General features: G+C 37.6%; 7 protein-coding genes across 20 annotated transcripts; 4 read left to right on the top strand and 3 right to left on the bottom strand.

The window, feature by feature from the left end:
- Positions 1-513: 513 nt before the first annotated feature.
- Positions 514-6705, bottom strand: LOC106131875 (cyclic AMP response element-binding protein B). 9 transcript variants are annotated; one of them, XM_013331120.2, is made up of 7 exons: positions 6336-6705; positions 5870-6039; positions 5233-5382; positions 4831-4993; positions 3868-3939; positions 2235-2354; positions 514-2155 (listed from the first exon to the last, which is right to left on the bottom strand). In XM_013331120.2, the coding sequence occupies exons 2-7, from the start codon at positions 6023-6025 to the stop codon at positions 1953-1955; spliced, it is 864 nt and encodes a 287-aa protein (XP_013186574.2). In that variant the 5' UTR covers positions 6026-6039; positions 6336-6705; the 3' UTR covers positions 514-1952. The 9 variants fall into 9 exon arrangements, with proteins under 9 accessions (XP_013186574.2, XP_013186577.2, XP_013186578.2 ...); XM_013331123.2 differs by having other exon boundaries at positions 2235-2345; XM_013331124.2 differs by having other exon boundaries at positions 514-2143; positions 6336-6699.
- Positions 6706-21644: 14939 nt separating this feature from the next.
- Positions 21645-22556, top strand: LOC132904439 (uncharacterized). Its single transcript, XM_060954843.1, has one exon. It carries the CDS (start codon positions 21645-21647, stop codon positions 22554-22556), a length of 912 nt encoding a protein of 303 aa, XP_060810826.1.
- Positions 22557-27003: 4447 nt separating this feature from the next.
- Positions 27004-32283, top strand: LOC106131862 (glutathione S-transferase LANCL1). 4 transcript variants are annotated; one of them, XM_013331103.2, is made up of 9 exons: positions 27004-27132; positions 28247-28371; positions 28508-28693; positions 28935-29092; positions 29547-29685; positions 30061-30201; positions 30476-30661; positions 30979-31125; positions 31227-32283. In XM_013331103.2, the coding sequence occupies exons 2-9, from the start codon at positions 28285-28287 to the stop codon at positions 31407-31409; spliced, it is 1227 nt and encodes a 408-aa protein (XP_013186557.2). In that variant the 5' UTR covers positions 27004-27132; positions 28247-28284; the 3' UTR covers positions 31410-32283. The 4 variants fall into 4 exon arrangements, with proteins under 4 accessions (XP_013186557.2, XP_060810921.1, XP_013186554.2 ...); XM_060954938.1 differs by having other exon boundaries at positions 27014-27036; XM_013331100.2 differs by lacking the exon at positions 27004-27132 and adding an exon at positions 27159-27351.
- A 590-nt stretch (positions 32284-32873) lies between these two features.
- Positions 32874-46608, bottom strand: LOC106131863 (actin-binding protein IPP). Its single transcript, XM_060954936.1, has 10 exons — positions 46216-46608; positions 45628-45772; positions 44779-44917; positions 44496-44661; positions 42503-42682; positions 38261-38421; positions 36393-36528; positions 35799-36009; positions 35213-35433; positions 32874-33270 (listed from the first exon to the last, which is right to left on the bottom strand). The coding sequence occupies exons 1-10, from the start codon at positions 46372-46374 to the stop codon at positions 33034-33036; spliced, it is 1755 nt and encodes a 584-aa protein (XP_060810919.1). The 5' UTR covers positions 46375-46608; the 3' UTR covers positions 32874-33033.
- Positions 46609-47657: 1049 nt separating this feature from the next.
- LOC106131904 (uncharacterized) lies at positions 47658-51318 on the top strand. The gene is made up of 6 exons (XM_013331177.2): positions 47658-47952; positions 48712-48946; positions 49432-49591; positions 49826-49933; positions 50625-50780; positions 51041-51318. Exons 1-6 carry the CDS (start codon positions 47777-47779, stop codon positions 51247-51249), a joined length of 1044 nt encoding a protein of 347 aa, XP_013186631.2. The 5' UTR covers positions 47658-47776; the 3' UTR covers positions 51250-51318.
- Positions 51319-51393: 75 nt separating this feature from the next.
- On the bottom strand, positions 51394-56744 carry LOC106131905 (lys-63-specific deubiquitinase BRCC36-like). 3 transcript variants are annotated; one of them, XM_013331178.2, is made up of 6 exons: positions 56476-56744; positions 55149-55359; positions 54351-54448; positions 53968-54075; positions 51970-52119; positions 51394-51661 (listed from the first exon to the last, which is right to left on the bottom strand). In XM_013331178.2, exons 1-6 carry the CDS (start codon positions 56575-56577, stop codon positions 51545-51547), a joined length of 786 nt encoding a protein of 261 aa, XP_013186632.1. In that variant the 5' UTR covers positions 56578-56744; the 3' UTR covers positions 51394-51544. The 3 variants fall into 3 exon arrangements, with proteins under 3 accessions (XP_013186632.1, XP_013186633.1, XP_060810918.1); XM_013331179.2 differs by having other exon boundaries at positions 55197-55359; XM_060954935.1 differs by lacking the exon at positions 56476-56744 and adding an exon at positions 55978-56415.
- Positions 56745-57137: 393 nt separating this feature from the next.
- LOC106131898 (4-aminobutyrate aminotransferase, mitochondrial) lies at positions 57138-68161 on the top strand. Its single transcript, XM_013331168.2, has 10 exons — positions 57138-57293; positions 57902-58012; positions 58901-59013; positions 63330-63497; positions 63878-64156; positions 64507-64667; positions 65751-65901; positions 66948-67105; positions 67232-67500; positions 67844-68161. The coding sequence occupies exons 2-10, from the start codon at positions 57952-57954 to the stop codon at positions 67960-67962; spliced, it is 1479 nt and encodes a 492-aa protein (XP_013186622.1). The 5' UTR covers positions 57138-57293; positions 57902-57951; the 3' UTR covers positions 67963-68161.
- Positions 68162-71107: the final 2946 nt, after the last annotated feature.

The raw sequence follows: 71107 nt of genomic DNA, 5'->3' as shown, positions 1-71107 counted from the left end.
TTTCAAAATAAGTTTTGAAAGGTAATATAAAAGTTAATATGCCTAAGTGCCGTGTAGATCCCGGATGCTGTGTGGTTCCTGGCACCAAAAAAGAATAAGACCACATCTCTTTGCCATGGATGTAAAATGCTTAATTGTGATTCCTCTTTTAGGCGATGGGTTAACAAGCTGTCACTATTTGAATCTCAAGTCTATCATTAAGCCAAAAAGCTGAACGTGCCCTTTGAGTCTTTTGATGACTGTCTACCCCGCGGGACCCCGATATAGACATGGATATGTTATGCTTGATGGAGCTTGCTGTGAACAGTACTCAACTCACTAAAAAACGTTCACTGGCCAGTATTTAGTGATTAGTGATCCTGTATGTATATTATGCTGTTATACTCGTTCCGACAGTAGGTATAATATTGTCAGCGACTTTGTAAATTTGGTGGTAATTCCCCATGTAAGACATGAACGAGTTCATTTATTACATCGTTACCTACATATGTTACGAAAAATAATACACAGTAGTACATCAAACAATCAATATTATTAATATTTATTATAAATAGCATTAAGTTAACATAAAAAGCTATCTTGGTATAAACTTTACTCATTCTAAATTTAAAGGCACTTTGCACAATGTCTATAATTAACCTTACTTAACATTATCTGCCATGATTGATTTCATTCTAAACTTCAATTTAGTGATTTTAATAAGATATTATTACGATTAAAACTGAACTTAAAACATTTTTTTATTACTGTAACAACCATGGCAAGGACAACTTATAAAATCTAATTTCAATTCTGGTAGTCAACTTAATTACCCTTTCACATAATAATAATGTGAACCTTATGAAAGAATGGTGTCTGTTGAATCAAACCGGCATTCCTTACAAATCATGTTAAGATTAAAATGCATATAATTGAATTTTTAATGATATGCAACATCGACCATTCCTCCTCATTCACATAGGCGTTATATATACAAAGTTTATATTAAATATACATTATATATTTTTACATTCCTAATAATCTATACATACACAATTTACAAACTTTTATTTCATTAATATATTTCATTTGAAGACAGATTCAACTGTACATTGCAATATGACTATTGCACAATAAAACTAAACATTAACTTTGGCTTATCCACAAACACCGAACAGGTGTTGAAAATAATTAACAACCTTTTATTGTTTATTTAACAACATTTTTTAATATTTATATAGTAGTCATTAATAGAGGAAAATTTCATATCTTGGAATCACAGACACACATTATGCTTTTAATAATAGTGATTTCTATTCTTTATCAATTAATAGTAAACTTAAAGTGTTTACTACAAAACTGTTAAAGTAAATGAATACATTTTTAAATTTAAAAAATATCATTTCTTAAATCAAATGAATGAGTACTTACAAGGTACGGGCTAGTACCTTTGCGCGATAGAAAAGACTGAAGAGGGCAAAATAAACAAGTTAGTGTTTTTCAGTTACAATGGCACTAAAGATTAACTAGGATACCACTTGTATAAGTTATAATGGATTGGAATGGTCGATAATATTTATTAAGAAAGTTTAAGACAAAATGTTGTTTGTAAAAATATAGAATTTTCGGTACTTAACACTGTACCTTACTAGTACAAATATGTATACTTTTTTCTAGGGTGTCAATATAAAATTATAGAAACTGATATCAAAACAACAACAGAACAGATACAGTAAAACAATTCAACATTATCAAAATAATCTAACAATACTTATATTCACTTGATCTTAAAATGGTAATCTGTGAATTTATCAGAATGAGTCATATCGACGATCAAGTCCACAACTGTCTAGTCGGGAAACCGTAAGCAAGATCTGGGCCCCTTTCATAGCAGCACGCCAGCACGAAGTGACAATGTGTGCCTAAAGCTCTCACCGGCAGGGCGGTGGCACACCCGGTTAGCCGGCTGGGCCTCATTCTGTCTTTTGCTGGCAATAAAGTTCTTTCAGAGATTTAAGTTCCTCTATTAGTGCCTTGTTTTGATTTTCAAGCACAGCAACTCTGTTTTCGAGGCATTTAATATATTCCTTCTTTTTACGCCGGCATTCTCTTGCAGCTTCACGGTTTTTAAGCAACCGTAATTCACGTTTTCGAGTTTGGTCTTCTAACATTGGACCTGTAAACATAGTACGATTTGTTCGGGTCTTGGATAGATAATAGCATCAGTATGACATTAATAATAAAACGATACTAACCGGGAACATAAAACTGAGCATCTTGATTTGCATACTGTACAATCGCTCCGCCCCCTGCCGCTCCGGAAACTGCTAGCGTATGCAACCCGCTTTCCCCTTGCAGAGCACCAGCTGAAATCACTATCACCATACAATTTAATACAGCTTATTGTCTTATAAACCGTGACTACGCTTATTGTCTTATAAACCGTGACTACTCAATTTAAATACTGAATAAATTTTACAAGTAATAAATTCAATAGCTTTTGCATGTGTTGCCTGTATGGTGAATTATTTTATACATAATATTATGTATCTTTCTGCACCATAACTCAAAATTTGTTCATCTATTTGCTTTTAAATACACGAGAGCATAACAAACAAAAACTAATTATAATATTCACTAAAGATGAAGTGGACCTTGTGTATTGTTACATTTCATATAAAGATTGTGCTCTAATTTATTCCACTTTATAAATACATTTATATTTTATCCCATCGAATTTACTGAAAAAAAAAACGAAAAATGTAGAAGTGCATTGAAGTAATCTAAATTTCTCGCAATACATGGGTGATGGCACTTATGGCTACGTTACTCCTACATACATATATATTCTATCTCTGTGCCAAATTTCGTTAAGTAATTATTTTAGTCTGTTTGGTTTCCGCACTTTATATTATTAATTTATTATTATTACTAGAATAGAACACATCACCGTGTGGTTCCCGGCACCAATATAAAAAAAGAATAGGACCACTCCATCTCGTTCCCATGAATGTCGTAAAAGGCGACTAAGGGATAGGCTTATATACCTGGGATTCTTCTTTTAGGCGATGGGCTAGCAACCTGTCACTATTTGAATCTCAATTCTATCATCGAGCCAAAAAGCTGAACATGGCCTGTTAGTCTTTTCAAGACTGTTGGCTCTGCCTACCCCGCAAGGGATATAGACGTGACTATATGTATTTTTTTTGTATATTCAATACAAACGAAAATACAGACCTTTCTCTTTATAATATAGTATGAAAGTATGAACAGAGGATTTGATTTAAAAGATGCGTAATTTGTAGTTAATGGCCTTTTTTATAAAAATATACAGTTGAAATTATTAGTTTCGGAGTTTACAATAACCTAAAGTGCCAAGGCAGGATGACGTCATCACCTCTGTTATCGCTGTCTTACGTCATCGGGTAGAGTTTCAAATCGAGTTGACTTCAAAATGACGTCATCGCTATTAACTATAACGAAACGAACATATTTATTATATAGGTAAGCTACGTACTCAGATTTTACAACCAATTTAAGAATATAAGTGACATATATAAAAGAAAATATGGCACACCTCATGACTAATGTATGTATAGTCCTGAAAAGGAATACCGTTTTTTTTCTTCTTCAGTAAACAATACCATGATATCATTAAAGTAAATCCTACATATACAAAGAACCTAGCAAGACTACTGAAGATGAAGTAGAAGAAAAACTATTCAAATGTAATATAAGCATCTGCTGTGGTAAATCAAATTTAAGTTTTTCAATTACTTTTGAAAATGGTAGTGAGATGTCAAAGACATAAATGATGACTTTTAACAGGTTAGTGACACATGTTGCACACAGAAACAAGGAGTGTCAGCAGCAGCACATTAAACTGACCTGGCGCAAATGACAAAGGAGAGGACAGCGACACTTCGTTCTCACATCCTGCTTTAGATCCCATGCGATTTTCTGTAATATTATTACGACCTTATATCTTAATTCCCTTCCAAATTCAATTAGAGCAGTTAGTATTTTACCTATAGAAAACTTTGATTAAGAGTGTTTTATCACATAAATGAAATATATTCGTTACTACCCTTTGTATGGCAAAATAGAGTATCTATGCCAAATAATTTGTGTAAAAAATCAAGCATATGCACTATATACTTTATTCATTCATTGAACTTCTGCAAAATATGTCAATTATCTACACAACAAAAGAGGTTTGTTTTATAAAATTTTGCTAACAAAAAGCACAATCTTTATATCTCTCATAAATAATACTACACCCAGATTCACTAGCGAGTTGAAGACATCTTACATGTTCTGAATCTCACTTGCTTCAGAGCCAATGTCTCAAATATTTTTATAAATTTTCATCACATTTTAAATGTGAACTCTAGTGAACTTGGGTACCTACATGATTTATAGAGGACTAAGAGCTACCACACCATAAAAAGTTTCCAACTGCTATAGTACCATTAGGTTCTACAGTACTGGTGGTGGAACAGTTAAGGTGCCCAACTAAAATGGGCAAGTGAGCAAACCATGATGAATGGGACTACATTCAAATCCTACCTCAGCCATGTAAAAATGACTCTTTTCTGAGTTATGTTTGAGGGCTACTTAAAGCTCTCACAGTAAGGAATACAGCACAAAAACCTGCACACTTAGGCAACCGGATGTATAACCATGTTTGATTCAATGCAAGTTAGATTCCCCAGCAAGGGCTGGGTAGGTCAGACTCGCCCAATTCAAGATCCATGATCTAAGGCATACCCTGTCAACCTCTCCAGAGCGGCAAGGATGCAACTGGGACTATAGCCAGGAGGAAGTAGAAAAATAAAATTAGGTTCTCACCTGCAATCTCAGCTCCTCCTAGATCATTCAGTATTTTTCTGTATGATGGACGTCGACTTAACATTTCTCTGTATTTCCTCTTTGGGCTTTCATCATCACTGCAACTGTCATCACTGCATGACTGCCCTTGACTTCCAATAACTGCATTTGGCTCAGGTTTAATCTGCATGAAACAAGTTTTATAATTTAATTTGTAATTATATTCAGAGTTTAATAAATACTTTTACCTGGGTAGATATTTCTTTTTTCAATGTGTGTTTATGAGATAAAGATTATTTTTCTAATGGGACTTCATGTTAACCCCTGCATTACCTAATCCAACATCATTGTAAAAAGGCGCACTCTGGGGTCCTATCCAGATGTAACCACAATTAATGCTAGGAGAAAGAAGAATATTCTCACCTGCAATGTTTGTAATGATCCTTGAGTGGTGTGTATGACAGAGTTAGGTTTGCTGACAAGTATAACATTCCCTTTTGGCAACTGCACTGACTGTATATTGGAAGCAGTTTGAATGACTGACTGCTGGTTTGGTTGTATTACACTTTGAACCTGTAACATCAACACAAATAAATAAATCTTAAATAAGTTTCTTCTCAGAGGAGAGCTTTAGGCTATATTATATCCTCTGCAACTTCTAGGAGAGAAGAAATAATGAAAATTTGAAAAAAAAAATGGTGACAAATGCATTATAATATAAATACAAACAAATCAAATTATTACAAAATAGTCTATTTGAGTTACTATGTAGTGTAACTCATAAACACATTTTGATATACTACATTAATTAAGGACGTCCTGGTAAAGGGTCAGGTCAAAAGTACCCGAAACCGCCGAGCTTGTATGAAGAGAGTTATGAATGTGGACGAAGCGAAAGAAGTATGCAGAGATCGTGGCAAGTGGAAAGAGGTAGTCTCTGCCTACCCCTCCGGGAAAGAGGCGTGATTTTATGTATGTATGTATGTATGTATATATATACTACATACCGCTTTGACAAGTAAGTGGGTATGCTAACACTGTGTAATAACAATTGAGCTACCTGTGCCGAAGGGGCCTGTGTAGGCAGTGTGAGCTGAACGATACTGGTGACAGCAACAACGTGTGGAGTCGTCGCGGCCGAAGACCCCGCGCCCGACATCGGATCTGCCGAGCCTGCACCGCCAGATGTGCCATTCTCCTCCACCATTCCGTCCATACCACTTAGGTCACCTAAAATGTTCAAGGTCGACTGTCTGTCTATTCCTTGTTTTCCCCGTAAATAACACGTAACAAATTGAAGAAATCATCTTAATATGGTGAGAGCACTTTGCAATGGAAAATCCTAAAACGGAATCATCGCGTCATAGTATTGCGCCTAATAAATTCGCAACATATTTCTGACACTTCGAATATTCGTAAAGGATGTTGAAAGTGTTCTTTCATTGTATAGAACATCCATATTTTGTAAACCTAAATAAATACAATCGTGACAGGTTACAAGTTTAGTCTTCTATACAAGCACTCACCAGTTACGTATTCCTCGTCACCGTCTATGCTGCGTCCGGAGTGGGCGAACGGGATGGTACGTAGTAGCCACGTCAACTGCGAGGAGACTCGTCACTGGCGGAGACTATGATCTTGTATGCGTCATAACAATATGGCCGAAAGCAGTCAGTCAGACGCATGCGCTCATTTCATTCCTTTTCTTCTCCGTTTATGGTAGGTTCCTACTTGAAAAAACAATGAAAGTTCACCAAACTTGCCACTTATTTAGATTATAAACAAGTATTTTCATGCAAGAATATGGAAAGTATGCAAAATTTAATGGCCGCGATACAATTTTCGTCTGATTTGACATTTGTTTGACATGTTTTTTTGACGGCTTTGAATCAGAGTTGCCAACTGCCAAATGCTAGATGCAAGCAAGTCAAACAAGAAAATTGGTTTCCCTACGGTTTATATACAAAAAATCACACATTTTTCCCGGAGGGGTAGGCAGAGACTAGATCTTTCCACATGCCACGATCTCTTCATATTTCTTTCGCTTCTTCCACATTCATAACTCTTTTCATGCAAGCCCGCCGGTTTCGGGTGTTAACTTACTAAATGATACAATCAGAATTCCTTTATCAGTTCTTCTTTAATAAATTACAATAATACATCTTTATACTTCTTGTAGCTCGAATTCCCATTTTTTTCAATGACACCGAAAAACGCGGCTAACTCAACGTCAAAAGCCAAATCAGTGTTGCCAACACATGACAATAAATTGCTATTTTTAAAATGTTAACAGTCGGCCATCCTGAGACAATGTCTGTCCCAGACATGAACTTAGAAATCTTAAAACTATAATTTAACGCACGTTCAGAAACTCCGATACATACTTAGTATTGTTATAATTATACATTACTTACTATTATTATTATTAAAATATAATATTGTAAAATATATACTTCAAATTTTGGTTAACATTACATGTACTACATCTGTTGCATGCATGTGTGCCCTGAGACAATTATATTAAAAGAAAAACATAAAATTCAAGGGTGGACTAGACCAAGCTACACTTAGATTACAATTTAACCAGAAGCAGTCGATCAACAATGATCCTTTTGAATCAAATCATTGAATTTACCCTTTACAAACTTAAATGTCCCAAAGAACAATGTGATAAAGTATATAACAACTAAATATTAAAGAACCTTGAGTATCAACTACTCAAAAGAAACTTGAGTATCAATTACTACGTTTAGATTACAATTTGACGACAAGCAATCGATCAGAAAAGATCCTTTTGAATCAAATCAATTGAATTTACCTTTTAAGTTAAATTTCTAAAGAACAATGTGATAAAGTATACAACAACTAAATATTAAAGAGCCTTGAGTATCAACTACTCAAAAGAAACTTGAGTATCAATTACTTCGCTTAGATTACAATTTGACGACAAGCAGTCGATCAGCAATGATCCTTTTGAATCAAATCAATTGAATTTACCTTTTACAAACTTAAATTTTTAAAGAACAATTTGATAAAGTATACAACAACTAAAAATTAAAAGAGACCTTAGTATCGACTACTACATTTACATTTAGATTACGATTTGCCGACGAGCAGTTGAACAACAATGATCATAGTCATTTCATTTACGTTTCACACAAATTTTCGAAGAGCAATATGATAAAGTATACATATAAGTAATAAGTATAAGTATACGTATAGGAAGTACATTTTTTAAAGTGTGCTTGAGTTACTCGAGTTCCAACTATATAAAGACTACAATTTTATAACAGAAGTCGACCAAAAAAAAAACGTTCTTTTGAAACAAATCACTAGAATTTACCTTTTACAATCTTAAATATTAAAAATATTTGAGTACCAATAAATCGTTCGCAACCGAATCATACTGTTTTCTATTCGGCCATCCTGAGATGTATAGTGTCCTCACTTTGTGGATCCCCAATCCCGTAGTTAAAATACGCATGCAAATGAGCTTTTAAATTTGCTTCGATTCTGCTTCAGAAATTGAATATGCTGAAATAATATATATATATTAGAACATTATTCATATCACCCTGTCATCTCTTACCGTTTAAGGCTAATTCTCATATCGTTGCTGTTTATTGAGCAACCGCATTGAAGTTAATGTTCTGTAAATTATAACATTTTAAATTTAAATTAATAATTAATACATAAAAGAAGATGCTCTTAAACTTTTAGTTTACCCATTTTGTTGAACTTGATTTTATTCTACTTACAATATCACAACATTTTCAGCAACAATTCTAATTTGTCAAGACTCAACGCCATCACATTCATTACCTTAAATTAAATTAAAGAGAGGTGCAGGAACATCATGTATTATGACCACAATTACTGGGTACAATTAACACTTCTACTTGCTTTTGTTATAAGTTCCAAAACGTGTTATCTCAGGACCATGTAAATTAATACATTAATACTTACATTGATTTTGCTGGCTGTACCGCTCACACCACGCTCAGTGTGTCGGCCTTAGTCAGCAACTTTATCTTTCATCATTGCCTGGCACTACTGCTCACACCACGCTCAGTGTGTCAGCCTTGCACAGGTCCTTCTCTTCATCAACTGAACCACCGCTCACACCACGCTCAGTGTGTCGGTCTCTTACAACGGCAACTAGCACTACCGCTTACACCACGCTCAGTGTGTCGGCCTTGTGCAGTTCCTTCTCTTAATTAGCTGGACCACCGCTCACACCACGCTCAGTGTGTCGGCCATAGTCAGCAACTATCTTTCATCATTGCCTGGCACTACTGCTCACACCACGCTCAGTGTGTCAGCCTTGCACAGGTCCTTTTCATAATTAACTGAACCACCGCTTACACCACGCTCAGTGTGTCGGTCTCTTACAACGGCAACTGGCACTACCGCTTACACCACGCTCAGTGTGTCGGCCTTGTGCAGTTCCTTCTCTTAATTAGCTGAACTACCGCTCACACCACGCTCAGTGTGTCGGCCATAGTCAGCAGCTTTATCTTTCATCATTGCCTGGCACTACTGCTCACACCACGCTCAGTGTGTCAGCCTTGCACAGGTCCCTATCATAATTAACTGAACCACCGCTCACACCACGCTCAGTGTGTCGGTCTTTTAGAGCTTCCTCTTTTAGCATGGCTGTTAATACCAATCACAGCTTCTCCAGTGGGGCGTCCTCGTACAACTCTCTTAAGGACTCTTGATGGGGATGGGCATAGAATGGATACTTATAAATACATAATAATGGTCTTGTTATATATATTTATATAAATAGAATTAATATTTATCATTTTTGTGGTAAGGATCAGCGAAGTTCTCAATAAATTTCTCTTATGTAATTGAACTACTTACAGACTTTGTTCATTAACTCTTTGTATAAATCTTCATATGAACTGTCGGAATCAGATTCCACCTGGTTTATCCACGGTTTCATTTTGTCGACCGAGAATACATTTTAAAATTTATTTTTCAATTATCCTTCTACACTACTCTCCTCTTATCTATAGTGATCAAGTACCACTGTAACTCGTAAATGGATCGCTGGAAGGAGTCACCAACTTATTACTTTCTTTTGATCTTTAAGTAAATCATCTATTTTGTGTGTACGACTTTCGACGTTAGTCGTATCTAGTTTCAATTTTTCATTGACTCAGCAAAATGCTTTTATTAGATTCATTACATATTCTATCCACATTAAAGGTTGAATCGGTTTGGCTACATTTAATACGTGTCATTCCCCTTCTTCTATATTTACACTTGTTCCATTGAATATAATTTATAAGAGGCATACCTATACCTATAGCTTAACTTAAAGATGACTGCACCAATCTTTGTCATTTTCTTCAAGCCATAAAGCAGTCGGTGATGATAAAATAGAACAATTGAGTCTTTCTATTTGTCCATTGGCATGTGAGGACGCCACCGCGATCAAAATGTACTTTATCCTAAGCGACTCAATGTACTGCTTAAATTCATTAGTTGTGTGAGTCTTCTTCTTAGTCGTGTCACTCTTGACAGAGTGGTCGTGGTCATCATGTAGTGTTGGAGGCGGGCGCCAATGTGCGCCTTACGATGTCCCGCCATTTCTCCCTGCTGGAAGTCATCCTGCTGCACTCGTTAAGTGAACCGCCAATCACAGACTTTATTTGGTCGGTCCATCGCATGGTCCCGCGTGGTCGAGAGCCTTCCACTTTACCTTTTGTAAAGGTAATCTTCACTTGACTGGTTTTCTTTATAACCATTATAATTGAACCTATTAGACTTTCCTATAATAACATTTGTTTTAGTATTAATATTTCTGAAATATTTGAGAAAATCTTCGTGTCTTTCAAAATTTGCCCCTTGTGCATTCATCCTAATGTTATAGTCGTATATACCGTGAGTTATACAATCGACTGCCTTTTTCTTCGTCAGTCCACATTTATTAATTAGCATTATTTTGTTATAATAGTATTCTTCAAGGGTTTCATTCCTATTTGACCTGCGAGCCAACATCTCAGACAAAGATTCAGCAAAATTCTGTTCACATGGGAATGCCTCAATTAATTTTTCCTGCCACTCACTCCAGCTATACTTTACTGTTGTAAGTCCGCTGTACCAGCTTTTGGCCATACCGCTTAATTTTGGAAGAGCATAAAAAATGGTTTGACGTTCTGACCAGCCATAAATATGAGCCGACTCATTTATCTTATTTAACCACTCCTTCATTGTTTGTTCCTTGGAGCTAGGATCAAATTCAGGAATTACAGTTACACCATTAAAATACTACTACTACTGTTGGCATCTACAAAAGTAGGAAGACTTTGTACGATTTATATGCCCAAAAACAGTATCGATTTGAAAGCGGCTTCGTAGACCATGTTAGGAATTACTCAAAAATTTTCAAAAAAGTATGTCTACATGCAAAATCTTTGTTCATTAAAAACAAAATAAGTAATGCTCCTAACAAAACAAAGGAAACCTGGAGTGTTATAAACAAGGAAACTGGTAGAAGTAATTTTAAAGAAAATATTAATGAAATTAAATTTAATGATAGGAAAATTACCTCTACAACAGAAATAGCAAATTTATTTGAACATTTTTTTTTTACAAATATACCGTTGGAATTAACTTCTAATATTGACTCATGCCCTAATGAAGCTGAAATACTACTTAAAAATAATGTCAGCATTTGCAGTTCCAAATTTAAATTCTTAAATATTGACCCTACTGACATTATTAATACCTTTAAAGAACTTAATCTGAAAAAGTCTGAGGATTATTGGGGTATGTCGGCTGTTGTGATATGTCATATTATAAATATTATAGCTGGGGACTTAGCATATTTATTCAATAATTGTGTTGACCAAGGGATATTTCCAAATTTAATGAAGTATAGTAAACTAATTCCATTATTCAAGAAAGGTGAAAAATCAGATCCTGGTAATTATAGACCAATCTCAATTTTACCAATTTTGAGCAAGGTGTTCGAGAGAATCATGCTTAATCAAATGCAGCGTTATTTTAAGTCTAATAAATTATTTCATAGTCAGCAATACGGCTTTACTGAGGGGAAATGTACAACAGATGCAGGTGTGGCTCTTGTCACTCATATTCTCAATGCATGGGAAGACTCACAGGATGCCATCGGAGTGTTTTGCGATCTGACCAAAGCATTTGATTGCGTAGATCATAGAACTCTTCTGCTCAAGCTCGCTCATTACGGGTTCGATACTGCTGCCGTTGAACTAATTAAATCATATCTTAGTGATAGATTACAGACGGTAGATTTAAATAATACAAAATCGAAAGGAGCGACGGTAAAAATTGGGGTACCGCAAGGTTCCATTTTGGGACCTTTTCTCTTTCTGATATATATCAACGACCTGCCTTGCATGATTGAGAAACAGACTGGCATCGTGTTGTTTGCAGATGATACGTCACTAATTTTTAAAATGAACCGCCGTAGCGAAATCTGTGATGATGTGAATAGCACTTTAGCCGCCATCTCTAACTGGTTTACAATCAACAACTTACTGTTAAATGCAAATAAGACCCAATGCATTAAGTTTACACTTCCCAATGTGCGGCAGGCAAATGTGGATATTAGTATAAGTAGTAAAAGATTAGATTTTGTTGATAGTACTACTTTCTTAGGAATAACATTAGATTCAAATTTGAAATGGCATGCTCACATTTTAAAACTTTCTAAAAGGCTTAGTTCTGCAGCATACGCTATTCGTCGTATTAGGCATTTGACGGATGTGGCAACTGCTAAGCTAGTATATTTTAGTTATTTTCATAGTTTAATGTCATATGGTCTACTGCTTTGGGGATCAGCAGCAGACATACAAACTATTTTCATTTTACAAAAAAGGGCAATTCGATATATCTACGGTCTTAAACAAAGAGATTCCCTTAGAGATTTTTTCAAAAACCTAAATATTTTAACTTTGCCCTCCCAATACATATTCGATAACATCATGCATGTTAGGAAAAACTTAGACTCTTTCAAAAAAAAGTAGGTGAATGTACTAGTAGATCACTGCGGAACAATTACAAGTTGTCGATCCCAGCACATCGGCTGGCTAAGGTAGGGAAATCATTTCTGATTAATTGTATAAGATTTTATAATAAATTACCAAAAAGTGTTCTTGAAATGAATGATAGAAAATTCAAACAGTATATTAAAGTTGAGCTTTGTAGGAAAGCCTATTACAGCACGGATGATCTTGACATAATTTGTACAGTATGTACATATTTTATTTTATATTTATTTTATTTGACGAAATATTCGTATTGACATAATCAGTTCTACATTCATACATGTTTTTTAATGTAGACAATGTGCACTCGTCCACGATTCAGATTTAAGAGATCTATATTTGTAAATTGACGTCCTATGAAAATGCTGCAGTGTAGTGTGTTCCGCCGCTTCCTCTACACATGCGCTTTGGAAGCGGTAGTAGTTATAATTAGATTTAAGTTATGTGACGTCAATAAGTGATACCTTGTATCCAATTTTGAAAATAAATCTATTCTATTCTATTCTTAATAAAAGCTTGGCGCCTAGCTTTAGTCCTCCTGCGTCCACTAAGAGATCCATTGCTACCTGAATCACTAGATGAGACTGATATTTTCTTTTTACTATGTTTATGGTTTCTGCTCTGTCTTATTGGAGAGCCTTCGGGTGATAAGGAAGGATCTGATTGTCCGTGAGCCATTCTGGGATCATACAATTATTATGAGAACTTGCTATTTACCAGTATGTAGGATCACCAGGTATAATACCAATATAATATACATATATATTTAAGGATTAAGAGAGTTGTTCAACCAGTTGGTGCTAAAACATAATATCATTGTTAATATTACATACTCTTCAAATCTGTTTTATGTTACTCTTCCAGATTCCCAATATTTTAAAACACAGAGGCCTTTGTGCCTATCTAAAAACATGTGTCTATATTATGATTTAATTAAATATCAAAGTTAATATCAACATTCACAATTTGATATTATAACATACATAATATGAGGATTTATATAAGACTTTCACAATATAAAATAAATATCTGTATCACTATTTTGACACCAAGTCAAGCTTCTTCTTACAAGCTAAAGCAAAAAAATATGTGACATGAATGGTAACCGATGTTCGTTTGAAATGAACTGATGTGATAACAATGTAAAATTTAAGTCATATTGTAAGAGTATTTACTGTTTATATATCACACATATTATGTGTTACCAGTCAGGGATCAATGACCTGCAACACAGGTTTTCCAGTCCCAAGTGCAACACCCGATCTCCGCAACTACTCTGGACATTTTGATCAACCAGTTTATATACATATATATGTAGGTCATTATGTAGCTATTTTGTTTACACAGTAGACTTATTTAGACTAAATTAGATGCACCATTAATTGATTTCATAATACACTTAGAGACACTTTTATTTAATCTCAACAGCCAAGCCCTAAAAAATTGCTAATTTGTTTTATTTTATTCCACATAAACAAAAATAGAATTTATTTTCTAATGAACTATTGAATTGAATGAATTCATAATATAATAATCTTGATTTATTTTTAAAAAATATATACATGTTGACTGATACATACTGTACTGCATAAGAAATTATTTTGGTCCATTGTATGAACATTATTTTACTTACAATAAAGTTTTGAATTGATAAAAATCCTATCATAGTTTTAAAGAAATTAAGCAATCAAGCAATCCCCACAACCTCTATTATTCTATTATTAAATTCTATTCTTCTCGCTGGGATTAAATATTATATTAACTTACATATATGACATAAATTGTGTTATATGGGTTAAAAAAAACAAAAGAAATTGAAGATTCATAACTTAGTCCGGCTAATTTTTTTGTTCATTCAATCAACTACTTAATGAAGGGGATCATTATCAGGCTCATAATAAATACTTCTTCTCACTGTCATCATAAAACAATGCACTCACACTACACTTGGAAGTAACTTTGCAAATATTATGTTTTTTTTTATATATGTAGCCTACTACAGCTAAACATGGCGTTCCAATTTTTTTGAGACAGCTCTGTTTACCTCGCAAGGAACATAGACGTGACTATATGTATGAAGATACCTACTATGCATTTAACAGATTGGTAATAACTCTCAGCACTACATGACTTGCAAGGTAGTAATTGCATGTTTGTTACAATTACAAATATACTATGTTTTACTTTCGATAGATAACTTTTATCAAGCAGTCAGTAGATTCTCTTCACTAAACAGTAATAGATCAGTATGTAATTCTATTAGGTAAGTACTCTTGTTATACTTGAAATGACTTTACGAGCAATGACACTTTACATCTAGTGAAAATTTCCTAGATATCTCGACTGATTAAGTACGTACATGTTCTAATCAATGAAGAATCAATCATTTAATCACTTTGCTGGAGGTCTCTAAGTTAGTATCTAGGTAAAATATGTACGGCAGAACAAGTGCCTATTTCTTTATATCGCTACTAGTATTATAATGTTTGGATGACCTTTTATGCGGAAGACTGTGATATTTCATATCTGGATATATTAAGACGGGAAATAAAGAACTTACCAAGTTTTGGAGTTCGTGAATTTAACCAAGTTGACTTACTCACTGTTACAGATGGGCGTGAACTCTTTAATCACGCTTCTGAATTGTTAACTTACTAAATGATACAATCAGAATTCCTTTATCAGTTCTTCTTTAATAAATTACAATAATACATCTTTATACTTCTTGTAGCTCGAATTCCCATTTTTTTCAATGACACCGAAAAACGCGGCTAACTCAACGTCAAAAGCCAAATCAGTGTTGCCAACACATGACAATAAATTGCTATTTTTAAAATGTTAACACGGGTATTCTTTTGACCAGGAGGCCTTTGCTTAGTCAACCTACTCTCACATAACAACATACAAAGGGTATGTTATGATGGTTTGGTTATGTGGTCAACTATTCATGTTACTACATCTTTCATATCACAACATTCCCTTATCATGCTATTTCTTATCACTTATCTCAATTTCACACCGATCATACTCCTTAACGCACTCATTTCCATCGTATTTATTCGCTTCTTTTGCCACGCCTAACTTACACTCCCATACATTCTTAGGACCAACACGCCCTTATGCGACAGGCTTTTATAACACAGCCAGGCGAGCTTTTTTGGACATGTGGCGAAATCTATACGCCACAAGTCACAAAAATAAAATCATGCGACGCTATCAGTCAAAACCAGCGGAAAACCTAAATCGCGCAAGCAAAGATTTCACGGATTGGAGCTATATATACAACCTCCGACACAACATCGTTGGACTAGGAGTGCTGGTCTGCGTCGCCGGCCTAGAGCTCCGACTATTTGCCACCTACGCCCCGCCCAACTCCAAGCTCAACCTGGCGGAGCTTAGGAAGCTGCTGAGGTCGGAGTCTCCAACCATCGTGGCCGGTGACCTTAACACCAAACACACATACTGGAACTCCTCCAGGGACACCGCAGAAGGACGACGTCTCCTGCAGGACGCCATAGACCACCGTTACGACATCGCAGGTCCAGAAGAGCCCACCCATTATGACACTCAGGGCGGCTGCGATGTCCTCGACGTGCTGGTCTACAAAGGACTCCCAGCACCGCCACAACAGACGGTGCTCCCCGATCTGCCGTCAGACCACCGGCCCGTCCTCGTCCTAGTTGACAGTGCCCCGGTCAGGGTCTCGCTGACCACATGCCGCCGCAAGACAAATTGGGAGGCATTCCAGGACGCCCTCCAAATAGACTTTCCCACCAGGCCGATTGCAACGGCCGAAGACGTAGAGGAGGCAGCCTCCGACATGACCAGCCGCATCCAGGAAGCCCTTATCTCCAACACCAGAGAACTCGCAGCCGGCGCGAAACCCGATCCGCTGCCGCCGGCTCTCAAGAACCTGGTGGAGGAGAAGCGCGCAGTCCGAAGACAATGGATGCGGACGAGATGCCCCCTCCTAAAATCACGTCTCAATCGCCTGGTGGAAGACGTCAAAGACGCCCTGAACGAGCACGCAGCCAAATCGTGGGAGAATCACCTGCAGACTGTGGGCGATGGTATCCCCTCTCTCCATCGCCTATGCCGTCAGCTCTCGCGAGAGCCCCAACCAACCAGGCCACTGTTGGGCCCTGACGGCCTCCCACGATTTCGTGCGAAAGACCGCGCGGACATCCTTGTGGACCACCTGGAGCGCCAGTTCACGCCGAACCCCGTGACCGACCAGGAGCACAACCGGAGGGTCACCGATCGAGTGCGGGAACTTCTCACACAGCCGCTCGAACCGACGGAAGACCCGGTGGTCTTCTCTCCCGGCGAGGTGCAGCGAATGCTGCCGAAGTTGAAGCCAAGGAAAGCCCCGGGCGCAGACCAAATCACCAACGAGGCGCTGCGCCATCTCCCGCCGCGAGCTATCGCGGCGACCACGCGCCTCTTCAATGGCATACTGCGCTCGGGTCACTTTCCTTCCACATGGAAGAACGCAAGAACGATCATGCTGCCCAAGCCGGGAAAAGATCACCGAAGACCCAACGGATTCCGGCCGATCGCGCTGCTGAGCAAGTTCTCGCAGCTCTTCGAGCGCCTGTTCCTCCGGCGACTGCTCCCTTACGTCGAGCCACGACAGGAACAATTCGGGTTTCGGCCCGAACATTCCACGACGCTCCAGGTCGCAAGACTGCTCCACAAGATGTCCGAGAGCCACAATAAAAAGGAATACGTGGCTGCCGTATTCCTGGATATGGAAATGGCCTTCGACAGGGTATGGCACGAGGGGCTGCTGTACAAGCTGTCGGAGGCCCAAGTGCCACCAAGAATGGTCAGGGTCTTGGCCTCCTTCCTCACGGATCGCCGAGTCCATGTCGCAGTAGAAGACGCCGTCTCCTCCGTGCGCCCTGTGCGCGCGGGGGTTCCACAAGGAAGCTGTCTGTCCCCGGCCTGCTACGCCGCGTTCACCGACGACATCCCTGCCGTCGGCCAGGTGGAGCTAGCGCTGTACGCTGACGATGCGGCGTACTACGCGTCGTCCATGCGCCCGCTGTACGCCGCCAAGAGGCTGCAGCCCACACTCGAGGCTCTGCCGGGCTGGCTCTCCAAATGGAGGCTCTCGGTGAACGTCGGCAAGACCCAAGCAATCATGACGGGGACAAGACCCCACCCGCCTCCACTGCGACTGCTCGGCGAACCGGTGCCGTGGCGGCCACACGTCAAATACCTGGGAGTTACCATTGACCGGCGTCTCACGTTCAAGAAGCACGTGGGAGACGTCGTCGCGAACACCAAGGCAGCGAGAGGGAAGCTCCACGGAGTCCTCTCCTCCAGCCTCCCCCTGAGGACGAAGCTCGGGGTCTACCGAGCTTACATCAGATCCCGCCTCACGTACGCGGCCCCGGCGTGGTACGCCTACTGCTCTGAGACCAACAGAAGAAGACTCAGAGCGCAAGAGAACCTCAGTCTCAGAGCAGTCGTCGGTGCCCCGCGGTACGTGAGGAATTCGACGATCCTCAGGGACCTGAAGTGGGAGGGCCTTGACGACTTTGTGGCCAGGCTGGCCACGAAGATGTTCGAGAGGGCGGACGCATCAGCACATGAACACCTGCGCGGCATCGCGCCACTCCACGCCCGCCCTCCGGACCGTCGCGTGAAGCCCTCACCTCGCTGCCTTGCGGCAGACGTCGTCGCCCAGTGATGACGCCGCCGCCGATGGGAACTCCCAGAAGACAGAAGAAGAAGAGGATCCAGGCCGCCACGGCCGCTCCATTGACCTGCCTACAGCCGTAGGCAGCGAAGAAGCCAATGAAGAGGGTAAAAAGACCCTGACCATTCGCTCCAATTCCTACACAAGGAGTTTGGGATGACTACACGACGACATCGTTGGAGCCGCGGTTCCCCAGGCATAACACCTAGCCTGGCGGAAGATCTTCCCTTTGGTGGCAGTCGAGCCGAAACATCGCTCCCGATTGGTGACCTCGACATGATTAGAAAGCAACCTTCCCTTCATCATCAACTCCAATCCTTACCATCATCACTCCTCACTCTGCAAGCAGTCTCACAGCAAGCCAGCAGCAACTGGGTATCGCAGCAGGTCCATCGCAGCCGACTCACCGAGCTTCCTGGTCCTGTCTCCACCCGCACTCGCTCTCATCGACGTCAGCGACCGACGCATCTACCACAGCCCACGCCTGGATCACTTCGACGGCCGCTCTTCTCTCCAGCGTGGCAGCTCTGCACGATATCAACCGGCGCCATCAAGTTGACTTCGCTCTCTACTGTCTCGATTCACCGCAGACTATGAGCAACGCAACGGCACACTCCTGACTCACTAGGACTTCGAGCAACTTCCGACTCACTGGAAGACAACTGGCACTTGCAAGCTACTGAAGCACAGATTGCACAGCAAGATCAAGACTTCAGACTTCCGGTCTTGGGGGGAGTACTGTGGCGAAATCTATACGCCACAAGTCACAAAAATAAAAAATAAAATCACGCGACGCTCTCAGTCAAAACCAGCGAAAAACCTAAATCGCGCAAGCAAATATTTCATGGATTGGAGCTATATATACAACCTCCGAAACAACATCGTGGGAGCCGCGGTTCCCCAGGCATAACACCTAGCCTGGCGGAAGATCTTCCCTTTGGTGGCGGTCGAGCCGAATCATCGCTCCCGCTACAGACAGTTTCAGACTGCCACAAAGGTATGCAGCGTTCCATTCACCATATCCCTGCGTTCTCTCTCCGTTCATTATCACTATTACACTTGTCATCTGATGTAAATTTTGATTCTAGATGTATATACTCTTTCACTTGCTCAACTTTTTCTCCTCCAATCAAAATGTTTGTCATTTCTTTCACCACTTCAAAAACCAATGATTCACCTTTATTTCTTTCTTATTCAAAGCTTTATACATATATTTATACATACAGTTTACCATCACCTGTAACTCTTAGGCTGACAAGGCTAGTATAACCTGATCGTCGGCATAAAGAAGATGTGGCGTGCCGTTTGAATTGAGAAAACGAAGAACGATGTCTGCGCGCGCAAGACGCCGCTTCAGAGAACATCGCCGAGCCGACCGGTCACTCCACATTTAGCTCTTGTTCATATCGCATGTTGTCGCGTTTCTATATATTAAACATTTATATATATTTTTCAGTTTTATTTTTGTTAGAAGGTTGTGAAAGTAAATTTAAATTCGAGGAATCACAGGCCTTCTACAAAGACATTTGAAGAGTAACTTATTCATCCTTAATCCATTTTCAGATTTTTCTAATCTTTCAAACAACTATTCATAAATAGGTTGAACAGTAAGGGTGACGTAACACATCCTTGTCTTACGCCTTTCTAACGCCATACGGTTTACAATCAGTTTCCACAATTTTCAGTATTCATAAAATTAGAAATGCTCCGTAATTGTATTAATCCGGTTTATCGTCAGTCACAGTTTGTTTCTCATCTCATCATCTCTCTACATCTCAGTTTAATTCATAAATAAATATGTATTATTTAAAACCATACGAAGAGTAGGTATTATCATCTATAGTGTATATGAACATATTATTATTGTAAATATTTATAGTGTATATTAACATTTTAAATATTTACAATAATAATAAATAAGCACCTATTAATAGATAAATATAAATTGTGCAATACTAGGTTTAAACAATTCTAATTAGATTTAAAATTATAATGTGATACTAAGTAGGTACCATACCTTTGTGGCTACCAGCATACTTACCATCAAGTACCAACATACTTACCAACAAGCTTACCTTACCGAATAACAAGAACAACAGTTACCTTCACAATATTTACCATTCAATTACCAAAACATTACCAGGATATAATAGATATAATACATATATATATAAGAGATGAATAAAACAAATCAAGCACTTTAATATCATGCCGACTTCGTTGCCCAGAAACCAGAAGAAGCTAGTTCTGAAAAGAACTGTTTTGTGAGCGCGTGCACATGGACATGCCACACATCGTGCATCAGCAGTTCTCCCAGGCAGCATCAGCATCTTCACACGCCAATTGTTCACACTGCATTATTGTCCATCGGATCTCCGTCCGAAACAACACACGTCAAGAGTTCGACGCACACACTGCACTTCGCGAGAGCTTCACGAGCGCGACCTCACGCCGCAAGTTCAAAATAACACTGAGGCGGGGAGCGAGCAGCAAAACAGTTTTATACCCAAGCAAGTTTCTACCAACACACATCGCGTGCACACCGCACGTAGCGCCCTCGGCGCGCCTGCGGCCGCGCCGGGCGTCACAGAAACTCAAGCTCGACACGTGTAGCGGAAACGGGACGGAGCTATCCAGACTCAAGAGACAGCAATGCAAAATTCTCAGAAATCTATGCAAATCCATTTTATTATCCTCAAAAACTTTTAGATAGATTTCCTATTGTAAATACGCTCACACTATTGGCTATAATTCCATATTTCTGATTTGTTACAAATAACTTCTCTTTATCATTGGTTATAATTCCGTATTTTTGATTCGTCCATGCCTTTTCCATTGTAAATAGTTTTATATAAATATGTCCAACTTTTGTAAATAAAGCATTCCATTCTCACCTTCTGAAACGGAGTATTACTTCACTACCTACAAACCCTGGAGAATCTCTCTCTCTCCAAATTGGTGACCTCCGACTGAACAACAACATCAAGAAGAAGAATCCCTGCTCGTCGGCCTAGCGGAAAAATTCCTGAAAAAAGAAAATTTCAACGCGGAATCTCTGCCCGACTGCAACAAAAGAAGGAATCATCATGGACGCCGAAAAATCTGCCGCAAATGCCGCCGCCGCCGCCGCATCGCAGTCCACACAGCCCGATCCAGCCCACGTCCACAACCAGCCCGAAATCGCCAACATATCCCTCGCTCTGCGGATACCACCATTCTGGCGCGACCGACCACGTCTATGGTTCTACAGTTTCGAGGCTGCCACCCACGAACAAAGGAAGGGTGAACAGAAGATGGCGCAAATGGTCATCGCTCGCCTAGAAAAACAAGACATAGAGCAAATCAGCGACCTCCTCTACAATCCACCAGAGACGAACCCATACCAGGCGATCAAGGAGCGTCTCATCACCGCCTACGAAGAATCGGACAGCCGGCAGTTCCAAAAGCTTCTGTCCGAAATGGAACTAGGCGACCAGAAGCCGACCCACCTGCTACGACGGATGCGCGATCTCGCTCGAGACAGAATTCCCGACGCCACACTACGACTCATGTGGACCAACCACCTACCGGCACATATTCGCTCTGTCCTCGCCGTAAGCGAATCATTTAGCTCAAAAACCGCACTAGAAGAGCTTGCCCTACTTGCCGACAAAATGATGGAACAACATCGGGAAATTTCCGCCGTCTACACAACCACATCGTCACAATCATCATCACAGACCCAGTCATCATCGCAACCGTCAGATACACAATTTCTCATAAACGAATTAAGAAAACTTTCCGTCGAAATCGCCGAACTGAAATCAAGACCGCCATACAACAACAACAATTATCGAAGAAATCGATCCCAGTCCCGGAACCGCAACTATTCTCGTCCCAACTCACGAGACAATTCGCCATCGCCGTATTGTTTTTACCACCGACGTTTTGGAGCACAAGCGAGAAAATGCACATCGCCCTGTTCCTACATCACGAAAAACGAGAAGCCGGAAAACTAGACCGAACGCTGGCCGAGGCGGAACCCGGCGTTCTCCCATGTACATACCGCCTATTCGTCACAGACAAAAAAACTGGACTATCTTTCCTGGTGGACACCGGTGCGAACATTTCGGCTATACCTAGGCTAAAAACCAGCCTAACTAAGCCGCTACCCTACAAGCTGTATGCCGCCAACAACACCGTCATATCAACATACGGCGAAAAAAACACTAGAACTCGATCTCAACCTACGTCGTCCATACAAGTGGAAATTCGTCGTCGCAGACGTATCGAAGCCGATCCTGGGAGCCGATTTTCTCAAACATCATCAACTCATCGTCGATCTCAAAAACAAAAGACTAATCGACAACGTTACGAGTCTAAAGGTCAACGCCCCTGTTCGAGCAACATCTGTACCTACAATACGCAGTATAGACTCGAATAATTCGTATCACGCGATACTCGCCGATTATCCCGGAATTACTCGTCTCACCGCCATGAATATCAACAATAGCAAGATCAACGTTCAACATTACATCGAAACTGAAGGTCAACCTGTTCACTGCCGAGCTCGTCCCATACCACCTCATCGCTACGAGAAAGTCAAACAAGAGTTCCAAAACATGATTGAACAAGGACTTTGTCGACCCAGCAAGAGCCCATGGTCATCACCACTTCACGTCGTACCAAAGAAGAACGGAGACATCAGAATCTGTGGTGATTATCGCCGTCTCAATGCGATCACCAAACCCGACCGCTATCCAGTACCAAGGGTTAAAGACTTCACCTACCAGCTTGCCGGGAAGACCATATTCTCAGTTTTGGATTTAAATCGAGCTTATCAACAACTGATGGTTCGTGAGGAAGACATCGAGAAGACAGCCATCATCACACCGATGGGACTATTCGAATTCCCACGAATGTGTCCAGGTCTCAAAAACGCAGGTCAAACTTTCCAACGTTTCATCCACCAAGTACTCAGAGGACAACCTTTCGTCTTTCCATTCATCGACGACGTACTCATAGCATCAGAGAACGAAACCCAGCACCGTGAACACCTACGGCAAGTACTCGAACGACTTGAAGAACATGGCATTACCATCAACCCAGCAAAATGTCACTTTGGCCAACCCGAAGTTAAGTTCTTGGGCTACATCGTATCCAAAGATGGTATCAAACCACCAGCTGAAAAGGTAGACATCATCTCAAAATACCCCAAGCCCAACACTATCGAAGAGCTACGTCGTTTTCTCGGTATGTTGAATTTCTACCGCGATCACATACCTAACGCCGCATCTATCCAAGCACCACTGAATGCACATCTCCACAACGTCAAGAAACGCGACAAAACCGTCATACAATGGACACAAGAGTCATCGGACGCATTCGAAGCATGTAAAAACAGCATATGCAACGCTGCTTTACTCGCCCACCCGTCCCACGATGCTACTTACGCCCTATTTTGCGACGCTTCGGATAAATCAGCTGGCGCCGTGCTACAACAATACATCGACGAAAAATGGCAACCACTTGGCTATTTTTCTAAGAAGTTTTCCAGCGCACAAACGAAATATTCAACATACGACAGAGAACTACAAGCAATCTACATGGCCGTAAAACACTTCCGAAAAATGTTCGAGGGACGTCCACTGATCATCTTCACCGATCACAAACCTCTTACGTTCGCTATGCACAAAATAACGTCGACTACAGAAACGCCACGCCGTACCCGACAACTCCTATTCATCAGTGAGTTCACAACCGACATACGCCATGTGAGCGGAAAAAACAACATCGTGGCCGATGCCCTAAGTCGCATAGAAGCAGTATCGTTCCCGTCTACAATCAATTACGAAGAAATTGCAAAAGCTCAACACGAAGACACATCTGTACCCGACTTACAAAAACAAGACAACATCTGTCTCAAGAAAATCATCATTCCCAACACCGACGTCGAACTCTACTGCGAAACATCAACATCGAACATACGACCATACATCCCCGAACAATATCGTGAAGAAGTATTCAAGAGTGTACACAACATCAACCACCCCGGTACACGCACAACACGGAAGATGGCATCTCAAAAATATTTTTGGCCGTCAATGAACAGCGACATCTCAAGATGGACGAAAAGCTGCATCGATTGTCAAAAAAACAAAATTCAACGCCATACCTACAGCGAAGTATCGAAATTCCCGCCAACTGAACGCTTTCGACACGTACACGTGGACATCGTCGGACCGCTACCTACGACGCCTCAAGGTTATCGCTACCTAGTAACCATGATTGACCGCGAAACGAAATGGCCCGAAGCAATACCTACCGAAGAAATAACAGCTGACAAAGTTACCGAAGTAATTTACAACCACTGGATTACGAGATTCGGATGCCCTACAACACTCACCAGCGACCAAGGACGTCAGTTCGAAAGTCAACTTTTCAACAACCTTATGAAGCTTATGGGAATCTCGAAAAATCGCACTACGGCATACCATCCGCAATCAAACGGTATCGTCGAACGCTGGCACAGAACACTGAAGACCGCACTTCGCACCCGGCTATCAAGTTCAAGGTCATGGATCGACGAGTTACCTACAGTCCTATTCGGATTACGCGCTACCCTACGCACAGACGCTGAAGTTAGCCCAGCCGAACTCACATATGGCTATAACTTACGTCTACCGGGTGAATTTTTCACTACGTCATCAATACCTACATCAATGGACTACAACTTCGTCGAAAAACTACGATCTACCATCAAAGAACATAGCCCGCAACAGTCAACAATACATCACAACAGCAATCCACGCATCTTCATTCATAAAGACCTACAAGATTGCACACACGTATTTGTTCGTGTCGACGCCGTTAAGAAGTCACTTCAATCACCATACGAAGGCCCTTATCGTGTTATCAAGAGACTAACGGACAAGTACTACACCATTCAACTACCGGATCGCGAGTCAAACATTTCAATAGACCGACTCAAGCCTGCCTACCTATTGCAAGACGACGACATCGCAAATTCATCAACAATGTCAACACAAGTTCAAGCTCAAGCTACACTAGGTCAAGGTCAAGCTATCACTAAGGCACAGGCGCAAGAAAGTACCTCACCACAGAAAATTCCCGCTCCGGTCAATACGAGCAACATGACGCCACAACAAACGGATAAGAAAACTCGTGTCGGCCGTGCCGTCAGGTTGCCGGTACGTTTCACTTGAGGGGGAGTACTGTGGCTACCAGCATACTTACCATCAAGTACCAACATACTTACCAACAAGCTTACCTTACCGAATAACAAGAACAACAGTTACCTTCACAATATTTACCATTCAATTACCAAAACATTACCAGGATATAATAGATATAATACATATATATATAAGAGATGAATAAAACAAATCAAGCACTTTAATATCATGCCGACTTCGTTGCCCAGAAACCAGAAGAAGCTAGTTCTGAAAAGAACTGTTTTGTGAGCGCGTGCACATGGACATGCCACACATCGTGCATCAGCAGTTCTCCCAGGCAGCATCAGCATCTTCACACGCCAATTGTTCACACTGCATTATTGTCCATCGGATCTCCGTCCGAAACAACACACGTCAAGAGTTCGACGCACACACTGCACTTCGCGAGAGCTTCACGAGCGCGACCTCACGCCGCAAGTTCAAAATAACACTGAGGTGAGGCGGGGAGCGAGCAGCAAAACAGTTTTATACCCAAGCAAGTTTCTACCAACACACATCGCGTGCACACCGCACGTAGCGCCCTCGGCGCGCCTGCGGCCGCGCCGGGCGTCACAGAAACTCAAGCTCGACACGTGTAGCGGAAACGGGACGGAGCTATCCAGACTCAAGAGACAGCAATGCAAAATTCTCAGAAATCTATGCAAATCCATTTTATTATCCTCAAAAACTTTTAGATAGATTTCCTATTGTAAATACGCTCACACTATTGGCTATAATTCCATATTTCTGATTTGTTACAAATAACTTCTCTTTATCATTGGTTATAATTCCGTATTTTTGATTCGTCCATGCCTTTTCCATTGTAAATAGTTTTATATAAATATGTCCAACTTTTGTAAATAAAGCATTCCATTCTAACCTTCTGAAACGGAGTATTACTTAACTTCCTACAAATCCTGGAGAACCTCTCTCTCTCCAAACCTTTATGTATAAGTTTGTATCTCTACTAATACATAATAAATGTTTGCAACATCCGAAACGGTAAATATGAAGATCTGGTATACATATAAATTTAAGACCTTGTTGTATTCATATTATGCAAATAAAAATTTGAATTTGAAATTAGTAAATGAAACGTGCTTACAGAAACTAAACTTAAGTAAAGGATAAAATTACCCATTTTTCGTTGTGTATGATATACGAAAATTAGTAACCCGGAAAATAAATGGCAAGTTATTGTTATGACAATTTAACGGGTACTTACGCTGCACATAAAGATGTGAAACTTAAGTTTAAATCAACAGTAGGTATTATTATGTTTTGAGAACAAAAAAATCCTATTCACATAGCAATGTATGCACCCTACTTAGAAAGAGATAGAGGCAAGAGTAATTTCAAGGTCAGTTTTCTTACCATCAACTTATAGTTCTTTGTGTTGTATTTGGTTGTATTCTAGAACGTAGAGTCAAAGTCAATGTCAAATCTATCAAAAAATAGGTACTTACCTAAAATTAAATAATGTAAGCCATTTGTAATTGTAAACAAACAGTCCAGTTTAATAAGAGAAAACCTCCTTAAATATTTTGGATCACTAAAAATAAATCGTCGGAGAATAATGGTAAAAATTATTTAAATATTAAATGGTCTATAGCAACAAACAATGACACTACAAACAAAAAAAATGTAAACAAACACCACTCAAACTCAAATATTCATTGCAATATTTTTTAGCATTGATAATAGGTACTAAGGTTAGTTTATCCCATCTTATTAAAATAATAGAAATATATTTTTTTAAACATAACATTACGTATAATATTGCTAAGTTTTTATGCTTAATTTGTGCAGTGATCAAAGTATTCAACCAAATTATAAAAATAAACATTGTTGAACAACCAAACTTTTAATGGGTCAGAGTGTCGGAAAGGGTAGACACTTTTTTGGGACTTAGAAAAATTTCGCCGATTTTTTTTTGCCCTATTAATCCCTATTTTTTATGATGCCAGGGCTTAGATATGACTAAAAGCATCCCTTAAGGTCATATGAACTTATTCGCTGCAGGTCATAATATCAGAGATCGTCACTTTTACATAATTGCGGCTGAACTTTAGAAACATGCTACCGCCGCGCCGGAGGGGATTGGGAGGTTGTGGGGGGGAGGGGGGGGGGGTTGTCATACAAACCCCCCCAAGTATTTTTTTGCCGGAAGCCCCATAGCATAGACGTGGTCTTGGCCAGCAACATTTGTATGGGACACTTTTTTGTAAACCTTCACTCCCTAAATAATGATTTGTTTTCGTTTACCCTAATCCAGATTTAAATAATAACAGCACCATTACCAAATGAATTGATGGTGATGGTGTTATTATGTGATCTTTTTAAATGTAGCTCGACATACTGCCTTTATGCTGGTCTGGAAGTACTAGTATATTTCAGGTACCAAGAATGAAAGAGTTGTAGCCCTCCACAAGTCACTTTGTGGAAAAACTACCTATATCAGTTTTTTTTTTCAGTTATTCTTATAAGACACTGTAAAAAAAATACTATCACCATGATATCTAAAGGATCCTTTGAAAATAATTTTAAAGATTATTCACCTGCAGCAGCAAATAACATTCTAACAGTATCTCAGACTGAGGTAAGATCATTTTAACTTTATTTTCAGCAGTAGTTTTTTGTGCCATCCATTTTTTTCTTTAAGCTGATCTTTAGTTTTTAGGCTGATGCACTTTATGTAAAAAATATCACAAAAAATAAAATTTACCGTTTTTCAGATATCTAATGTTTTTCAAGAAAAGTTGCAGAATTATAAATGTTCCAAATTGGATTTGGTGATAACAGACATGCAAAATGATATTTTCTATGATGGAACTATTTACACGGGTTCAGCAGGATTGGCTTTATACTACTTAACATGTTGTTCAGTGGGAAAAAATGAGAACAACCATGAAAACCTAAAGGTATATATTTATATCATACAATTAGCATGCTTGTGAAGTACAAGAATCTCAATTCAATTGATTACAATTATACATCTGTACTATGTATGTATTTAAGTTTTAATTTTTGGTCACTACTGTAATACTAAACTAATAGTCAATCCAAACAATTTTTTTTATAAAAGAACTTGACTCATGTTTAAAATATGTATCTACATAGAATTTATTTTTAACAACATTCAAATAACCGTTTTCATTACAGACTGCATTGAACTATATTGATATTAACAATTTGAAAGGCCGTAGAATAAGTTTCCTGTGTGGAGATGCTGGTCCTCTAGCTTTGGCTACTGTGATATCATACAAGTTAGGAACCAGGCGGCCAGAACACTTTCCTGATTATAGGCTGTTGGCTCAAAGGTATGCATCATATCTATCCATACTAATCCTTATCAAGAGAAAAGATTTGTACATATTTTTGTATGTTTGTTACCAATAAACTCAAACTACTGGACTATACACTTGTATAATTGTGTATTTGAACAGCACAATTGCTGGGTCTTAGGATAGAAATTTGGCATGTAGATCCTTTATCTCTAAAGGGGTGCACTAAAAGGTTTTCAAAATTTCGAATTTTAATCCTGAATCATTGTTATAAAAGTACCTAATATTTTTATCCTCCTTTTGGTAATTGCCCTGGTTTATCCTCTACTGGAGGGAGCCAGAAGTCCGTGATTTGATAAGTCAGGTGACAGATGACTGGACACAGATCCAAAGTTATATGTATATAACTTCAAAGTAACTAAGAGAGGTATTTCCTTTGAATGTTTGTGAATATGTGGGTCTGGACTGAACTCTGAAGTATGGTTTTCAGGCTCATGTCGTTAATATCATTGTTGGAGGAATCACCTGATGAGCTTCTCTATGGGAAGGCCGGATATCTGTACTCATTACTTTTTGTTATGAAGCACATAACTGGAAAAGACGTCATACCGGCTTCTCACTTTGAAAAGGTACCAAAATTCTACACATTGAGAATCTTGGTTTCACTAGTTATTATCAGTCACTTTTATCCTTTGCACGAGCTTTAAACATTTCCAACGGCATAAACACGGTTTTTGGTGAATGGAAACTTGACAACTTTATATGTAGATTTCACGCTAGTGGTGTTGTCTAGGGGGTTTGGCATCACCACTGGGTAATCCAAATAATGTACGTAGGTACCTTCGTTATACATTTTCAGATTTCGGTTTTGTTTGATCTGTTCACCAAAATGTTTCCAAAAAAATAATTGCGATTTAAGTACCTACTTCACGAAACGAGTGTTTGTATAGAGTGAAAATTAGTCAACATTCATGTTGTATAGCAAAAATACAAATTTGTTTTAGGTTATATCTTCCATAATAAAATCAGGAAAAAAACTTTCTGCTCAGATGAAATTTGATACTCCATTGCTATGGGAGTGGCACGATAAAATTTATTTTGGCGCAGCTCATGGAATGACTGGAATATTGTATATGCTTTTACAGGTAAGTAAGTTTAATCAATTTAAAATTTACATTTGTTGAATTTGTTACTGACAGAGGTCTGTACTCCCTATTGATATTCTGGCAATATCTTTCAGATATTGCCAAAATATCAATAGGTAGGTATATATGACCAACAGAAGTAAAAAATGTGATTTTTAGAATTTTTGTCTATCTGTTTGTACCTACCTACTCACTTCACGCGATACTATATATTGCTCGGATTTGAATGCGGTTTTACTCAGACGTATTAAATGAATAATGCGATTTTTTGCAGGCTCATGCATATACAAGTGCTGCAGAAAAGAAGTCATTTATCAAACCTACTATTGACTGGCTGTTGACTCACCGTTTTCCCAGCGGCAACTTTCCATCTTCATTGGGTAGTAGTGCACGCGACAGACTGGTACAGTGGTGCCATGGTGCAACTGGATTTGTCCCGTTGTGTCTTTTGGCTTACCAGGTATTATAATAAGTATATTATTTTGATAATATAGTAGGCGGAATCATATGGCATAATAAGAACGAAAGTAATTCAGCTTAAATTCGGAAAACAGAAATACATTCCTTAGCAAATGGACGGGAAGTTGGAAGGCCTACTAACATACTTTGATCAAATGAGGGTCGCCCAGACAGATGGACAGGTCAAAAGTACCTTAATTAGGTTAGATTGTGATAGATGTGGTATCTGTTTACTTTTCCGAAGAAGTTATGTATAGGTATGTTTTGATTCTAGTAAGGTCACTTTTATTATTCAATTTTGTTTCCATCTCATTTCAGATTTTTGAAGACGACAAATATTTGAAAATTGCATTACAATGTGGTGACGTCATTTGGCAGAGGGGACTCTGCTCAAAAGGTTACAGTTTGTGTCATGGAGTGAGTGGAAATGCATATGCATTTATACAGTTGTACCAAGCTACTAAGGTGATTATTGAGATATGAGAAGTAGCATTTAGTAAGAGATATTAGTATCATAGGTTTGTCTCTTTCCCCCAAGTGAACTGGACACAAAACCATTCTTACAGAATCCAATGCATTTATACCGTGCCTGCTGCTTCATGGAATGGTGCGCTTTGGAAAGACCTGGGACTGAGCTTCATCGGCCTGACAGACCAGCCTCATTATTCGAAGGAATGGTAGGGCGCATTTATTTAGCCGAAGATATGTCTCGAGTCTTAAATGCTAAATTTCCAGCATTTTGTCTATAATATTTGATTTTGGGGGATGTTTCAATTAATCAATTCATGTTATTGTAGAAAATATTTATTATTATATTAAATTCTCAATTTCATTATTTATCTACTTAGTTCTTTCGTATTATATTACTTAATATCACACAGAAAAAAATATATGCAGGTATATAAAAGTAAAACTTTATACAAATAATATTCCGTGTTATTCCGGTCTGATCTCCAAAATCTGATACCCTAGTGGATCAGATCCTCCAAAAGTAAGAATAATAATGAAGAGTAGATCCGTTGGGGTGATCAGATCGGAATAACCCAATATTTTAATATGAATGGATTCTTATTTAACACAAGTTTTCAGTTAGATACTGTTAATATTTATACTAGATATGAAAATAGCGCGGAAGTATGTCGGTCAAATATAATAAGATTTCAAATCTGACTTTTTATGTTTGCATTTTTCATGAGTATAAATGTGATAATATATTCCCGTTTCATAATTGACCATACTACAATGTGATACAGTTTGATTTCATAATTGTCGTCAGTTGTTACGACAACATTGTAAACCAGTCTTTACACAATTTAATATACTAAAAATTTGTGTCGTACACAGTCAATTTACCACGAGAACCCCTTTTATAATAAAGTTTATTATTATACTACTAACGAATACATACACAATACAAAGTGACCCTTACCTATGTATTAATGAAATGCTAACATCCATACATTTAATAAATTTGCAAGAGACCAATATCTGTACTTGAAGAATATAAGGATAGGCCAAAAAAAATTATATGTCTATTTAAGACATTTTATACAGTCTATTTATCTGTTTAAGACCAACAGAAGCCACAAATGTGATTATTGAATTTCTGTCTGTATGTTTGTACTCGCATCACGCAAAAACTATTGTTTCGATTAGAATGTTGTTTTCTAGGTTTAAGATGTTTTTCTTGATTAATCTTAAATACTGGTTGTTATATGCGGCATATATTTAAATTGGATATTGCACAGTTTCTTTTAAAGTAACAGTTGATTTTTGTACCTTCTTAATATTTAATACTAAATAAATTCTATTCTTACTTACGTGTACTCTTTTCTCTTAAATTTGAATATATATTATGTAATGTGCAAAAATAAAATTAGGAAAATTAAGTATGCTCAAGTTTTCATACAAACATGCTTGTTGGAAGTCTAAATTGTTTCATGTACATTTAAATCCCTCCTAATAAGATTCATTGAAGACAACACAACTATAATTTTCTTTTGACATGGATAGTGTTTACAGACATAAAGTTACCTCATTTCCTATTAAGACAAATACAGAGTTATTTCCTGGGAATAATTTAAATATTATAATAAGAGCGGCGCGGGCGGGGTGTAGAGCGCGGTCAGAGCAGCGCGGCGCCGGCCTCGCTGCGGGAGAGCGGCGCGGGCGGGGTGTAGAGCGCGGTCAGAGCAGCGCGGCGCCGGCCTCGCTGCGGGAGAGCGGCGCGGGCGGGGTGTAGAGCGCGGTCAGAGCAGCGCGGCGCCGGCCTCGCTGCGGGAGAGCGGCGCGGGCGGGCTGTAGAGCGCGGTCAGAGCAGCGCGGCGCCGGCCTCGCTGCGGGAGAGCGGCGCGGGCGGGGTGTAGAGCGCGGTCAGAGCAGCGCGGCGCCGGCCTCGCTGCGGGAGTGCGGCAGCGGCGGCGCGGGGCGCCACACGCGCTCGCGCGGGTCGTAGGTCTCGACGCTGGCGAGCGAGGTGCGCGCGCGGTAGAAGGCTCGCTCGCCGCCGCTCTCGCTGTCGCCGCCCGCCACCACCAGCAGCCCTTCGGCCGCGCCCGCCGCGCACGCCGCTCGCGCTTCGTTCAAACTTTCTACTTCTTTCCACGTATCCTGAAATATTTTGTTTTCAAAGTTGATAAGACAAAATCTAGCTTGATCGTTCTGCGACATCTTTGATATTTAGATATATTAAATATAAAACCTTGTAAACAGAGGTATAGAGCATTGGTGCTCGAACGGTTATGGAGCTGGGTCAAATCCTACTTCGGCCAACTCTTTTCCGAGTTACGTGCATTGGTTTGACTACTAACTAATGTAATTTCTTACGGTCAGGGAAAAAAATCATGACCATGAAACCTGCACATTCAAGCAAAAGTCGTGTCAACAATTTTAAACTAACAGTCTATCTATGATACACAGATCCAAACCCAACTATCTCTTAATTAACTTCACTACTATGGTTTTGAAACATTGGTAACCACATTGACGTACTATAAACAACTAGACTCACAATCCCGCTAAAAAAGTGTCCTCGGCAAAACTCTACTCAACGCTGAAGTGAGTAAAGTTCTCGGCTAGTCTCGTTTCGTCCGTCCACGAGTGACAACGTCGCACAATGACGAAGTGCTCTATTAAAAAGTGTAAAAATTGTCCAAGAATTGCGCTCAAAAGGATGACGTTTCCTATTTCATTTAAGTACAATTCAGTTTTAAAGTAATCGCACTTAATAGTATAAGTTAGCTGTAGGTTTTCTATCAAATCATTTTATTAAATATTTAAAACTTAACGGTACTCGGCATTTAGCACTATCCGCGCCTATCTCTTTCTTGCGGTCAACAAATATTAAAGAGTAAACGAAACAAATATAGTTTTGTCGCCGCGCTTCATGATGCTCGCCTAGGAACATAAAGTTGTGGAGTCGCTTTGTTTTATTTTTTATGTTTGTGATTTAGTTCGGTTGATTAATTATTTAATGAGGTGAATGGAAATATGTAATGTTATCTGAAAATGGTACTTGTTAAAACGATTTAGTAAAATTAAGGGGGTGATTATACATCAATTACACGACTATCTAGTAAATTCTAATCACATGCCAACGAAGTCGCAAGTAAAACCTTACAAAATAACATACAATTTACGTGTATTTCAGTTTTCCGCAGAACGCCATAATGAGGAATGAATGGATTTCTATTATAGCAGAGACCGAGGTGAAGAGTTTTTTAAGCCACAAAAAGGAGCCGTCGTATGTTCTCAACACTTTCTTCCATCAGACATCCATACGACAGACAGGGTAGTAATTATCCTGTAAACCAAATCTCATCGAAATCTGTTCAGTAGAATTTGCGTGATTGAGTAACAAACATCCTCACATACTTACAAACAAACATCTAAAAAATATGATCATTAGGCCACAGAAGTCGACAAAAAACAAAAGAACTACCTTTAAAGTAAAAAATAAACTACATACTTACATCCAAATCGACACATAATCAGACATTCAAACACTCATACACCCAAACAAACTCCTTCTAATATCCAATAGACAATTTTTATTGCAACGCATTTCGTATCACAATGTTAAAGTGTGTGAAGGTAAAATTTTTAAAATAACAAAGCCTCTCCACTAACCTCTTTGTTCTAAATGAAACATTGAGTTAATACCATGTCACACCAAACTACGTTTTTTAAGGATTGCGTGCCTTATTATAAAACATTTAAGGTTCAATTTTCAATACACTTGTTTTTGGACATAGGACTTTGTCAAATAGTCGAAGTAATATGCGTAATAATAATAACGTATTGAGGTGAGGACGATATTTTGTTTTATTTTGCTCGGAACTGTTTATCTAGTTGTTTATAGTTGATCGAAGGGTAACCATCATAAAATAATTACACATACATTTAAGAGAGTGTGACAGTGAAGAAACATTAATAAGTTAAGTTTCCCTGTAAAGGTTATAGTCGTCAGACGGAAGTCGCTTCGGGAGACGTGGCTTACTCGATCCTGGCCTGGATCGTGGCGACGGGTCCCCGAGGTGAGGACATGACTCACATCATCAAAGCTATATCTCTCGACGGAAGCGAGCACGGTGCGGCGCGGCGCGTTGCCGCCTATGACGTACAGCGCGTCGCCGAGCACCACGGCCGCGGCCTGGCTGCGCGGGTGGCGCATGGCCGCCAGCGCCTGCCACTTGCGCGACGCGGGGTGGTAGCACAGCAGGTCGCGCGTGTGCCGCCACGTGTGCGTGCAGCCCCCCACTACGTAGATGAGACCTGAAACGTTACTTGTACATTGTTCAACATTGGACTCGAATTCCTGTCACCTTTTTCTTATGTATATATATATATATATTCTAGATATAGGGGAAAATACTATTATAGCTGAACATGGCCTGTCAGTCGTTTCAAAACTGTTGGCTTTGTCTACCCCGTGAGGGATAAAGTCGTAATTGCATCGCCTGTCGTTATATGCATGTAAAATAACAAGAAAAAATACCTCATATACACGGAATGTGAAGGGAAAGGTCGGAATGGGAAGGCCTAGACGAACGTCCTGGCAAAGGGTCAGGTCAAGAGAACCCGAAAACGCCGACAAAGGTGTGATTTTATTATGTATGTGTATGTAATGTAAAAAATACCTTCAAACTGTACAACACCCATCCCAAATCTTGGTTCCGGCATGCGCCCTGTCAAAGTCCACTCGTCGGTGACGGGGTCGTACACTTCCACCGACGCTCCCATGTCGGAGCCCACCCAACCCCCGAAGGCATACAAATTGCCATTCCAGCCAGTGAGTCCAAATTCGCAACGCGCTTCTTTCATAGGTGCTATATTCGACCATTTATTAGTCTGGAAGAAATATATGAATATAATGAGTCGAGGGCCTAACTAGTTATTCGATTTTTATCTGTATTGCAATAATTAGATGCTTGCTTATTAGGATGGGAGCCAGACTTATCACCACTTTGGATGGAGCAAACGGCGTTTGTTATATATAATAAGTCACTTTAAAAGTTTCGTGTAAAACTAATCCAGGCATTACCTAACTCATTGAACGGACTTGTCATATAAAAATCAATTTTTTTACTAAAATCTGATATTGCATCAACTCTCAATTTTTACAGCGTACATAATTTTCTTTCCACCACATGGAAACATTTCATTAATCATGTTATGTTACATTGTATAAGTTTTTAGGATTAATTTATATTTTTTATACAAATTATAATAACCTGAGGGTCATACACTTCTCCATTTGCGAGGATCTGGCTGCCTTGTTCCCCCCCAACGGCGTAAACACGGCCCCCCAACGTAGCCACACCAGGCTGAATTCTGGCAATACCCATTGGTGCTATTTCTTCCCATTCTCTGAAAAGCAAAAACAATTCAATGAATCTCAAAAGTACGCACTTATTATGTACGTACTTATTTATGTTTGAACGCAGGACTATCCCAACATATCGTAATAGTTTTATAAATATATTGTATATATCGTAATAGTTATAAAAATATACTAAACAGTATTATTTCAGGATTAAAGGTTATGTCCTTCTCAGTACTCCTAAAGGCTTAAGGCGTGCTTTGAATAACTTTTGCTCATGCGTATTCGTACGCACGAATACCCGTTATTCCGACTCCGTGGGAATTTTGGAAAATGTAAAAAACAAACATGGCAAAGCTCGGGATATTGTCGTTCATAGACAATCCTGCGGGAACATTTCTTTTTTCGGGAGGATGAAAGAGACCCTATTTCCTTCCTGTCCTTTTTAGTTCCTCAGTTTGTTTGTTGTCTTATACTCAGGAATAGCAAAGGGAATGGGTTTGGTCACGTCGAGAGGATGAATGAAAGCAAATTGACTAAGCAATTATACAAATCGGAGACGTTCAAACAATAGGTCAGATCACGGTACACGAAACCGAGCTTGCATGAGGAGAGTTATGAATTTGGATGAAGCCAATGAAGTATGCAGGAATCGTGGCAAGTGGAAAGATGTGGTCTCTGCCTACCTCTGGGAAAGAGGCGTCATTTATGTATGTATGTATGTACGTTTTATTACCCTTAAGTAGTAATAATGCTCAAAATACACATTTTATCTATAATTTTTTACATATAAAATACCTTATAGTAACATAATTAAAGAAGTTAGATACAGTGTGTTGCGGACTTTCTATAGATCTATTAAAACCTATATTTTTGTAATACATTGTATGCATCATCAAAATCAACCATGTGGCCAGCGCAGGCCATAAAAGGATTTCGGTAGCCCTTTTTGGCCGCCTTATAGTGCCGTGTGGCTCCCGGCACTAATACAAAAAAGAATAGTACCACTCCATCTCTTCCCATGGATGTCGTAAAAGGCGACCAAGGGATAGGCTTATAAACTTGGGATTCTTTTTTGACATGACAACGTCTTATAATTCGATTCAGCCGGCTGCACATGTAAGGCTTGAAGTGCAAGTGAGAGCGCGGAACGAGCGACAAAGAGGCACAATCGGCCTTCGCGTTCGGCAGCGTTCGACATCCGTCTCTCTCCTACTTGAGTGAGCGATGCGTCTGCGTGGACAGCATGTTTTGGTCGAGTATCAAGTGCAGTGAAAAGTGAATGTGGTGCCAATTGTTTATAGCAACGATAATTGCAGCGATAAAGGTAATGATTCTTTCGATATTAATTATATGTGCTTTCATCATTAAAATAAATAGCGATGCTACCATTCCATCAGTATTTTCTTAAGACGTTGTCACGTTTAACTATTGTCAGTAAACCTACTTTACAGATAACCGATTTTTTTTGGCGATGGGCTAGCAACTTGTCACTATTTGAATCTCAATTATATCATTAAGCTAAACAGCTGAATGTATCCTATCAGTTTTTCAAGACTGTTGGCTCTGTCTACCCCGCAAGGGATAAAGACGTGACTATATGAATGTATGTATGTTTCTTTATAAATTTTGACTAATCTGTCTGAAATCTGATTTATTTCAAAACAAAATGCTTATACATAGCACTTTTGACTAATCTTTGAAGTCGGTTTAGTAGTTTTTGAGTTTAATTGTGAAAGTCTCTTTATTAATAGTGTGGATGTCCGAGACTAGTATTACCTCTTGTACAAATCGAACTTGAGCACGGAGGAGAGTATGTTGTCAGTGTTGAGCGGCGGGCGCGCGCTGTCGTGGCAGGAGCCGCCCGCCAGCAGCAGCAGGCGGCGCGCGCGGGCGCGGGGTTCGGCCCCCAGCGGCACCAGCGCGCCGCGACCCGTTTTCTATAATCATCCACCATCAATCTTTTTACCTTTCGCCATAATATCTTAATTTATAAAAGAGGACACTGACTGTACTAGCTACTAGTACATCAACATACATACATACATACATAAAATCACGCCTCTTTCCCGGAGGGGTAGGCAGAGACTACCTCTTTCCACTTGCCACGATCTCTGCATACTTCTTTCGCTTCGTCCACATTCATAACTCTCTTCATACAAGCTCGGCGGTTTCGGGTACTTTTGACCTGACCCTTTACCAGGACGTCCTTAATTTGATCAAGATACGTTCGTCTAGGTCTTCCCACTCCGACCTTTCCCTCCACACTCTCCTTGTATATCTGCTTAGTCAACCTGCTTTCATTCATCCTCTCCACATGACCGAACCATCTTAACATACCCTTTTCTATTCCTGTAACTACATCTTCTTTCACATCACAACATTCCCTTATCACGCTGTTCCTTATCCTGTCACTCAATTTCACACCCATCATACTCCTTAACGCTCTCATTTCCACTGCATTTATTCTGCTTTCATGCTTCTTTTGCCATACCCAACTTTCACTCCCATACATTAATGTCGGGACCAACACGCCCCTGTGCACAGCCAGTCGAGCCTTTTTGGATAGTTTCTGACTGCTCATAAAGGCATGCAAAGCTCCATTCACCATGTTCCCCGCGTTCACTCTCCTTTCAATATCACTATCATACTTGCCATCTGATGTAAACTTTGATCCTAGATATACAAACTCTTTCACTTGCTCCACTTTTTCTCCTCCAATCAAAATATTACATGCTGTCATTTCTTTCTCCATTTCAAAAACCAGTGTTTTAGTTTTACTTACGTTCACTTTCATTCCTTTCTCTTTTAAAGCTTCATGCATACAGTTTACCATCTCCTGTAACTCCTCCGCTGATGACGCCAGTATAACCTGATCGTCGGCATAGAGCAGACATTTGACGAGTAACTCATTCATCCTTAATCCACTTTTAGACTCTTTCAAATCTGTCAGACAGCTATCCATAAATAGGTTGAACAGCCACGGTGACGCAACACATCCTTGCCTAACGCCTTTCTCAATCTTAAACCACTCAGTGTGCGCTCCGTTTATCCTGACACAAGCACTCGAATCCTCATATAAGGATTTCAGTGCTCGTATTAAGAGACTGCTCACCCCATGCATAGAAAGTGCTGACCACAATTCATTCCTCTCAACTCTGTCATAGGCCTTTTCCAGATCTACGAATGTGCAATAGACTTTTTGACTCTTGGCCAAAAACTTTTCGGCTATGCACCGCAAGGAAAAGACCTGATCAGTACATCCCATTCCCTTTCGAAATCCCGCTTGAGCATCCCATATTTTGTCATCAGTTTCATTCCTGACTCTATTAATCAATACCTTAGCATACAATTTGCCGACGACGCTAAGCAGGCTTATACCACGATAATTTTTGCAGTCCAGCTGTGACCCTTTTCCTTTGTAAAGTGGCACGATAACAGCCTTACACCAATCTTTTGGTACTCGGCCGCTTCTCCAACACAAATTGAAAAGGCAGTACAACTGACTAGCTACTACGCCTTTTCCTGCTTTAAGCATCTCGACCGACACTCTATCACACCCAGCAGCCTTTCCCGCTTTCATACTCTTAAGTGCTTCCACAATTTCGAACATTTCAATTTCGCCTTCCATCTCATTCTCTTTTTCTTCGCTATAGCAGAAATCTTTCTTATTTCCTTCCTTTTTTTCAAATAAACTTTCAAAATAGTCCTTCCATATCTTTAGTACACATTCTTCTCCTTTCACAACGCTACCATCCTGGCATCTGATCCTAGTCAGCTCTCTGGTTATAGTATTTCCTCGGGCTGACCTTACGGATTTCCAGAATACTTTCAGATTTGACTGAAAGTCTTCTGATAGCCTTTTATCAAAATCCTCTTTATGCTCTTCTTTCTTTCTAATCACAGCTTTCTTAACCAAATCTTTCATTTTCTTATATTCCTTACGTGCTTCATTCACATCTTCATCTATAACCTCTTGCATTCTTAAGTTAGCTTTTGCTGCTAACAAATCCAGCCATGCTTTCTTCTTTAATCGCACAAGTTCTTGCACATCTTTACTCATCCACGCATTTTTGTGATTTTTTCCTTTCCTTCTTCTACTTACACCACACACTTCAACAGCTACTTTCACAATTCTTTCTTTAAATTCCTTCCATCCATCTTCAATATCGCTCATTTCCTCTAAATCTTCAAATTCATCCTTCAGTCTATTAATATACTTCTTACCTACATCCATATCTTGCAAATTTTCTACTTTTACTCTTTCCAAAGCGCTGGTTTGCTCCCTTACCCTGTGCCGCCAGCGATTGAAGATACCCCTTATCCGGGATATCACCAGTAAATGGTCCGAGTCAATGCCAGCACCGCGATATGCACGGGTATCCAGCACTTTGTTCTTCAATCTTTCATCTACAATCACAAAGTCTATCATACTTTTTAAAATACCTTCCACTCTTGTGTAGGTGTGGATCTCTTTATGTTGAAACATTGAGTTCGACACAAAAAGATCCCACTCTAGACAAATTTCTAATACACTTCTTCCATTATCATTCACCTTTTCGTCACCAAACGCACCAAGCACCTTTTCATATCCATCACGCTTTACACCCACCCATCCATTAAAATCACCTAACATAATAATCTTCTCATTTGGCTTGGTAACTTTCAATACTTCTCTTACACTATTCCAGAACTCCTCGTTTTCGCTTTTTGCTGATGTTGTACCCCTCGAACCCACATCCCAAGGTGCATAAACACCTAGAACGAAGATCCGAGTGATTCCAACTTTCAGCCTAATCCATAGAAGACGAGGGCTGACACACTCATACTCATTCACGCACTCAGCCATTCGTGCAGAAAGAATTAGACCGACCCCTTGACAGCCTCGGCTGGTACTGGAAATTCCAGACCAATACGCCGTGTAAGGGCCGTGCTGCGTCGCGTCGCATCCTTTCCGCTTCGTTTCATTCACGCACAACACATCCAAACGTCTTTCATCCATCATCTGGCATACTTCCTCAATCTTATCCTTCATTCCTCCTCTTACATTCATCGTCGCAAAGCGTGCTTTCAGCAGACCGCATACCGCTCCCGCCGGGAACGAGACGTGATGGGGTGCGGACACCATCGCCGCCATCTAGGTGCTCTTTCAAAAAAAAAAAAAAAATTTGCATCCATGCGATTCCCACGAGACGCTAGGGAAAAATTTTGTCCGCCCCAGCAGAGCCCCGCATGCCAGGGTAAGGCTAGCCATTACCTGGGGGTCGCCCAACCCCATGGCGGAAGTGGCACGCTCGAGACTAGGCTCGCCCCTAGCCATGCATCCATCGGCGCGGCAGACCTTAGATTGGCAGGGATTTACATTAAAGAGGAATCCCAAGTCTATCCCTTAGTCGGCTCTTACGACATCCGTGGGAAAGAGATGGAGTGGTCCTATTCTTTTGTAATGGTGCCGGGAACCACACGGCACATTAGTACATCAACGCCCAGCCCAAACCACTAGGTTGATATGTGACACGTAGATTTCCTATTTGGTTTCTCGTTTTACGCGGGCGGAACCGCGGACATATTGTAGTAATACCTCATTATCTTCGTTCACATTAAAATGGGATATAAAGGATAAAGACATCATAAAATATACGTAAATGTAGTAATATTTATTAAGTATTACCTACTTGTGAGTGTATCTCCGCAATTAGAACTGATGATTTTAACATGTTTTCATATTGCATCTTATTTCTGATATTTATGACAGATCTACTAGAACTGCGAAGCAAACTGGGAAAATTCAAAACGACAACTACTTTCGCAGCTAAAATAATGCCCTGATGCAACAAGTGATTTGAGAGCTTGTGGCTTTTTTCCCATGGTTTTAGTCTCACTATTCAGCGAGGGAACACAGAGTAGCATGTTGCGTCCATGTCGCATATATTTTTCGCTAAGTAATCCTCTCTTAAATCTCAATCTCATCATCAAACCATAAACTGTTAAACGGATCAGTTCTTTTTAAAATATGCTTACCATGTCAACCCTGACCGTCTTTAAAGCCACAGCAATCGAAGGATCTTGTACATTCTTAATAGCTTCATCTAAGATTTGCGGCGATATAAGCGGCAATCTAACTTGACTCAAAACTTCGAAACAGTGGCGGCGACGGCATGAAGGGTCGTGCTCAAGCCATCTTAAAGCTGGATACAACACCTGGAATCCGGTAATGCATTTATATGAATATGATCATATTCCAAATATAACTGAGCTAATCATGGTTCTTACATATCTAAAGTTATACTTAAACCTTTATTTTTATATTAAGTTTATTGCCGTGTGGTTCCCGGCACCAATAAAAAAAAGGATTGGACCACTCCAACTCTTTCCCACGGATGTCATTAAAGAAGACTAAGGAATAGGCTCTCAACTCTATCAATAAGCCAAACAGCTGAACGTGGCCTATTGTCTTTTTAAGCTGTTGGCTCTGTCTACCCCGCTAAGTCTAAGTGATAAAGACGTGATTATATGTACGTATGTGTATATTGAGGTTCTTTCAGTACATATACTTTCAACATCATAGAACATCTTTAATTGTTTTTCCTGTTTCAATTTATAGGTACCTCTGTATATAAATTAATTTCACTATGTAAAAGAATTTTGCAAACACCAATCCTGAAACCAGCACAGTTTCAGGATTGGTGGCACAGTCTGTAACAGAATCGAATGAATGTAAGCTGAGGTGCGTTTGAGGGGCGGAAAGTGTTTCATTCATCAACGCGTGCCGTCTGCTCCCACGCAGCAGTTCCCTGCCTCCATTGCCCGCGCACACCCTTTTATCGTCTTACGTAGCAGTTATCGGACAAATGCCTTTACTTTCCTACATCGCGTGCCGCTGCGTGGGAGCAGACGGCACGCGTTGATGAATGAAACACTTTCCGCCCCTCAAACGCACCTCAGCTTACACCTGTTTTTCGTTCATTCGATTCTGTTACAGACTGCGCCACCAATCCTGAAACTGTGCTGGTTTCAGAATTGGTGCTTGCAAAATTATTTTACGTCTATATATATATGTTACAGTTAAAACTAGTTTTTAGATAGAACGCGTTTTCCCTAGTTAGAACTAGTTTTTACTAAATGCCTTTGTTAAAACTAGAATTAACTAATGCTCAAAATTAAATATCAGTTAAAACTAGTTCTTACTAGGCAACACGCGTTTTTCCAAAGAGAGCCAGTTAAAACTGTTCCAGTTAAAATTATATAGCAGGTATGTAACTATGTATTACTTAATTGTTTTAACATATAATTATATCGCGATTAGATAAAAGATGACTATTTTAATTTGATTTTCAGGCCAGAATTCAACAAGTGCAAAGAAAAATTTTTGCTTGAAGTAGATGTTCCGAATACAAATTTACCTTTGAGAACTGTTGCTAAGGAAGCAGCTATAGGAACAGGCCAAGGATTTATGCGCTGCGTATGCAAGAAAGGATGTATGTCAAAAAGGTATCTCTGCACGAAAAATCGTTGCCTTTGTAACTCAAAGTGCCGCGATAGTTTGACTAGTAATAACAAGTAGATCCTCATCACAATCTTAAATATATAAAAAGGAAGAACAGTTTTAACTAGCTCTCTTTGGAAAAACGCGTGTTGTCTAGTAAGAACTAGTTTAAACTGATATTTAATTTTGAGCATTAGTTAATTCTAGTTTTAACAAAGGCATTTAGTAAAAACTAGTTCTAACTAGGGAAAACGCGTCCTATCTAAAAACTAGTTTTAACTGTTACATATATATATGTGTGTGTACGTATATCTTTAGGATGCCTCCAAGAAAGTTGCAACCACTTTGGTGCACTTCGATGTCGATAAGAACGTTCTTAGGAACACTTACAAGAGTGTTTACAAGAGTTTTTTACAATGTATTAGTACATTTTACTTAACTTCTACTTAATAATATAAACTGGTTTTTAAAAACATGTCAAATAGCCTATTTAGGGGTACAGCTGTGCTTAATTCGAATAATACTTACTTGAGCTTCACCATCAACTTTTAACTGTTCAGATGACAACAGTGTTATCAACTGAGGAAGGGGAAGTTCCAACAATTCATCTCCATTTGCCACTATATTCCAATTGGCTTGTGCATGAGCTAAGGCTTCTTCTGCCAATTCAGTACAATTGTGAGCATCAGCAAATCTGGATTTAATAAGCATTTGTTATATGACTAGAAAAACTTTCTCCTAATGGCCAAGACATAATAGCCTTAAATCTAATTTCACAGTTACTTTTAATATTAAAAACAGTCAACTATACCTAAATATTCCTAATGCATTTGTTGGATGTAATTCTTTTCTCAAAAACTCTCCACAGCCAGTAACCAGTTCTCTCAACTGAAGCATGTCTGCAGCAATCAATAAGTGTTGTACACTAGTTTTGTCAATCATTACTTCACCTGAAATAAAATTTTGTATTAATTACTGCAACAAATGGTAGGTTGATTGGTAAGTCTATAAATCAACATGAGATATTTTTTTATGTATGTCTGGAACACATCTTTGAATCTACTATTGGTCTGTCAAAAGAAGTTTGTGGCAAGCAAAGGGCAAGAAAATCAGTAATTAAGTAATTTTGAACCTCTGAAATGCCGAGCCGCGCCGCGTTAGTATCGCGCTAACTGCCGCGTGAAATGCCGCGGACGCGTAATTTTTCTAATCATCATTTTCGAAATAAAAATAAAACTTATATAGTCATTTTATGTTTGTAGAAACATATAGTTACTTCAGCATTATTTTGTTATAGTTTACGTCACCGAATAAAGAGTTACTTATTTTATATAGGCGATTCTTTTTCGTCCAAGAGAATTGGCGAATAAAAACTATTTATAATATCAATCTCTTTATTTTTTGTTTTATTTTCTTAATAACAATATAAATATTGCTACGAACAATGAAAATATATGATTTCTCTGATGACACTCATTCGCCGCAATGCAAACTGATTTAGATTCTATGACACTCACAAAAAGTTAATTTTTCGGTTAACTTTTTTTAAAGATATCGTAGAAGCGTATATCTACGCTCCGGCATACTACTGTAACTTTTTTTTGAGCGTAGATCTACAATCCGGCATATCAGAGGTTAATGAGTTGTTATTAAAATTTACCTGTATAAATAAAGTCTATAATCATAGTTAAGATATCTGGAGGGACACTTGGGAGGGCAACATGCCCTTTTTGAGTTTCTTCTAGGCCTGCACTGAACATAGCATCAAAATAGGCACAACTTGCAGCTAGAACTACACGATGAGCCTGAAGCATAATAATATTTAAATGATTATTTTAAATATCTGTAAGCCTACAAACTATTTAGAGGGATTAGATAAACTAGGAATTGATTTTGGGTAAATAAAGAATAAGTAATTTAATTAAGATATATGTAATATTTTTATTTCATAAAAGCATAGGAACCACTTAATAATGTCATAAAAACTAAAATTGATTGATTGAATGTATTGATAATAAATATTTATTAGGAACTCTTCACTTAACTCTATTTATACCTACTACAATTTTCAATACATATGAAACAATTAATATGATCAAATCAACAAGATTTAGCTTTATATATATGTACAGTATTGTACAGGTCCTAAGCAAGGCATTTGCGTTAGCGCTAAATTAATTAAATGATGACAAGTTATCAATAGTGAAATGCGCCCATTTGATGACAAGTTATGAATAGTGAAATTCACCTTAATTCTGGTTTCACCCGATATTAAATCGATGTCACAAAATCTGCCATCCCTCTTAAAATGTTGTAAATTATAAGATATTTTTGTGGCATAATCACGGCACTTGTATGGTCGTGCCCCTTCTTTATTAGAACTTTTGTCAAACATATTACTAGACATTGTAAGATAAATTAAAATAAAATCATTTGCATTAGAATGAGACGGCGACGCCTAGTGTTTGATTTTATTATCCTCTTTGCGGTAACTGTTCAATCAGTGGCAGAAGGATAGTAATAATATTAATGTTCACTGCAGTGTTATAGCACAGCAGCTCTTTTCAGTTTCATGCACAACCAAACCTACACAAAAACAATACAATGACAAGAGATATAGATACGTTCACTATACGCTAAACAATACAGCCAGCATAGAACTACAGACAGAGCTAGATAATATAGGGTTGTTGCGTATTTACGCGGTTTAAATTTGAGTCCTAGTTTTTATGTACAAGTACGTTCACCTAATGTAACCCTCCTCAAAGTATTTTACTCGGAAACAAACGAACACAGTTAATAATATATAATACGCCTCGTACGTGCACTGCTAATTGTGAGTGTGAGAAGGCTTATTATAGGACTGATGATTACCTTAATGATAAAAACATCTGACTTGAGCTTGGCACAGGAACCTCGTAATTAATTGTAGTTTGATTTGAACTTAAATCAAAATTCAGTACTATATATTTTTCAATATTAAATCTCATAAATATATAAATCTGAACAATGTATACTCTTGTCCACATTATATTCTAAGTTTAATTAATATTGTGAAGTTGAAGAAAATGCTGCAGTGCAGTTTGTTACCGCTTCTTCTGCACTGACGCTTTGGAAGCGGCAGTAAACTTAGTTTTTAAGTAATTTATTTGTCGTCAACCAATGTTGTTAAACCATACGTTTTGACAATTATTAAGCGATAGTATGCTATAATAATGAATAAAAATTTTGAATTTTTGTGTGATTAATATAGGTGGACAAAAAATAAACAGCAAAATTACATGTGTTTTTGTAATATTAAGTAAAACACATGTAATTTAATTTTGCTGTATCATAAAAATACTCACACCAATCAGTCTCAGCTCGAAATACTTGTAATGTACTTCAAAGTATATTACACGGAAGCGCGCCACGCGCCTCGTATACTTGCAAGTGCAATACCAATACGGTTAAATTAAAACCCTCGTCAAAGTTAAATAGAAAATTGATGTTCATGACTGATCGCTATGCATCATAATCGTGTGTGTATCGCTATGCATCATTCTTAAACCATCAAATATTTTTTTTGCCAAACCAATTTTGTTAGCTTTGTTGTTTTTACATTGGGATTATTTCGAAAATATTTTACTCAGACCCGGGGGTAATCTGTCTGTGCCTTATTTTAGCATAAAAAAATAGTTTAGAACCAATGTCAATAAACTGTCAAAGTAGGTAATTTATTTTCTTGTTTTCGCGTAAAATTCGCATTCGTTATTTGCAAATTGTAATGCGTTTTGCATGTTTGTTTACTGTGGAATAATTTTCTATCGATGTTGGCCACTTTGCGCAATAAATTGAAATGGAGTTCTACAGGATTAGAGGAGACCAGAAATTTTCAAAAATCGTATATTTTAAGTATTTACATTGGATTACTTGAAGATATTTTACTGTGGAAAAATAAGTGGCTTTCTTTGTCTTTTTTGATACTTGTAAATACTTTCATAATGTAAGTAAAATCTTATTGCCTGTTAATTATACTATATACCTTAATATATAAATATGCATACGTTCATACTTTGCCTTTATACCTTGTCTGCCGGGTGACGGTTTACCATGAGACATGTTCAGCTGTAAGGCTTAATGATGGAATCAACCTGTATAAAATATTTAGTTTAGGTTTTTAATTTGAATTTTTATGACTTCATATCCAATACAAGTTATTAAAAATTATTGGTTAGGTAGTTTATTCATTTGAATAGCACCACAATATTATAAAATGTTTAAAGCACATGTGCTACAAAGCACTGAATAAAAATAAATATAGCCTTTATTCCAACTTACATTTTACGAAATCTACACAAATCATGAGTTATAATCGTGTGCCTGTTTGTCCTTTGACAAAGGCTTCCTTCAATCTCTCTTACGTGCCTTTACTGTCTCTCTTTGATTTCATTCACCCACCTTTTGTTAGGTCTATCTCTTTTTCTTCTTTAGCCAAATTATTGAGCATTTTTTCTTATTCTTTGTTTGTTTTTGGAGAATACTGGTAATAATCTAAAAACAAATTGCCTCTAAAGGGCTTTTTTTGGGTGACTCCAGTGGTGAGGTTATTTGTAAGGTGTTGTATCTACTTACCAATAAGCTATAGAGATTAGTGTGAAGGTTTCAATATAGTTAATCAATATGTTCGAATATAAAAATATATTATTTCCAAGAATATATATATTTTTTATAAGAATATTAAAATATATTTTTTCTTTTTTAGCGTTAGCGCACATCAGGAAATCACCTTTTTAGAATTTTTCTTTTATGCATCAATTACATTATTAAGTATTGATGCCTTGGAAATTTGGTTGAAATATAAACATAGAACTGCATGTTTGAAAAGACTGGCAAATCATGATGCCACAAAACTCATCACAGTTATAAAACATTTCAATGACTGGGCAGCCAAGAAGTGGTCTGAATATCTTTATCTCAGAGAAAAAAATCATACCAAGGTAATTATAAAATGGAACACTGATTGACTGACTGACTGATATCAATTTATAGCCCAATGTGCTGGGTCTAGCGTTATGAAATTAATGGCATTTACTTCTTTATTTGTTTTGAATGTCCAAATAAAATAGCGTGAGGGTACGTAATGAGGGTTGCAGGGTAATAATGAAAAATGATAAAGTTGCCATGGCTCTTTTCTGAGTAAAGTCCATTAATTTGATTGCTAATGATAAGGGAGGTATATTAAGGCAACTAGATGTGTAGGCATGACCCAATACGGGTTAGGTTGCCATTCAAGGTTGCAGAAGTCAGACAAAAGTTGCTTTGTGATTCCTTTTTGACTGTGATCCTGGTAGTCAGGTTTTTGACTCAAGTCCAGCTCTTTGTCCAGAGCGGTGAGGATAACACCATCTCAAGCCATCACCAGAAGGATGAAGGAGTATTGTACTCATATTTGATTGTTCATGTATGTATTAATATATTTCAGGCATTTTTAATGGTCAACATTTGTTTGGGATTGTTGTTCATTGTTGGAAAACACATTAATGGATATTTATTGATTCATTTAATCTGCATGGCTATTTGCTTATTCTACAAACTAGCACCACCACTTTCAAAATTACTTCAAAAAATACAAGCAAATGCAGGTTGGTACAGTTCATAGTCAGCATTAAAATATATCTACATACATTTATATCCCTTTCAGGGAAGTCAGAATGGACAGTCTTGATAAGAGTGAATGAGATTGAGAGAAATGTATATACTCATGTTTAATGTTCATATATATTAATTTAAATTTTTTAAAGAACTTACCTATTTGTTTCGCAAAACTAGCAATATTTTGTTGGCTAAAAATTATCGACGATAAATCACTGTTTCAGAATCCGATGTTGAATATGAAGGCCTAATTCCAGAAGTTACAGAGCTTGATGTCAATTTGTTGTCCTTAGACCCTGAACCTAATCCAGTTGATGAGCGTCAAAGTTTAGGTATGAAAATAGTAAAAATGGAAAAATACTTTAACTTCCATGCTGGTCTGGTAGCGCAACTTGTAATAGCGAATCAAATGAATGGTTTATAATCTAAATTCGTATCCATAAGAATAACCATCTGAATTTCAATTCCAATTCATTGTCTATTCGACTTAAAGGACAAGTTAAGCTGTCACGAAGCAAAACAGTATGGCACGCGCGACGCCGTTTTTATCGCGCAAAAAAACTATCGCATTCCCTGAAACAGGAATACGATAGTTTTTTGTCATAATAAAAAGTGAAACAGCGATAGTGCCATACTGCGGGGGCTTAACGACCCCTGGCATGGGTATAATAAATAAATAAATAAATATATACGGGACAAATTACAATGATTGAGTTAGCCTCGAAGTAAGTTCTTTGAGACTTGTGTTACGAGATACTAACTCAACGATACTATATTTTATAATAAATACTTATAAAAACTTAATATAGATAAACATCCAAGACCCAGGCCAATCAGAAAAAGTTCTTTTCTCATCATGCCCTGGCCGGGATTCGAACCCGGGACCTCCGATGTCACAGACAAGCGTATTACCGCTGCGCCACAGAGGCCGTCAAATAATATATTTTATGTGGGTATTGTGGCCTTCTTAGGGCCGGCCTCAAGAAATTACTCGCTAATTGTAAAAAAATGTTTTTTTTTCAGATTACTGGAAGCCCCATGATTTAGCAATAGACGAAGCAAGTGACAGCTCAGACAATAGCAGCTCTCTTGTGACTAATTTGTCTGTGGATAAAATGCAATCTCTCGACAAAGATATGGAAACATCAGATTCTAGTGAAGACGAGTATACCCCAATAGGTAAACCCAACACTTTATATTTTAGTCCAAGACCTTTGCCCGGTACTAGGCTCCAGTAGTCCTGTGGAAAATTCCTAAAAGATAAAGATATTACTTCTGAAGGAACTTTTTTCTGTTTAAACTTCATCAATTTATTTGTTATTAGTTTTTGCTTCCTCGCTAGCGTGGTTATTTCTAGCTTTTGTAACTCCTTTGATCGATTTATTTTGTAGTTTTTCTGTGAAAACATAACAAAAAAAATTATATTTTTTTACTTTTAGAACAAAAAACGGGGCCATTGCAATCAACTTTAGAAATTGTTAACCCAAAAGATACTTGGAGCGGAAGTGCTTATAATGCCCTATGGAATCTAACAGAAGCTGTCACCAACATGGTATATACTAAACCAGAAGATAGTAAACGGAAACGAGTGTCAAGCATAGATTCGTCAGATGGCTTTGAAATGATAGACCAAAACGATCTTCTGTGAATAATAATGTATTATCATGAAACATAAAATGTAGATATTGGTGATTAATTAAAATAACATAGTAATGTATATGCTTCTTTAAGGGTTATATGAATTTCTGAAATTGTTTTGGTTACGGGCTTTCCCAAACAGAGAAAAAAACAATTGTCATCAAAATATTCATATATATTTCTTTGAAAGTACATATACTATGATATAGCTCATAAATCAGAGCTTTGGCATGGTGGTGAAGAGAGGGAAATCTAACGTCGTTTCAAAGTTTAGACACGCGAGCAGAAATAGCACTAGGTTTCATTTACATAGAATTTTCCAAACGAGACATTAGTTCTTGGTGATGTTTTTTCAATGCTTTAACACGCACATTATTTAGTGCATTTCTTGCTACCAGACCTTCCAACATCGGGCGGGACATCTGAAAAGGAAGTGAAGTAACTCCATATGACATGGAAACAATGCATATTAATTCACTAGTTTGAGTTTCTCTGCGCTTTTACAAGTCACAGCCAAGAAGTTAAAATTGACGTTCAGTTGCACGGTTGCACTTTTAAAGAATGAAAAATCATTTTGCATGTTCAATTGGTGCAGCTATTCTTTTGCTGTACAATAATAGCGCTAATCAACTGCCCGATTAGCCGTTGTAAAATTTAACTAGAACATTTCTGGCCAAATTATTTTGCCAATCAGCTTATAAAATATATTTTTTTATTGAACTTATCTTACCTTTTCTACTATGTGGCCTATTGCAATTGTTCGCACAGCCGCATTGTGTTGTTTATTGATAATATCATCTTGTTCGTCACTTTGTCCTACTTCATTGTTGTATGCTTCATCTTCTTCTTCTTTTAGTATAGCAGGTAATTGAGTGAGAATCTGAAATGTGAAACATAGTTTAAAACCTTTCTATGGCAGTGGTTATCTCAGTGATTATTGAATTTAAATCACATTATAAAATTAATTAGGTAACTACAAAACGAAACTTGTAAAAATGGTTCATTATATTAAAATATTAATAGACATTGAATTTATAAAGCAAATAAATACATTTATCCAGTGCAGGTTATACCTTGATAGGTTCCCCTGCAAAGGTTGCAGTAAGACAAGAATCGCTTTTTAAAAACATGATTTAACCAATCCAGGCTCTTGGCCAAAAGGCGCACCCCGGGCTCCTCTCCAGAAAGGTTAAGTTGTGACTGGGTTTAAAGGCGGAACATACATTGAATATACACATAAATAATAGAGACCAAGGGCTGATATTCGCGGAAGAGGCCGCAAATACCACAAAGTTATATCACCAGCGCTTCCGTAGAAAGTGGAACTAGGAGAAAAATCGGCGGCGCGGGTCGGGCATTGCATTTGATCTGACGATCGACGCGAGTTTAGCGGTATTTTATCAATAAATAAAAACATGTGACATAACGTAGATAAATGGGAGAATTAAACTAAATAAGTATTACTGATTTTAAACTTTCGCGTTGTATTATACTATTCATCAATAATCACACATACATTAAATGAGCAATTTCCACACTCTAGATTAAGAGTTATTTCACCATTAGAAAAACGGCTTTAAAGATTTCGTTGAAATTAGAAATGAGAAGATATAAATAAGGGGGTAAAAAATCGATCCCATTTTGGGGAAATTCGCTATTCCCGTATTTTTTATTTTTTTTATTTTGCGGGGCAAATTACACAGATTGAGTTAGCCTCGAAGTAAGTTCGAGACTTGTGTTACGAGATACTAACTCAACGATAATATATTTTATAATAAATACTTATGTAGGTATATAGATAAACATCCAAGAGCCAGGACAATCAGAAAAAGTTCTTTTCTCATCATGCTCTGACCGGGATTCGAACCCGGGACCTCAAGTGTTGCATACAAGCGTACTACCGCTGCGCCACAGAGGCCGTTATCTTATTATCATTCAAAATTATTTTCCCATATAAGATGGTCGCTAGGGATGGTAATTTCGGCGAGCGCTTTTGTTTTTAGTTAATTTTTTGATGATTTTTATTTGTTTATTTCTTTCTTCTACTTTTGACTGTGTTTATGGTTGTTCTGAGTTATTTTGGTAATTCTTTTTTTATTTTTTTACTACTTTTTATGGTTTTTCTGACGTCCATCGAGCACCGCTCAGTCACCAAGGTACTACAAGTATTAAACGCGTTCGTAACGTATCTCCATTTTATCTCTGACGTTTCGAATCATGTTACAATGATGCTCGGTGACCACGGATCTAATGTCTGCGTCAATAGTATAATGATACTACTCGTATTATCTAGTGGCGCGTATTCCCCAATTACATACTTACTTGTCTCGGGATTATTTTGTGACGTTTTTATGTTTACTTTTGATCTCATGAATACGTTTTCATGTTTACTTTTTTTGTGTAGTAATTAAAAATTAATGGTGTACATCACGGTTCGTTTAAGTTAAAAATATGTTGGTACATTCCTTGTAGATAACTACTACTAGAGTACTATAATTATGATGTGCAATTCGGTCTTAAGTAAATTTTCGACAAAACTTACCATTTTGAAGAAAAATACATAGGTAATCAATTTTTGAGCTTTGACTTTGAACATTTTTTCCCTTTGAACCGAAACGATGGGGAATTGTGTTTATCATGTGGAATTTAATTCTCATATTTTGGTCTTATTTCACCGGACCATTGTGCTATAGAACTATAAGGGCTTTTAATTTCAATTTTTACATACCTGAAAATTATTAATCAATAACGAATCACTACTGTTTGTAATTTCCATGTCAATTTCTCGCCTTGTTTGATTTGAACCATTAATAGACTGAAAACATGTTATTTGTACCTGAAAAAATAAAACATGTTTTCATGCAGTCATAATCGTTTTTGGCATTTAAATTTACAATCAGTCATTGGCAGTGTCTTTATTTGCTTTAGTTGGGCATAACATAATTCTCGGTTCAAATGTGATTGGTATAAATTTTTTTTTGTACCCTTTCTTCTTGAAAAAAAGTAATATCTCTTTCCAGAGAAGTGAAGTTGCAACCGGAAACTGACGACAGAGTGTTAGGACGATAATGTTTTTATATATATCATCAAACAAAAAGAACTTCGACATACCGATGGAGCCTTTGTTGTTTGTTCTGTTAAGAACACTGCAAATATTATGCCCACAAAACTTGAATCCATTCTTTGATACATTGATTGTGTAGCAAGATCTGAAAATAAATACTGCTTGTTATACATCCTACTACTATTATAAAGGCGAAAGTTTGTATGGATGTTTGTTACTCTTTCACGCAAAAACTACTGAACCGATTACCATGAAATTTGGTATGTAGGTAGCTGAAGACCCAGAATAACACATAGGCTACTTTTTATCCCAGAGTTCCCGCGGGATTGATAGGGTTTCCATGCGGACGAAGTCGCGGGCGGCCTCTAGTTCATATATACATACATCCACATACCTCTCTCATGGAGAGGTAGGCAGTGACTACTTTTTGCCACATCAAACATTAGTGTTGGGACCAACACACCTATGTACCACCAGGGGAGCCTTTTTGAAAACATACGACACCTTTACCAAACCCAAAATAAAATTATAAACGCGAAAGTAAGTTTATTTGATTGTTACCTCTTCAAGCGTTATGCAATACCAATCTTCTTGAAAATTTGAGTTGGTATATATAATTAAGAGTCTGGAGGAGGACATAGGGTACCTTTCGTCACAGTAAAAACTAGTATTTGCGAAAAACCTGTATTCTTTTGTAGGTGGTGCAAAATTTGTTGCTTTTTGTAGGTGGTACTAAATTCATCGATGTTTGTAGGTCGCGCTAAATTCGCGCGGGAAAAAACTAGTTATCATAAGATACTATCTTATCTATTGATAAATGTTACTGGGACGTATATTTTGCTTACCAACATGGGAAGGCCAAACTGTTATGTGTGGGTGAGAATGATACCAACCCACAACTCTTAATGGGCGATCTACTTCAGCCGCCAACTCCTCAGCTCTCAAAGTTGCTTGAACTAGCTGTTCCTCTGAAATCTCAACACGGTCAGGCTTTTTATCCAAGCGTCGTAAAATAACAGAGGACACAATAGATACAAGGCTGCCATTATTGTGAACCTGCAACATGAAATCATTATAGGTATTCTGAAGTAAGTAAGTTTTTGTTATACTTATAGGTACTTGGTCATCATTCTTGAGATAGTGGCAGAGGGTGCAACTGGGACATAATTTATAAAGTAAAAATTTTTCAGCTTGGTATTAAGGACCAGACAGACAGAACAGATATCAGAATAGTAAAAAGATTTGGCAAAGATGTTAGCCTTTGCCTCAACCATGATATTGGGAGAAAGATAACATCATAGGATAACAGAAAAAAGTCTTATCCTCACACAGAGGGGCTGGAAAGTAAAAAAAAAACTACAGTGTAAATTTTGAGGCTTCTGAGGAGCTGCACCCTGCGCATGACAAGCAAAAATAGCCAATATTTGAAAATAATTTAATGATAGTCTGTATTTTTTTTAAGTCATTATGTTGCTATTAGTCTATTCAAAATAAAGACTATCTTAGTTTTAAAACAAATAGTATTCTGTACTGAAAGGCTTAATGATAGAATTGAGATTCAAATATTGACAGGTTGCTAGCCCATGGCCTAAAAGAATCCCAAGTTTATTATCCTATCCCTTCGTCTCCTCTTATGACGTCCATGGGAAAGAGATTGAGTGATCTTCTTCTTACGTGCTGAGGAGAACCACAAGTCCTATAAATTAAGAAATGAAATTGCAGGGTTAACATTTTTCTTTGTTCTTGCTTTTAAATAGTGAATTAATTTAAGATAAAACCAAGGTCATCAGCTCCTCTGAGGTAATTTCATAAGTCAGATGGTTCCAACACTATAATTATTAGAGGAACTCATTTCAGCAAGTAATAAGGGTGCTTCGACCATTTTTGGGGTTTCGAAAGTACAGGTGCCATACAACCGCCTACGTCGACAGATTGCCTGCGACTGAGCATGCGTTCACTTATCAGACTAGTGTTATAGCGGGCAATCTAGTTATTTCTCAGTCTTTTTTTCGCTTGCTGAATAACAAATAATGTAATAGGGGGTCATAGGGCCACCTCTCAGCAATGTTGCTAACATCCCATCTAATTTAAGAAATGCGAAATCGCGAAGTTGAAAGGGAAAAGCCAATTTATAATAATTTAAATAGTTCATATTTTATATAGGTACCCCACCTCTCCAATAAGCAATCCCATAATTTCTTCTTTTTCTGTTGATAATGCATGTTGAACACACACTAAAGCTACATCTGTAGAAAGTACAACTTTTTCCAACATTATTTTAAGTGCAAGTTTTGTGCTGCCAGATGCAGGTGGATGATAGATAAAAGTATGTGATAGATAAATATGTTCGTATCATCGATATCACAACTTAGTTACATAAATTGAAATATGATTTCACAAACACACCGACAATTCAAAACTTCACAACCAAAAAAAAACAAACTCACAAATAAATATTATTTATTAACAATCAGACACAGACAATCAGCAGCAATCCAGCAAAACGTGTTCAGTGTTGCCAACTCATCACAACGAGAAATCTATAAATCGGTACAAAAAATCGCTATATTGCTTAAAATTGAAATAACTAGCACTAAAGCACAGATTTAAAACATTACATATATCAAAAATTACTAAACCGATTGTGATGCCCTACAAATTTAAGAATTCTATTGACATCGCCTACATACCTTTTACAAGAATAAATACAAGAAATGAACTTACCTACTCACTGCACTCTCTGCTTTCAATTATTATAATTTTGTGGAATAGTATTGATGGTTACTGAGCTATGAATACTATCGATTATGTTATCGATAGATCATCGATAGTGGACATTGATCGGCAGCACTAGTTCAACCTAATAATCACTAACTAATGTCTGTCGGAAACGTTTGTAGACGCTTTAATAAATCCATTTTATTTTAATTCCTTGTTAAATAAAGTACCTACCTGTCTGGTTACTTTGGAGCGGAGCTTTTGTTGACACGGTAAATATACTATATTATTCTTTCAAGCAGAAAATGGAGTACCTACATAGTTAATGTAGGTAATTAAAACTTCTACATGAAATGCCTATGTGACCAGCCAATGCATGAAATATTTATATCACACTTGCCTAGGTATTGTGTACAATACACAAAAATATTTTACATAGGTATTGGTGGTAGGTGCAGACATGCCATATGATATGATGGCAATATGATATGATGGCAATATGATATAATGCCTAGGCAAAGATTATTAAATGTTAATATTCATTTTGTCATGTTTAATATTATTTATCCATACATTGCCTAATGCAATTCTATTCATAGTCTTGGCATTGTAATAATGCTGGCAAAATTTATACTCCCATGGATCTAATAACTATATTTTTGTTAATACCAATGCATTTTGCTGTTTCTTCATGTAAGTCCTTACTAACCTTACATCAGAATCTAATAGTGTACAGTCAAAAGTATATAATAAAGTATATATCAATCTACCAAGATCCAGTGTAAATTAGCTTCTTTTTCTGCATCATAGAGTTCAATGCAGGTTAACTTAATGTGTGGTTGACAGTATAACATCTCTTGCATATTTTATTTATTTCTAGGTATTCCTGCAAAATTTCGTGCCATTGTTAGTGGAGTAACTTCTACAAAGATGTTGCAAATAAATAAAAAAATATTATCTGCAAAATCATTATTAAAATCTGGATATAAAAGTAAGATCTGTTGATTAAATTTGTTCTTGAATTTTAGGTTTACCAGCTTATTGCTCACAATTTGACCTGTATATTCCATTATACTTATTGGACTATTAATTTTGGAACTACAAATTAAATACCTAATTTATGTGTTCTTCTTTGTTGCTTTGCTCTTGGCAGAGTGTGCTGGAGAGCTGTAGTGTTGCAAAGGCACCCCAAATAAGGGCTAGGGGATAAAGTGCATAAAAAAATGTGCCAATTTTGCCATAAGTTATTGATAAATCTTGGTGGAAAATCAATGACAAACATTTGGTAATCTGCACCATAGTAATAGAACATAAAATGTAATTATTGATACATTTATTTTTTTAGTTAAAGACTTGACAGGAAATTTTCTGTAAATAAATAAGCCATGCCCATGAACTTAGAAATATTTGATTTTCAGGCGATTCAGCTGTACCTACTATGATTTTGGTTATATAACATACCATTTTTTTAGTATTTATTAGAGTAGCACCAACCTCATCTTCCTGTGGTCAAAATAAAATAAAACAGACCTCGGTAATAAAAAACCGGCCACTTGATTATTCTGAGAATTTGATTATTCTGCTTACAAACTTGGGATTCTTTTTTAGGCGATGGGCTAGTAACCTGTCACTATTCGAATGTCAATTCTATCATTAAGCCAAATAGCTGAACGTGGCCATTCAGTCTTTTCAAGACTATTGGCTCTGTCTACCCCGCAAGGGATATAGACGTGACCATAGGAAATACACAATTTGTAAAAATTTCAGCTTTCTAGCTATCACAGTTTATGAAATACAGCCTGGACAGACAGTGGAGGCTTAGTAATAGTCCCAATTTTACCTGTTAGGTATGTATAATATATATGAATAATATTTTCAGCTTTTAGATTATTGACCACAAGTGCTCAGTGGGAACCCAGCACCCCATGTATTAATACATCTGTTCCCGGCCCGAAAACACAGGAATTATTTAAGGAACTTAATTCTCTTCAGGTGAAATAACTTTTAATATGCTTTTATTTTTTACATGAAGCAGGAAGCCAGAGCCTTTTTAACAGACAGTTATAGTAATGTTGGCTCAAATTTATTGCAGCCCAAGCTTATGCATGCAGTTCCGCCCGCATTAAATTAAAATACCGTTCTTGTGGGAATTCCCTGTAAAAGTTTCCAATGTTCATTCTCAAATAATAAACTCATATGTATATAAAAATGTGAAAGTTTGAGTATGAATGAAAATTTAAATTTGATTGTTCGAGATAGTTCTGAAATATTCTGAAACTGGAATGCTTAGATGGTTTGGTCATGTGGAGAGGATGAATGAAAGCAATATACAAGGATAGTGTGAATGTAAACGATTGGTAGGGGAAAGCCTTGACGAACGTACCTTGATCAAATTAAGAAATATCGGGGACGTCCTGGCCAAGGTCATGTCAAGAGTTCTTAAACCAAAGAGCTTGCATGAAAAGAATGATGAATGTGATCGTGACACTTCACATCTTGGACAAAGCGGCGTTATTTCATGTATGTATGTTCAACTCGAAAGGAAAACAAATATGTAATGGGATTAAGGATTTTATGAAAGTTAACCATGGACTACATAATATCATATCTACTGTTATGGAATCGTTTGCCCGGTAGACCCTGCAGCTCTTCTTATTCCCAAAGATGCCCCTAATTAGCGGCAGGAATAAATAAAATATAGAAGATTGCAAAATACGGTCTTTACTTCCACTGACAAACAAGAACACACAAAAAAAACACTATTCAAAAAATGACATAAAAAATAAAGAAATATTTCAAAAAACCTTCTTGGACATCCCCAACATACTCCCCGCCTTGATGGTCGAAGGAGCATCAACAATTATGACTTAAACAATAAATCTAGATGGTACCTTCACTAGACGGCCTGAGCGTGTGGTTAGTGGTTTATAAGGGCAAGGATCGAACTTTTCCTTTAACTCATTGTCATTCTTTGTTGGTGACATAAAGTTCTGGGCTTGTGAAACCTCCGGAGGATACAGACGTTGTAACGGCCTTAATCTAACTCTTCGAGACGCTACTCTATCCTCATTGTCAGAACCCGGTATTATCTTAAGTACTGGTTTTGCGCCAATCAGTTTCACTGCATCTGTTGTCATTAACGATAGCTGAGCTCCTGAATCCAATAGTTCTCTTACTACCATGTTATCATTGCAGATGTCAAACTTACTCGTCTGAAGCAAGACTGTTGTATTTGACGCCGTATTCAGTAGAGTGCTTTGGTCTTGGGTGTTGGTGTTTTCTTTATTTATCGATGTGCACATTATGGGATAGTGCCGTTTTTCGCACACCACACATTTCGGAAACTTCCTGCATCTTCTTGCGAAGTGACCAATTTTGAGACAAATATGACATGCCTTCTTTTTGTTTAGGTATTCTTTCTTATTCTCTATATTCATCTTTATAGGTATTCTGCATTCAGAGCTACTGTGTGTAGTTTTTCCACACCAAACACACTCTACATTATCTTTCTCTCTCTGAAAACGTGATTTAACCTTTTCGGCTTCACTAGCAACAGTGAGGAAAGAGGCTGATGGCACGGTATCAGGATTATTTAAATTACCTTTTGCCATGTATATTCGTTCTTCTGATTCAACTTCCTTTTTCAAAAAATCTAAAATTTTGGTCAATTCATTGTCACCTAAAGCATTCAAAAGAGATCGATTCCAAGCTCTGATGATGTCATCAGGTAGTGTTGATTCTACCATAGGGTAAAGAAATGCTGCGTACTTATCTTGAGTCACGCCCAATGTTTCTAAAGATAAAATTTGGGTCATTAGTTGGTCATATAATGATCGCAATGATATTCCCTTTCCTTTGGACGACACTAATTTTAAAAGCTCTCTCACATAGTATTGAATGATAATATCATCTTTTCCAAATCTCTCTTTCAGTTGCTGAATAGCTTTCGGGTAATTCGGAGCCGATGGAGGGAAACTCTCTACCAAATCTCTAGCACTGCATCCTTTTTCGATACTTTGTATCAAATATTGGAATTTATCGCTGTCATCCAACTCTTCATCCAAATGAATTTTTTGAAATTGCGTCCAAAATTGCAACCATTTCTTCACCGTTCCATCAAACTTTGGTAATTCTAATATTGGAAGCTTAAGTCTACCTCCTTTTTTAGAGCCAGATGCCGATCCAGTCACGGATTGATGCTCACACTCATTTTTCTTGCATAATTGTTCAATTTTATATTTGATCTGATGGAACTCACTTGAGTACGCGTCGTCCGACTCCATGTCGTATTCGAAAAAATTTTCATCGCGCTCTGGCTCGTCAAGCCAGACGGACATAATTTTATTCTGTAACTCAGACAACTCAGCGAATAATTCTTTTAATTTATTAAACTCCGGAATTGCTCTATCAGAATCATCAGATTGCAAAAAATTTAGAATTTTGTTTTTTACCAATGTGAACCTCCTCCTTGTTATTTTTCTGTTCGCAAGAAGGCGATCCATTTTTTTTTAAGTCACGGTCGCCACTTATGTTACGGAATCGTTTGCCCGGTAGACCCTGCAGCTCTTCTTATTCCCAAAGATGCCCCTAATTAGCGGCAGGAATAAATAAAATATAGAAGATTGCAAAATACGGTCTTTACTTCCACTGACAAACAAGAACACACAAAAAAACACTATTCAAAAAATGACATAAAAAATAAAGAAATATTTCGAAACAATCTCCTTGGTCATCCCCAACATATGTTATGGATCGGTTTGCCCGGTAGACCCTGCAGCTCTCCCTGTTCCCAAAAATGCCCCTAATTAGCGGCAGGAATAAATAAAATACGGAAGATTGCAAAATACGGTCTTTTCTTCCACTGACAAACAAGAACACACAAAAAAACACTATTCAAAAAATGACATAAAAAATAAAGAAATATTTCGAAACAATCTCCTTGGTCATCCCCAACATACTCCCCGCCTTGATGGTCGAAGGAGCATCAAAAATTATGACTTAAACAACATACATACTCCCCGCGCCTTGATGGTCATCAACCTTCTTGGACATCCCCAACATCTACAATATACACGCGAGTGAAGACATTTTTATAATTATCAACCTTATTACCGTCTTCGTATGCGCCAATTTTATCTACATATACTTACATAGGTAATAACTAATAACACTGTAGCTTATATCTGTACATAGGAGATATTACAGAAAAAATTAATATGAGGGCTAGAACTAATAGGAGCCAACACTATTATTTTTAAGAATTTGTGTCTGTCTGTTTGTCGTATAACAGGAAAATTACTTAACGGATTTAAATGTTTATAAGCCTGAGATAATGATATTGTATACACGCGGACGAAGTTTGCGGGCTTAATGCTAGTTAGTGATAATATTGAAATAAAGATGATTTTTATAAGTCGGTACTTATAAAAATCATCTTTTTCTAGGTATTTCTATAAGTTAGCTGGGTTTTAAGGATTCTTCACGTGTCTAGTTTTCCAAGACGTACGAATACGTTTTATTATATGTATTGTTGGTGATTTACGTGTTTCATACTTGTGGACCCCCAGCTACATCAGTCAGGGACAAATAAAGAATCAATTGAAGATAATAAATAGTAGACGGGATGTTTGTAAGTACACACGTCTACATTGGTTCGACCTTAGTTTAACCTTTTCCTTTAAAGTATTCAAATGGGCGAACCATTATTTTTTTTTCAGAAATCATTTTACAACTTAATCTTAAAGCAGTTATCAGTTTTAATTAAACAAATAAGTATATTTTGTTGTTTTCTAAATAATTAAACTGTTTTTTACATTGCTACATTGAACATTATTATACAGCCAATGCTGAAATCTGTCTAGAATTTAGAGCAAATATTTTATGAAATTGAGGTCACCTTAATTTAACACTCTATTGGTTTTAATAACAAATACTTAATTATTAGTTAATATAATTAAAATCAATATAATTATGTTGGTATCGGTATAATAGTAGGTTAGTATATTATTACAAAATCAAACTTAAGTAAACGAATAATGCTTTTTATCAAAAAAGGTCTGGGTATATTAATCTTTTTTATATAACATAGTAAGATATAAACTTGGGATTCTACTTTTAGGCTATGGGCTAGCAACCTGTCACTATTTTAATCTCAATACCATCTCTAGCCATACAGCTGAACATGGCCTTTCAGTCTTTGCGAGACTGTTGGCTCTTGTCTACCCCGTATGCGATAAAGTCGTAATTATATATATATATAGAAAGGTTGAAAATTAAAAAAGGCTGTGTAATGTATCGTTTGATTGCAGCAAGCACAATCTGTACAACTTTTTGCCGATTATGACAAGAGTATTGGAAATTATTTTGTTGATGCTGATGGTAACCAGTTTTTGGATGCTTTTACTCAAATATCGTCAGTTCCGATTGGATATAATCATCCAGAATTATTAAAAGCTTTTGAGGATCCACACAATCTCGTGAGTAATTTCTTTATTAATTGTAAATACTTGAGGACGTCTGTGGCTCCGCCCGCGTAAAACGAAAAATCACCATAACACCGTTTCCCGCGGGAATTTCGGGAAATCCTCTCTTCGTGCACCCCTCCACCACATAAGGAACCTACACAGCGGTTTAGGCTGTTAGGCGTAGGCGTTGCTGTCAGACAGTCATTTACTTCTTTTCTGTTTCTGTAGGTGCATCCGGCGAAAGCTGTTGGTTAGGTTATGTTAGGTTAATAACACAAAAGTTATTGAGAAAAAAATTATTGAAGAAATAATTTCCTATCCTTAAGCCTTGGGTTGAATTAAGTTACTTATAATATGAATAATGTACTTAACCGAAGTCTTTCTTATTTTAGAGATCTTTGGTAAATCGACCAGCACTTGGAGTGTTTCCTGGAAAGGACTGGCCCGAGAAGTTGAGACATGTTTTACTTTCAGTAGCACCAAAGGGCCTTAAAAACATATCTACAATGATGTGCGGTTCTTGTTCTAACGAAAATGCGTATAAAGCTGTTTTCATGTGGTATCGTAAGAATCAGCGGGGAGGCAAAATAGATTTCACACCCGAAGAGCTCAATTCATGTATGATTAATCAGTCACCGGGATCGCCTAATTTGAGTATCATGTCTTTTCAGGTAACTTTTCATTTATAAAATTACAGTGAAATAAAAATATTGCGTTTTAAATTCAGTTAGTTAATTAAAAATACAACTATTACAGGTGTATTTTTAATTAACTAGAACCCTTTTAACAGGTGATTCAGTTCATGAAACTAAGCAACTGTTACTATGCGACTAACCTCGAAATCAAAAAAAATATCAGCCGCTTTATACAGTAGGTAGAGGCGACCCGAAGGTATGTAACAGCTGATTTTCGCAGTAACGTGATTGGTCCGATAGTAAAAGTTGTTCACTTAGTCACCTGTTAGAAGGATTCTGGTTTATTGAAAACAACTCTGTATATAAACATACTGTTATATTTTCAGGGAAGTTTTCATGGACGCACTTTTGGCGCCTTATCCACTACAAGGTCAAAGCCCATTCATAAGTTGGATTGTCCTGCGTTTCCATGGCCAGTTGCTCCGTTCCCGAGATACAAATATCCTCTTTCGCAATATCAGCGTGAAAATCAACAAGAAGATGAGAAGTATAATAATTTATATTTTGTGATTTGATTTATGAATGTTTCCTTTTACAATTTTTCACTTAACTTTTTTTATTGTTTATTATTTTCTTTTCAGACTAAAGTTTCGTTCGATTATTTTAAACAAGTCTTGGAACTTCGTATTCACTACCTATTATTTTGAAGCAGTTGAAGCATGACTGCAGTGACTGGTGCAGTAATATTTCTTTATTGCATGATATTTATTTTTTGCCGTTTCTGCCCGTTTTTCTAATGCTTCTTGCAATTTCTTGTGCTGTATAACCGATAAACTAGATAGTATAATTGAAAGTATAATATAAGTTAAAAAAGATCTGACGCGTTCTCCTGCTTAGTAGATAAATTTGACTTATTTTGTAGACGCTAGCCAAAACATATATATGCACTATTTTTCTAAAATAAATTAACAATTTTATTTTAACTTAGTAATTTTTTGTTAGCCTTTGTTTAGTTTGACGCTGATCTAATATATATTACTCAATATGGTCGTTTCGGAATGTATTCAGCCCTCCATTTTCTGGCCATGACCATCTTAAGCCCAGTATCCTGTGACCGTGTTTATTGTTTTCTCACAACCTTTGTATAAATATTTTTTTAGATGTAAGATTCTGAAACCTAAATTTGTGCGTACGAATTAGGGGGGCAAACTCTTTATATAGCGTTCCATGATTCTTTAGGAGTACCTACTATGGAGCACATAGCTTTCATCTCCGAAAAAGTAGGATTTGCGCGCACCGAAGATGCGAGCAAAAGCTCAAGTTTTCTCATTTCATCTACATGATATTTTCGCGAAGAATTGTTTTTATATAATTCGTCGAAAGCCTTTGTCAATCTAAGTATTCGTATTATTTATTCACGTAAATGTAACGACTTGAATTAATCATCTTGTACGTATATCACCTATTTCCACTTATATTTAAATTTCGGTAAATTATTTAATAGCAAGAGTGAATAAAACAAATGTCTAAACCTCGTATTTAGATACCAACCTTTTATTCGATACAAAACGAGGGTAGTAGTACGTGACAGTGATAGAAACATAATTAACAAATATTTAATTATTTTTAGGTGTCTCGAGCAAGTGGAAGATTCTATTGAAAAACACGAGAAAACCGGGTATCCCGTGGCGGGAATTATAGTGGAACCAATTCAATCCGAGGGAGGAGATCATGAAGCTTCACCACAGTTTTTCCAAAAACTACAAGAAATATGCAAAAAGGTATTTAATATGATTTTACAGAGCGTCCTGCTGCATCTTCTCATGGATACAAACATAGGTATATAATAATACCTACTGTCGGAACAAAATGCCTGAATAACAATATTTGCCAATAATAAAATAATAAATATGAATAGGATAAATTTACAGAAATCGCTTCCAAAAATTTACATGCCAAATGATGTGATGTCTGAGAGTAACAAATATCAAAATCAGTTACGGATGGTATTGTCGCCTTTATCAATTTTACCTGAAATACAAGGTAAATAAACGTAAAAGTAAACGTAATAATTTAGGTATTAACACTAGCTTTTGCCCGCGGCTCCGATCGCATGAATGTCACTTTGTCACTAAAAGTTTTTTTATTAAAAAAGTTATTAAAAAAACTATTGACCTACTACAAAATATTTATTTTACAGCATAGACGATATTCGAGTGGAATTGTAAGGTTTCTTTATACACAACATTATTTGTAGAGCTGTCCGTGCGAGAAACGACCGTGGAGAAAACACTGCATAACTGCAAACAAGCATAGGCTATGTAGGCTTTCACTTTCGCATGCTGCGGATAAAGCGTTAGTTTGACCACCGATGAGCTCTTCGTCTGTTTCTGGCAATAAATACAAAATCTGAACAGATTTGGTACCTATGTAGTTACTTCTTCTTGCTAAATTTAAGAGCTAACTCTTGCCGGTGCCGTTAAGAAGAGTACCCACTGTTCATCTATAGTGAAGAAAAACATAGTGTGCTAGTTGATTCACCTCCCGCGCAGATTGTTAATGTCAATCTAGGGAAATGCTTAACTTTGGATTATTATTTTAGTGATGGCCAAGCAACCGTTATCAACCCGTTATTAGACCCTTACCATAATCATTCCCTTAAGCCATCTTGCTTAACTTTACCTTAGTGTCTTTTTAAAACGGTTGGATCTGTGTACCTCATCGGGATAAAGACGGTGATATATGTATGTACGATTTAAGTCTGGTCATATAGAAAATATTCAAATTTTATTTTAATATACCATCAATCTTGTTAATACTATTACAGAAAGGAGTGGCTCTTATTATTGACGAGGTACAGACAGGCTGTGGACCGACGGGAAAAATGTGGTGCTATGAACATTTTGATTTACCAAGTCCGCCAGACGTGCTTACTTTCAGCAAAAAAATGTTGACAGGCGGTTTCTACTTCTCTGAAGAGTTCAAGTTAGTTCGTTTTTCATTTCCATATTTTTTAAAGATACAATTTAGGCTTTCCGTTTAATTCATTTATTTTGTTTGTATTAATATATTCTCTTTTAAACTTTTAGTGTTTTAACCTTTTTATTTCAGAGTCCCGCATGCTTACCGAATTTTTAACACGTGGATGGGTGATCCAGGAAAATTGATTTTATTAGAACAAGTACTCAAAGTCATCCAACGAGATAATTTGATCAGTCTTGTGAACGAAACTGGGAAAGTTCTAAAGGCGGGATTACAAGAACTCGAGGGCGAGTTCCCCAATATTATAAACAGCGTTCGTGGACGTGGCACATTTTTATCTTTTGATGCTTGCAATACTGAAACAAGGGACAAAATAGATAAGAATCTGAAGAAGAATGGTAATTTAAAATTTATATCAGAACAACTATTGTTTGGCTTCGTTTTTTGTTAAATTAATTAAATTCTACATAATGCATGAAGTTATAATAATAGTCTATAGATAATAAAGGCACTGGTTGGTCGTAATTTGTTTGTATTCTTATAATTTGAGCGTCGGTGCTCGAACCGTTAAGGATTAAGAAAGCGTGACACAAGCACAACTTTTAAATTTTACCCTGGCCATGTCTACCACTGACTCTTTTGTATGTTTACTGATGCTCTAATAAAATACATAGAGGATTATGCTCAGATCTAATTAAAACGGAAGAAGATTATGAAACACTAATTGATAATTATTTTTAGGTGTATTGGGAGGAGTTTGTGGCGAAAAGGCAATACGGTTGCGACCTGCTCTTATTTTTGAAACAAAACATGCCCAAATTTATTTAGAACGCTTAAAGAAAACGTTGAAGGAATTGTAAGCTCAATTTTCCATAGAGAAGCGTTCCAAGTAGCTGTGGATGTTGTATTCGTAGGTGTTTCTGAACATTAAACCATTATATATTTTTTGTATGTAGTGATTTTGGAAATTACATTTTTTTATATATTTATTTTATTTTGATTTAAGCACAGTTGAGCTAAAAGTGCCATGAGATAAATAAAGGTATTAAGTTGTTTTTTTTTTTTTTTTATCATTTTAATATAAACAAAAACTTTGTATGCCTCAAACTAAGTCTTCCATACATGTGTAGTTGTTATTCAATTTGTATCTTTTAAATAATTATGAAAGCTATAAAATTTGATTGAAATATAGGGTATATAATGTAGGTTTAGTAAAAATATGTGTGGGTATCTAATTAGTTTAAATATATATTCTTACATTCATGTGTACCGAGTCTGTTCTTTGGTTACAATATTCATACATAATTCAAAACTTTCCTGGTTTTATTTATTACTAGCTGTCGCTATGTAGTACTACCCGGCATCTAAGAATAGGACCACTTCCTCTCTTTACATAGAATATAATTTTTTATTAACAAAAAATACTTTATATCCCGAAATTCTCACGGCAGCGGAGCCCCAGGGCACATACAGTTGACAGTAAATACATATTTTGTAATCTCTACTAATATTATACATATAAAGAAAAAATACTTACTCGTGTCTTTGTACCTAACTCAAAAACTAATGGACCGATGTATTATCAGGTAGAACAACTTTTGCTAAGACGTCATATAATAAAACATTTTGGCTGTGCATTGAGTATATTTTCAAAAAAACAATTTATTACGATGAAGAAATAGTAACCGATCATGATTTGAATAAAAGTATGTATATGTATGTATGTTTGTTTGTACACGCTAATCTCCGGAACTACTGAACGGACTTGAGTGAAACTTTTTTGTCTAAGATCTGGAACACCTGTTGCAGAACCATTATAGACCAGCTTTATCATCCAAATTATGGAAAAGACGTCTTGACAAAAGTTGTTCAACCTGATAAGCAATTTCTTTAGGCAAAAAAATGGAAGATCTGGAACATGTGATGTAGAAGCCAAAGGGATCAGCTACTCTGTAATATGTACCGAAATTTGGAGTTAATTTAATAATCTTAACCTTCGTATTTCCAATAACACGCAAACGGAGTTGCGGGCTGCAACTAGTGTGTAACAACCTAAAATACGATATTGATATTGAAGAAGACTCAAAAATAAAATTAAAATTCTGCTAAAGCAACTGCGATTTCTCTGTCACCATTAGAATTTTTTTAACGAAATATAAGACCATCCGAGTTTTGCTATTGCTTTTAATGTTTTATTATTCAGGTAAGATTTCGATCGGGTCTTTCGTACCCCTGCACGAAATTATAAATAACGATACTTATATTATTGCAGAAGGTCATTTAGATAGATAGACTCTTTATGGCACCATAAGAAAAAGAAAAACAGAAAAAAAGCACACACAGATAATGAGGTACAAAGGCGGACTTATCGCTAAAGCAATCTGTTCCAGTCAACCTAAGGGTGGGAGGAAATTGAAATAGAAAGGCGATTGGCGCAGTACATATAAAATAAAATGCACAATATATACCTAAACCTAATACCTACCTATAAACACAATAGAAATACGTACTACTACATTGAAATATGCCTACATTAATAAATAACATACATACATATGGCCACGTCTATATCCCTTGCGGGGTAGACAGAGCCAACAGTCCTGAAAAAACTGAATGGCCACGTTCAGCTATTTGGCTTAATGATAGAATTGAGATTCAAATAGTGACAGGTTGCTTACTCATCGCCTAAAAAATAATCCCAAGTTTATAAGCTTATCCCTTAGTCACCTTTTACGACATCCATGGGTAAGATACGGAGTGGTCCTATTCTTTTTTGTATTGTTGCCGGGAACCACACGGCACTATATATAAATAAATAACTTACAAAATATATCTCTACAAATGAAATACATAATTATGACAACCTACAAATGTATACATGATATAGGTACATAATATAAATTAGGAAAGTGTAGAAAGCTAGTGAGACATTTATGGCGTCATCTCTCGAAAAATTCTGGTCTTTAAATACATACGAAATTTCATGAAAATCGGTCCAGCCAGCGTATGAGTTTGCGAAACAGACTTACGCATTGGCATCAAATGACCTTCCACCCTATCGCCCACAGACTTGCTATTTGCGCACTCCAATGATTTAAATAGCTCATGACTGAAATATGTAAGTAGGTATTTTTAAACTGTCTGTTAGTGAAATCTGAATAATAAATCTAAATTCAGATAGATATCTGAGGTCTTTGCATATGCTATGCATGCATGGTAAGTACAGTATTTTTATTCCAAATATTGCTGTAGTGTTGTTGTGTGTTAATACCGGCAATCTGTACAATACAGGTATTATTTACAATGCCTAGACTGTGTGTTCAGCTTTATGGCTTAATGATGGAATTGGGATTCAAATAGTTGTTCCAGATGTTTCCAATTTAGGGAGTTTTTGAAGTTGGTAGGTAATGACTGGCAAGAGGCATGCATTCGTTTTACTAAAAATACCTACATACCCGTGCGAAGTCGGGACGGGTTGCTAGTCGGATATATTTATACTTGCGTTCTCAAAAACGGTTTAAAAATTTTTTTTTTAAATTCGAAATATAGTTGCATAAAAAAACTATCTAGCTAGACATCGAGGAGAATGCGTTTTTTCTATATTTTCACTCAAAAACTTTTCCTATTTAAAATGGTCGTGTGGCGACATCTCTACGCCACAACTCACAACAACCAATCACGCGACATTATCCAGTAAAAAATAGCGAATAGTCTAAATCGCGCAAGCAGGGGTTTCATGGATTGGAGCATACTTATATAAAAAATATATACAACCTACGACACAACATCGTTGGAGCCGAGGTTCCCCAGCCATAACACCTAGCCTGGCGGAAGATCTTCCTTATGGTGGCGGTCGAGGCGAATCATCACTCCCGCTACAGTCGCTACATACCTATCGATAATTTTGACGCCACGACCGCTTAACACGTTGGCTCGGTCGGTTTATACAAGTGGAAAGTGTCTGGGTTCTCTCCATATCTTTCCCGTGGATGTCGTAAAAGGGGA

The sequence above is a fragment of the Amyelois transitella genome, chromosome 5, assembly GCF_032362555.1.
Source record: "Amyelois transitella isolate CPQ chromosome 5, ilAmyTran1.1, whole genome shotgun sequence".
NCBI classification, from domain to species: Eukaryota; Metazoa; Arthropoda; class Insecta; order Lepidoptera; family Pyralidae; genus Amyelois; species Amyelois transitella.
This window is presented reverse-complemented; position numbering and strand designations above follow the sequence as displayed.

What these genes read in the sequence shown, in the direction of transcription:
- LOC106131904 (XM_013331177.2), top strand. Translation starts at nt 47,777, where the DNA reads ATGTTGGCCACTTTGCGCAATAAATTGAAATGGAGTTCTACAGGATTA. An exon ending in CTTGTAAATACTTTCATAAT is followed by an intron (nt 47,953 to 48,711) that starts GTAAGTAAAATC and finishes TTTCTTTTTTAG; the next exon opens with CGTTAGCGCACATCAGGAAA. An exon ending in GAGAAAAAAATCATACCAAG is followed by an intron (nt 48,947 to 49,431) that starts GTAATTATAAAA and finishes AATATATTTCAG; the next exon opens with GCATTTTTAATGGTCAACAT.
- LOC106131905 (XM_013331178.2), bottom strand. Translation starts at nt 56,577, where the DNA reads ATGTTGGAAAAAGTTGTACTTTCTACAGATGTAGCTTTAGTGTGTGTT. An exon ending in AGTTTGGCCTTCCCATGTTG is followed by an intron (nt 54,449 to 55,148) that starts GTAAGCAAAATA and finishes ATTTATTTTCAG; the next exon opens with ATCTTGCTACACAATCAATG. An exon ending in TAGGCCACATAGTAGAAAAG is followed by an intron (nt 51,662 to 51,969) that starts GTAAGATAAGTT and finishes CTTCCTTTTCAG; the next exon opens with ATGTCCCGCCCGATGTTGGA.
- LOC132904439 (XM_060954843.1), top strand. Translation starts at nt 21,645, where the DNA reads ATGGACGCCGAAAAATCTGCCGCAAATGCCGCCGCCGCCGCCGCATCG.
- LOC106131898 (XM_013331168.2), top strand. Translation starts at nt 57,952, where the DNA reads ATGTTGCAAATAAATAAAAAAATATTATCTGCAAAATCATTATTAAAA. An exon ending in TTGAGGATCCACACAATCTC is followed by an intron (nt 63,498 to 63,877) that starts GTGAGTAATTTC and finishes TTCTTATTTTAG; the next exon opens with AGATCTTTGGTAAATCGACC. An exon ending in TGAGTATCATGTCTTTTCAG is followed by an intron (nt 64,157 to 64,506) that starts GTAACTTTTCAT and finishes TTATATTTTCAG; the next exon opens with GGAAGTTTTCATGGACGCAC.
- LOC106131862 (XM_013331103.2), top strand. Translation starts at nt 28,285, where the DNA reads ATGATATCTAAAGGATCCTTTGAAAATAATTTTAAAGATTATTCACCT. An exon ending in TGTGTCTTTTGGCTTACCAG is followed by an intron (nt 30,662 to 30,978) that starts GTATTATAATAA and finishes ATCTCATTTCAG; the next exon opens with ATTTTTGAAGACGACAAATA. An exon ending in AGTTGTACCAAGCTACTAAG is followed by an intron (nt 31,126 to 31,226) that starts GTGATTATTGAG and finishes CCATTCTTACAG; the next exon opens with AATCCAATGCATTTATACCG.
- LOC106131863 (XM_060954936.1), bottom strand. Translation starts at nt 46,374, where the DNA reads ATGTCTAGTAATATGTTTGACAAAAGTTCTAATAAAGAAGGGGCACGA. An exon ending in AATGCATTAGGAATATTTAG is followed by an intron (nt 44,662 to 44,778) that starts GTATAGTTGACT and finishes TATTAAATCCAG; the next exon opens with ATTTGCTGATGCTCACAATT. An exon ending in GGGTGTTGTACAGTTTGAAG is followed by an intron (nt 35,434 to 35,798) that starts GTATTTTTTACA and finishes GTAACGTTTCAG; the next exon opens with GTCTCATCTACGTAGTGGGG.
- LOC106131875 (XM_013331120.2), bottom strand. Translation starts at nt 6,025, where the DNA reads ATGGACGGAATGGTGGAGGAGAATGGCACATCTGGCGGTGCAGGCTCG. An exon ending in CACAGGCCCCTTCGGCACAG is followed by an intron (nt 5,383 to 5,869) that starts GTAGCTCAATTG and finishes TTGATGTTACAG; the next exon opens with GTTCAAAGTGTAATACAACC. An exon ending in TCCTTTGTCATTTGCGCCAG is followed by an intron (nt 2,355 to 3,867) that starts GTCAGTTTAATG and finishes GTATGGTGATAG; the next exon opens with TGATTTCAGCTGGTGCTCTG.